The sequence below is a fragment of the Leptodactylus fuscus genome, chromosome 5 (genome assembly GCF_031893055.1).
Source record: "Leptodactylus fuscus isolate aLepFus1 chromosome 5, aLepFus1.hap2, whole genome shotgun sequence".
NCBI classification, from domain to species: Eukaryota; Metazoa; Chordata; class Amphibia; order Anura; family Leptodactylidae; genus Leptodactylus; species Leptodactylus fuscus.
Window position 1 is genome coordinate 5,088,417 of NC_134269.1, and position 72,089 is coordinate 5,160,505.

Consider the following 72,089-nt stretch of genomic DNA (forward strand, 5'->3'; position numbering starts at 1 on the left):
GTGGATGATATGTAGTTATCGGGCACTTAATGTTAGGAGTATTTAGGTTCATTGCTTTCTTTCCTGGTCGATTAGTCTGTCCTCCCATTTGCACCTGGGAGGAGTGGTCTCTACTCGGTATTTAAACCCATGCCTCCCATGGTTCTGTGCTGAGTGTCGCTTTTACAGAGCTAGGCCTTAGCAGGAGGAGTAGGTGGTTATCTTGGATAGAGGAAGTTCCGTGGTTGATTTTTGGGAGGTTTGGGTGAACGAGTTGGTTAGTGTGTTTTCCCTTCTGTGTTCACCAATCCTCCCTCTGTGTGTAATTGACTGTGTGAGTGAATTGCCTTATCCTTTGATTTCTACTCAGTTTCCCTGTGTTTGTTTCCTAGTGTAAGGTTCCTTCCCATATTGGTTTGGGGAATTCCTTTCCTACATGTTTCCTGTGTGCTGCTTGTGTTGTTAGTCAGCGCACACCCTTGTCAGTCCCTGTCAGTAGCAGCTTCACTTGTTCGTTAGGGGTGACCCCCTTTAGTCTCCAGTCCCTAGAGGTCTTATAGGGCATTCCTTCTCCCCCTTCCCTCTAGGCCTACGGTGTCAGTGAGAGAGGAGCTGTCGGGGTCAGGCTTAGCCTGAGAACAGCCGACCTACACCCGTGAGGCAGGGACCGGGTTAGCTAGTGGGAGTAGTGCAGGGCGAGATTCCCTACTGCTATCCCTTAGCCCCGTTGCAGCTACCAGGACTGACATAACAGTACACTCAGCCGGTAAAAAAAAAAAAAAAAAAGGTTCGTTTGTATTATGACGGACCTGAAACAGTTGTACCAGGCGGTGCAGCAGATCTCCACTGAGATGGAGGGGATCAAGCTACGAATGGATGCCATCCAAGCTTCTGGCGTATCTCAGTTACAGCAGTTGGCTCAACACACAGCCTCTCAGGTGGAGGGCATACAGAGGCAGGTGAGTAGCGCCCCTGTGGGTCGGCCTCTGGAGCCAAAAGTCAGCTTACCTGAACCCTTCCGAGGTAAGAGGTCAGATTTTTTCCGATTTCAAAAGGACTGTCTTTTGTATTTCCGGCTACGGCCGTTTTCCTCCGGTTCTGAGGTACAGAGAGTTGGGATTATTATTACTTTATTGAGAGATGATCCCCTCATCTGGGCACATTCGTTACCAGCCGACTCAGCTTGCTTACTAACTGTAGAGGCGTTTTTCTCCACAATGGGGTTACTGTATGACGACCCAGACAGGGTACGCACGGCTGAGTATAACCTACGACGTGTGGTGCAAGGGGATCACGCTATAGAGAAATATTGCACAGAGTTTCGTAGGTGGGCAGCAGAAGTACACTGGAATGACCCCGCTCTACTTAGTCAGTTTGAGACAGGGCTCTCGGACCAGGTTAAAGACCATCTAGTTTCTCACCCTGTTCCGGGAGATCTAGATGAGGCCATGCAGCTGGCAATTAGAGTTGGACGGCGCCTCCGGGAGCGTGGAGACAAGAGTCCTGGGGGGCTTAACCCTCCTCAATTCTCCGTTTTTAGAGAGGACCCGGGGGACCAACCCATGCAGATTGGGGCCACTGTGCGAAGTGCTAGACCCAAGAGTGAAGGGTCCCGCACAGTACGCTGTTTTGTGTGTGGAGGGATGGGACATGTAGCAAGGGTATGCCCCTCCAGAGAATGGTTCGCCAAGGAGAGTAATAACCCCAGGTCTATTGAGGGTAAAGGGAGAAAACCTACTAAGGAGGGAGGTGTGCATATTTCCTGTACTCAGACTGCCGGGTTGACCCTTGAAGGATGGGTAAATGGGCAGAAGTGCCGGATTTTGGTTGATTGTGGTTCGGCAGTCAACCTTATTGACTCAGAGTTTTGTGAGCAATTAAGGGTGAGTCCTTTGGTCTTGAAGTCTCAGATACCGGTGTGGGCTATTGATAAGACCCCTCTACAGCAAGCTGTCATCTCCAAACAGGTGGAGGGTCTGGAGTTTGTTGTGGGTGGCCACCGGGAAGAGATTGACTTGTTCTTGTTGTCTAAATTACCAGCACAAGTAGTGTTGGGGTGGCCCTGGCTGAAGCAGCATAACCCTATTATCAACTGGGAGACCGAGTCAGTAGTTTCTTGGGGGCAGGGGTGTAATGGACGATGTCTGCCCATATCCGTTATGTCTTTGTCTATAGACAATTTGCCTCAAGAAATATGTGAGTTTAGGGAGGTCTTTGAGGAAAGGGCAGCCAAGACATTACCACCACATCGCACCTATGATTGCTCGATTAAATTCATACCAAATGCAGTGCTACCCAAGACACGGTTGTACAATCTCACTATTCCGGAGAGGGAGGCGCTCAAAGAGTATATTGAGGGGAGTCTAGAGGTGGGGCATATTCGCCCATCTAAGTCCCCAGTAGCAGTGGGGTTTTTCTTTGTAAAGAAGAAAGATGGAGGGTTGCGCCCTTGTTTGGATTTTAGGGAGATTAACAAAATCACGGTGCGGAATCCCTATCCCATTCCGTTGATCTCGGATCTATTCAGCCAGATTACGGGAGCCCGCTGGTTTAGTAAAATAGATTTACGTGGGGCATATAACTTGCTGAGAATCAAGAAGGGGGATGAGTGGAAAACAGCGTTTAACACACCCCTAGGACACTTTGAGAATCTTGTGATGCCTTTTGGTCTAACCAATGCGCCTGCGTTTTTTCAGAATTTTATTAATGATGTACTAAGTGCCGTCATAGGGAGGGGGGTTGTGGTCTATCTGGACGATATACTCATTTACACCCCGGATTTGGAGACTCATTGGGAGAGAGTGAGAGAGGTTTTTGATCTCCTGAGGGTTAACCAATTAAGTGCTAAGCTGGAGAAATGTGTGTTCGCGGTCAATAAATTATGTTTCCTTGGCTATATCCTATCGGACAAGGGGTTTGAGATGGACCCTGAGAAGGTCAGGGCAGTCTTGGAGTGGCCGCGACCCGAGAACCTAAAGGCGGTCCAACGGTTCTTGGGGTTCTCCAACTATTATCGCCAGTTTATCAAGGGATTTTCTGAGGTTGTGAAACCTATCTCGGACTTGACTAAGAAGGGGGCTGACTGTGCTAAGTGGTCGCCAGAGGCGCTAGCTGCGTTTGAAGAACTGAAGAAGCGATTCTCGTCCGCTCCCATTTTGAGACAGCCGGATGAGAGGTTGGCCTTCCGAGTGGAGGTGGATGCCTCCTCGGTGGGGGTGGGAGCAGTACTTTCTCAGGAGTTCGAGGAGGGTACGCATCCCTGTGCCTTCTTTTCTAAGAAATTCTCTGCCTCTGAACGGAATTATGACATCGGAGACCGGGAACTACTGGCAATAAAACTAGCGTTCGAACATTGGCGTCATTTCCTGGAGGGGGCCAGAAGGCCAGTCCAGGTATTTACTGACCACAAGAATTTGGTTTATCTTGGGTCGGCGAAGAGATTAAATGCACGGCAGGCCAGATGGGCTCTATTTTTTGCGCGGTTCCATTTTACCGTGACTTATGTGCCGGGTTCAAAGAATGTTAAGGCTGATGCTTTATCCCGGTATATGTCGACTGAGGAGGAACGAGAGGCGCCTGCCACTATTCTTGGGGATGGAGTGGTGGTAGCAGTATTGGGCGCGAAATTGGAGAAGGCCTTGATCGAAGCGCAACACGCTGCACCTTCCAAGATACCTAGAAACAAGCTTTTTGTTCCAACTACTCTCCGACAAAGTCTCCTGAGGGAGTGTCACGAGTCGGTTCTTGCTGGTCACCCGGGGGTTTCAGAGACCATGAGATTGGTGTCTAGGAATTTTTGGTGGCCAGGGTGGAGTAAGGATGTCTTACAGTTTGTTCAAAATTGTTCGGTCTGTGCAAGAGCCAAGGCGTCGCATACCCGTCCCCACGGTCTTCTACATCCATTGGAACCTCCTAAGGCACCTTGGACTCATCTGTCTATGGATTTCATCACGGGCCTTCCGGTGTCTAAGGGTTTCACGGTCATTTGGGTAGTCGTTGACCGCTTCACGAAAATGTGCCATTTGATCCCGTTTTCCAGGCTGCCATGTGCCAAGACACTATCTGAGGCGTTTATTAAAGAAATTGTAAGGTTGCATGGTCTTCCTGAGGATATCGTTTCGGACAGGGGACCGCAATTTGTGGCTAAATTCTGGCGGGCTTTTTGCAGCAGGTTGGGAGTTACACTGTCGTTTTCCTCCGGGTTTCACCCAGAGTCTAACGGACAAACAGAGAGGAAGAATCAGGATGTGGAACAGTTTTTGAGGTGTTTTGTTCGAGAGAACCAGAATAATTGGGCTGCCTTTCTCCCCCTGGCAGAATTTTCCCTAAACAACCATGATTCCAATGCCACAGGTACCACACCTTTTTTTTGCTCCGGTGGTAGACATCCTGTTTTCGGAGTATTTTCTTCCATTTCTTCCCCAGTTCCGGAGGAGGAGCTATTTTCTAAAAAGCTGCAAGGGGTATGGTCCCGTATCCGAGAGAATCTGGTGCGGGCGTCGCACCAGGCTAAGGTCCAGGCGGATCGGAAGAGAGGAGAGTTGCAGTTCTTCCCTGGTGAGATGGTTTGGTTGTCCACCAAGAATATCAGGTTGAAGGTTCCTTGCAAGAAGCTGGGTCCCAGGTTTGTGGGTCCTTTTAAGATCATCAAGATGGTAAATGAAGTGGCGGCGCAGCTGCAACTACCTAAAAGGTGGAAGATAAACCGGGTGTTCCATGTCTCCTTGTTAAAGAAGGCCAAGAAGGGAACGTCTCCTGTTAAGGTTCCACCAGTTTCTGAGTCCGGGGAGTATGAGATATCCCGAGTTCTGGATAGCAAATATGTTCGGGGGAAGCTACGGTATCTGGTGGCATGGAAGGGATACGGTCCTGAGGATAATTCTTGGGTTCTGGAGTCGGATATGTCAGCCCCCAGACTCGTGGAGAAATTCCACAAGGAGTTCCCGAAGAAGGATGCTCCTAGAGAATCCGGAGTCTTCTCCTTGAGGGGAGGATCCTGTTAGGAGTATTTAGGTTCATTGCTTTCTTTCCTGGTTGATTAGTCTGTCCTCCCATTTGCACCTGGGAGGAGTGGTCTCTACTCGGTATTTAAACCCATGCCTCCCATGGTTCTGTGCTGAGTGTCGCTTTTACAGAGCTAGGCCTTAGCAGGAGGAGTAGGTGGTTATCTTGGATAGAGGAAGTTCCGTGGTTGATTTTTGGGAGGTTTGGGTGAACGAGTTGGTTAGTGTGTTTTCCCTTCTGTGTTCACCAATCCTCCCTCTGTGTATAATTGACTGTGTGAGTGAATTGCCTTATCCTTTGATTTCTACTCAGTTTCCCTGTGTTTGTTTCCTAGTGTATGGTTCCTTCCCATATTGGTTTGGGGAATTCCTTTCCTACATGTTTCCTGTGTGCTGCTTGTGTTGTTAGTCAGCGCACACCCTTGTCAGTCCCTGTCAGTAGCAGCTTCACTTGTTCGTTAGGGGTGACCCCCTTTAGTCTCCAGTCCCTAGAGATCTTATAGGGCATTCCTTCTCCCCCTTCCCTCTAGGCCTACGGTGTCAGTGAGAGAGGAGCTGTCGGGGTCAGGCTTAGCCTGAGAACAGCCGACCTACACCCGTGAGGCAGGGATCGGGTTAGCTAGTGGGAGTAGTGCAGGGCGAGATTCCCTACTGCTATCCCTTAGCCCCGTTGCAGCTACCAGGACTGACATAACACTTAAACCATAAAGTGAATGCCTGTATATATACAGAATGTGTGTGGTATAAGGCTAACTCTACTTTTCACCATTTCTCCTGTGGTCTAGTCCCAGAGGAACACTAAGAAATACACAAATTACTCTTAAGAAACCAATTAATTCTAAAGAAAAAAAAATAATGACTTACGAAAGGTTTCTATTCCTGCATAAAGTGTAAATAAACACGTAAACCATAATACTATACTAATATGGCATATGTGTGGTTCTATGCAATGTAAATAAAGCTGTATTTAATGAAAGATTTAAAAAGTTTTCTAAGGGTAAAATATTGATTGAAAATTATATTATTAATAATGCAGGGCAGGCTGAAACAGTGCACGAAATTGCAATTTTTTTTTCCCCAAATTTCCATCAAATTTCCTATTTTTTTTTTGTTATAAATAACTAACGTTTTATTCCTAGGTGCTATAAGAATATTCTACACTATGTTTTATAGATAGGTTCCTAGGATCCCTAAGAGTATTCTACACTATGTTTTATAGATAGGTTCCTAGGAAATCTAAGAGTATTCTACACTATGTTTTATAGATAGGTTCCTAGGAGTCCTAAGAGTATTCTACACTATGTTTTATAGATAGGTTCCTAGGAGCCCTAAGAGTATTCTACACTATGTATTATAGATAGGTTCCTAGGAGCCCTAAGAGTATTCTACACTATGTTTTATAGATAGGATCCTAGGAGCCCTAAGAGTATTCTACACTATGTTTTATAGATAGGTTCCTAGGAGGCCTAAGAGTATTCTACACTATGTATTATAGATAGGTTCCTAGGAGCCCTAAGAGTATTCTACACTATGTTTTATAGATAGGTTCCTAGGAGTCCTAAGAGTATTCTACACTATGTATTATAGATAGGTTCCTAGGAGCCCTAAGAGTATTCTACACTATGTATTATAGATAGGTTCCTAGGAGTCCTAAGAGTATTCTACACTATGTATTATAGATAGGTTCCTAGGAGTCCTAAGAGTGTTCTACACTATGTTTTATAGATAGGATCCTAGGAGCCCTAAGAGTATTCTACACTATGTATTATAGATAGGTTCCTAGGAGTCCTAAGAGTGTTCTACACTATGTTTTATAGATAGGATCCTAGGAGCCCTAAGAATATTCTACACTATGTTTTATAGATAGGTTCCTAGGAGTCCTAAGAGTATTCTACACTATGTATTATAGATAGGTTCCTAGGAGGCCTAAGAGTATTCTACACTATGTTTTATAGATAGGTTCCTAGGAGTCCTAAGAGTATTCTACACTATGTTTTATAGATAGGTTCCTAGGAGTCCTAAGAGTATTCTACACTATGTTTTATAGATAGGTTCCTAGGAGTCCTAAGAGTATTCTACACTATGTTTTATAGATAGGTTCCTAGGAGTCCTAAGAGTATTCTACACTATGTATTATAGATAGGTTCCTAGGAGTCCTAAGAGTATTCTACACTATGTTTTATAGATAGGTTCCTAGGAGTCCTAAGAGTATTCTACACTATGTTTTATAGATAGGTTCCTAGGAGTCCTAAGAGTATTCTACACTATGTTTTATAGATAGGTTCCTAGGAGTCCTAAGAGTGTTCTACACTATGTATTATAGATAGGTTCCTAGGAGTCCTAAGAGTGTTCTACACTATGTTTTATAGATAGGATCCTAGGAGCCCTAAGAGTATTCTACACTATGTATTATAGATAGGTTCCTAGGAGTCCTAAGAGTATTCTACACTATGTTTTATAGATAGGTTCCTAGGAGTCCTAAGAGTGTTCTACACTATGTTTTATAGATAGGTTCCTAGGAGTCCTAAGAGTATTCTACACTATGTTTTATAGATAGGTTCCTAGGAGTCCTAAGAGTGTTCTACACTATGTATTATAGATAGGTTCCTAGGAGTCCTAAGAGTGTTCTACACTATGTTTTATAGATAGGATCCTAGGAGCCCTAAGAGTATTCTACACTATGTTTTATAGATAGGTTCCTAGGAGTCCTAAGAGTATTCTACACTATGTATTATAGATAGGTTCCTAGAAGGCCTAAGAGTATTCTACACTATGTATTATAGATAGGTTCCTAGGAGTCCTAAGAGTATTCTACACTATGTTTTATAGATAGGTTCCTAGGAGTCCTAAGAGTGTTCTACACTATGTTTTATAGATAGGTTCCTAGGAGCCGTAAGAGTATTCTACACTATGTTTTATAGATAGGTTCCTAGGAGTACTAAGAGTATTCTACACTATGTTTTATAGATAGGTTCCTAGGAGTCCTAAGAGTATTCTACACTATGTTTTATAGATAGGTTCCTAGGAGTCCTAAGAGTGTTCTACACTATGTTTTATAGATAGGTTCCTAGGAGTCCTAAGAGTATTCTACACTATGTTTTATAGATAGGTTCCTAGGAGCCCTAAGAGTATTCTACACTATGTTTTATAGATAGGTTCCTAGGAGCCCTAAGAGTATTCTACACTATGTCTTAAGGCAACTTAAGGTGTTTTTGCCAAACATGTTTGACCTGAAATGAATGAGGACCTAAGCTGCTGGTCCCCAACTTCAAGGCGTTTGTATGTTCTCACTGTGTTTCAGTGGGTGTTCTCAGGGTTCTCCTGTGTCCTCATGTTCTTTTGTCCTCCCACAATACATGGGACAGTATCTGACAATGTCTAGTAAGAAAGTAAATGTAATGTAAACTAAATAAGAAAACTGAAATGAATAATACACAATAAAAAAACAATGTCATCACAAATTCTAGTCCCACCCCAACAACACAAAACTGATCTTATTTTGTATTCTAGCTTCATTTAATTCTTTTAGGGTATTTTTTCTTGCATGCATTACAGCAGCATAGATAATACAGTAATATATTACAAGAACAGAACGCATACAAGCTGAGAATAGCAGATAAGAAGATACTAGGCGTCATAGAAACTAGGAAGAAAAAAAGAAAGACTCGGGATGATTTACCGTATATGCTCAAGTTTAAGCCGAGTTTTTCAGCACAGTTTTTGTGCTGAAAAGGTCCGCCTCGGCTTATACTCGGCAGGAGCAGTGAGGCCGAACCTGAAGGAAGACCTCGGCCGCCGGACCTGAATGGGAACTGCAGCCAGCCAGAGGGGAATCCCTGGCAGCCAGGTATTTCCCTCAGAGCTCCTGCCGACGGATGGCCACAGTTCCCCTTCAGGTCCATAAGGCCAAGCTTCTCATTCAGGTCCGCCCCTTAGCGCTCCAGCCGGGGATACTCCTCAGTGCTTCTGTAAAGGCTCCCCGGCCTGCATTGCTTTTCTTTTGCAGGTTGCTCTATGGAGCCTGCAAAAGAAATGACAATTTTTGCAATGTATTGCAATGCATTAGCATTGTAATGAATTGCATTAGTGATCAGACCCCCTGGGGTTCAAGAACCCTATAGGGTCTAATAAATGCAAAAAAATAAAATAAAAATACAAGTAAAAAATAAAAAAAAATAAAGTATTAATAATTCAAATCCTCCCCCATTCTACTTTTTAAACTAATACTGTTAATACCGTGAAACACATATACGTTAGGAATCCCTGTGTCTATAAATGCCCACTCTACAAATCTATAAAAATATATTTCCTGTATGGTAAACACTGTAGCTGGAAAAAAAAAGTTGTTTAATTGACCCTTCCCTGAGACTGGGTGTTTTTCCCCCCACTTGGAATTCAGCCTGACTACAGCCATATATGTCACCGATTGTGTTTTATTCTCTACATATCTATGAGAGCAGTTATTCTAATCCTGATTGGTTCATACTGCCTTGTGATCGGGATCTCTTTACACGCATGCGCAATGAATAGAATGTGGCCATCTTTGTTAAGGGCAAAACCCGAATCTATGCAGCGCTCTAAGTCTTTCACTTCATGGAAAGTTTATTCCTTGTCTACGTTTCTCTGGTATGTTTATATTGTTTATTTTCTTTGTTCATGTTATCTTTGTGTTTATTGTTTGTAGTGTATTCTCTCTTTTTCTATTTAGTAGGATTATCGTTTTGTTTTCTTGTTGTTGTTGCATTTTAACTGGAAGAAAGTCAAAAGCGGGGTGCCGCAGGGCTCTGTTCTGGGCCCAGTACTTTTTAATATCTTTATAAATGATCTGGACGATGGAATTATTGGGGAACTCATAAAATTTGCAGATGATACGAAGATAGGAGGAATAGCCAACACTAGAGAGGAGAGAGAGTGTATTCAAAAGGACTTAGACACACTGGAACAATGGGCGGAGGCCAACAAAATGGTATTTAACAGGGACAAATGCAAAGTTCTACATCTGGGTAACAGAAATGTAAAAAACATATATAGTATGGGAGGAATAGAACTAAGTGATAGCATAGGGGAAAAGGACTTGGGCATAATAGTAGATCACAAATTCAACATGAGCCAACAGTGCGGTGCTGCTGCAAAAAGGCTAATAAAATTCTGGGATGTATTAAGACAAGCATTGAATCTAGATGAAGAGAGGTCATTATTCCGCTGTCCTCTTCCCTGGTCAGACCACACCTGGAATACTGTGTACAGTTCTGGGCGCCTCAATTCAAGAAAGACATCGATATATTGGAGCAAGTCCAGAGAAGAGCAACCAAAATGGTGGAAGGTCTGCAAACCATGTCCTATGAGGAGCGGCTAAAAGAACTGGGATTGTTTAGTTTGCAGAAGAGAAGGCTGAGGGGAGATTTAATAGCAGTCTACAAATATCTGAAAGGTAGTCACAGTGCAGAGGGATCTCCCCTATTCTCATTAGCACAAGGAAGTACAAGAAGCAATGGGATGAAACTAAAGGGAAAGAGATACAGATTAGACATTAGGAAAAACTTTCTGACAGTGAGGGGAGTGAGAGAGTGGAATAGGCTGCCACGGGAGGTGGTGGGCGCTCCATCAATGGAAATCTTCAAGCGGAATCTGGATAAACATATAGCTGGGATGATTTAGGAAAACCTGCACTCGCAGGGGGTTGGACCCGATGGCCCTTGAGGTCCCTTCCAACTCTACCATTAGAAATAAGAAATAAGGATTTGACCCTTGTGCAACAGGTGCACAAGTAATTAGTATAGATATTTAAACTTGTTAGTTCTCTGGTAGCGTCAGGCTATGATTAAGGGGCTACAATAACGCCCCGAAATGCGTCAGCCAGACGTCATTTCATCACTGCCATCATGAATATCTGTATTTGATTTTATGCAGTGGCTCATGCTTCGGAAAACATTTTCACAATAAAAGTTACGTTTTATACAAGGAATTGATGCTGGATTTTTTCAATTCATGGATGCTTGTGACTACAGCCAGGCTGAATATAGGGTATCTGCAATGTTCCTGTTCTGTCGGGAAGGGGTTAATTAGGAGCACTGCAGATACCCTATATTTAGCCAGGCTGAATTCCAAGTGTGTGTGTGTGTGTGTGTGTGGGGGGGGAACCCAGTCCTCAAGCTCAGGGAAGGGGCAGACAGACAACCAAAACACCCCCTCCCCTCTCCCAGCACCCAGCATGTCCTGCACTCAAAAACTCTGGCCATTTTAATTTTTGAAATTTTCCAGTAGCTGCTGCATTTCCCTCCTCGGCTTATACTGGAGTCAATAAGTTTTCCCAGTTTTTTTTAGGTAAAATTAGGGGCCTCAACTTATATTCGGGTCAGCTTATACACGATTATATATGGTAGTTCTCTGTACAGAGTGATCTTCGCTTGGTCTGATGTAGATTATGTAGCCTGACCGTGGTTGGGAGGAAGGACCTTCAATTGTGCTCCTTCTCACTTTTGGGGTGAAGCAGTCGGTCACTAACAGTGCTGCCCAGTGCTCTCACAGTCTCATACATAGGATGGGAGTTGTTCTCCAGCATGGAGGTCACCAGGGACAGTATCCTTCTGTCACCCACCACCTGCATTGGGTCCAGGGGGTTCCCCAGGACACAGCCGGCCCTTCTGATCAGCCTGCCAAGTCTATTTCTGTCCCTGGCTGGTATGCTACTCCCCCAGCAGACCACTCCGAAATAGATAGCCTATCCCTCTACAGAGTTGGAAAAGGCCCTATGAAGTGTCCCCTAGACTCCAAAGACCCTCAGCCTCCTGAGCAGGTGGAGCTTGCTGTGGCCCTTTCTGTGCAGTGCATCCAAGTGATCAGTCCAGTCCAGCTTATTACAGAGGAGCACACCCAGATACTTATAGGTCTTTATTATCTCAATGCCTGTCCCATGGATGTCCACTGGATTTGGAGCACTATAGTCCACCATAGTCCACCACCATCTCCTTGGTCTTCCCAGCATTAATCCTGAGGTGGTTCCACTGACACCATTCCACAAGGTTCCGGTTTAAATTTCTGTGTTCCCTATTGTCTCCATCAGTGCTAAAGCCTACTATTACAGAGTCATCGGAGTACTTCTGTAAGTAACAGCTGGATGAGTTTCACCTAAATTCAGCCGTGTACATTGTGAAGAGAAATGGGGCAAGAACTGTACCTTGTGGTGCCCCCGTACTACAGATCACAGTGTCAGACACACAGTCCCGGGCTCTCACATACTGAGGGCGGGTTGTCAGGTAGTCTAGGATCCAGTAGGACAGGTGATGGTCCACTCCAACAAGATCCAGCTTGTCTCTCAGTAGCCCTGGCTGAATGGTGTTGAACGCACTGGAGAAGTCAAAGAACATTATTCTCACAGTGTTCCCAGGTTTCTCCAGTTAAGAGGGAGCTCTGGGAAGAAGGTTGATAATGGCACCATCCACCCCAATGTCCATATAATTATATATGTGTGTGTGTGTGTGTGTGTGTGTGTGTGTGTGTGTGTGTGTGTGTGTGTGTGTGTGTGTGTTAAAAAACAAAACATTCAAGTTCAAACCCATATATCTGAACAAAACCCAAAAGTAAAATAAGAGATGCAACTTTATTATATAAGCCTGACAGTGGTCAGAAACATAAGAAAGTAATGTATATACCCCCTAGATATTTCACTTCTATATGGCATATTATTATTCAGCAAATAATGTGAGCCCAACATTGATAGTAACACAATGACATATACAGAGGCGTCAACTCCAACCAGACTGAGACCCCTAGAAGAGGCGTAATAGTAACAAAGAATCCCTTTATGGGGATCATGGATGATTACAATGAATTATATGTCTAAGAATTGTTCCCTGTACGGCTTTCCAAACAACTTCATTCCTCAGACTGTATATAATGGGGTTGACTAAAGGAGTTAATACAGTATATAGCAGGGAGAGGATCTTACTGATGGTCATTGTTTGTCTTCTTGTTGGTACAATATAAACACTGAACAATGTCCCATAAAATATGGAGACCACAATGAGGTGGGAGCTACAGGTGGAGAAGGCTTTCTGTCTACCAGTACTGGATGGGATCCTTAAGATGGTAACAATGATATAAGTGTAGGATACTATGATTATTATGGTTGGTATAACCACTATGGGGGTGCTTAGTACACTCACCTCTAGTCGTATAATGGAGGTGTCTGAACATGCAATCTCTAGTAAGTACAGAATGTCACAGAAGAAATGATCAATGATATTTGGTTCACAGAATGTCAACATGGACGTTGTTGTGACATCAACCAATGTAATAAAAAATCCAACTGACCAACAGATGACGATCAGTTTCATGGAAAATTTACTTGTCATTATAGAAGTATAGCGGAGAGGATTACAGATGGCCACATATCTGTCATAGGACATCACTGTGAGGAGAAGACATTCTGAGGCTTCTGCAGCACCAAAGAAATAAAGCTGAGTCATACACTCAATAAAAGTAATGGTCGCCCCATTATGGAACAGAATCTGGAGCATGTTGGGGACAATATCTGTGGTCAGTAAGATGTCACTGATGGAGAGTTGTGAGATGAAGAAGTACATTGGGGTGTGGAGGATCTTACTGGTGGACACCAGGGTGATGATCAGGAGGTTCCCACATATTGTCCCACAGTAAACCACCAGGAGAAGACAGAACAATGTAAATCTTACACTCTGGCTACACTGGAATCCTACAAGGAAAAATTCTGTAACTTTAGTTACATTATTCTCCGGCTTTAAGATTCAGAAAATAGAAGAAAAAGACAAATATTAGTTGTTGTTTTTTTTTTGTTTTTTTTTTAGTTTATTGAAAGAAGTTAGTAATAATGTAAAGAGCCTTGGACATGGTACCCAATAAAAGAATTAAACCAACCACGTATTTGACCTGTAGAATGTGTAGGACCCATATATCTTTAGCATAGGCTTTGGTTCTCTTTTGGCCCTAGAATTTAAAGGAGTATTCCATTTTTTCTATTGTTTTTGTCTGTAGAACACAAAATCAAAAATGTTCTAATGTTCATGTTTTTAAAGTTCTGCTCACAGTTATTTATGATATCACAGACCCCGTTCTGATATAACACAGGGATTAGTCCTATGTAATGCATCTATGGGCTAACAGGATTAGGCATGGTGTCACTCATCATAACTAGGGTTGAGCCGATCTTGAGATTTCAGGATCGATTTTAAAATCCGATTTCCGATCATTTTCCAGGCGATCCCGATTGTGAAATTTGCTCAATCGCCGAACGGAATCAGATCTTTCCCGATCGCTCAACCCTAGTCAATGCTTCTATATGAGAAAAGTCACTTTTAGGGTTGAGCCGATCTTGAGATTTCAAAATCCGATTTCCGATCATTTTCCAGCCGATCCCAATCGCGATTGTGAAATTTGCTTGATCACCGATCGGGATCCGATCTTTTCCGATTCCAATCGCTCAACCCCAATCATAACTGGTCATGTGGCCTCAAGCATTTAGTAAGCAGTTGGGTTACATACATGTGTTTCGTTGGCACATTGAACAATTCCGTTGAGAAACTAAACCATGTACCTACATGGCTGTCTGTGTCTAGGTGACTTATAACATGGCTATTTGTCTCTTGGCGATGTCTTCATGTTAAGAGGAGGAACAAGAAGAGAACAAAAGATTTTCTTCTCCATAGACATAATGAGATGACGCTGTAGTAATACTGTATATATTCTGTTCCTCAAGATATTACTAGTAACCTGTATTGTGGACGCTCAACTGAATAACTCCATGAGATGCCAAAGAACAAGATGGAGGTGAAGTAAGAATCTGCAATGGTGGCACATTCACCTTAAACCTAACCAATGTCCTATATCTTCCACAGGTCCCAAAGTCACCTCCAATTTGTCTCTCTGTTACACAGAAAATATGACTTTTACCCAGGCTCACCGCCAATGCTGAGATCAAGTAGAAGTGACAACAGATCTGCGGCCATTCTCCCCCACTCTATTTAGTATGAGTGATAGGATTTATTATACTAAATGGGGGCAGCCATGTAAAATAATCCTGACCTAAGCATTGTGTCTATATCCAGTGTCAGAAACAAATGTAATCATAAATTAAAATTAGTTTTACAGAATTTGTCAATATTGCAAATTATTTAGGAATTTGATGCGACAAACCTGCAGCTCAAACCTGGAAACTAGAAATGTAAAAGGTAATTTCTTCTATTGGTTTGTATATGAATCAGAAAGAAAACAAATCCAGAATATCCTGCGTATACGGAGGATAAGGAGATATCACATTTAGAGGAGAATATCAGTGTACACATGGAGTGAGATACAGAGTGCCCGCGTGTGCTCGGAGGTTGTATGGAGTCATAGTAGCCACATGGACTCTGCTGTACAGGATACACACGTGAAGGCTCCACCATATATACAATACCAGAGAGTAATACATGATAACAATATATCAACAATATAAATAGTCAGTTATTGAGCCAATACCTACATCAAATATATCCATGGTCTCAGCACAAAGCTGTGGTGTGGATGGAAAGACTAGGAAGACTGTGTAATGTCACAGGAAACATCAAACCTGTGACAGTCCGCACATATCCCCTATGTATAATGAAGAATCACTGTATACCTGTACAGTATATATAGAGAGTGAAGACAAAGCAGTGTGCCAGAGGAATCTATAGAGATTTGTGCCCTGGTCTCCTGTCATGAGCTCCCTAAAGAGCAATAAGTAATAGTCTACATTGTATTCTAAAGAAAAAAGATTATGGGCACAATGAGATGTATGATAGGTAATATGTTATATGTTTAGTGGAACAGTCCATCAATATTGGGATATAACTGCATTGACTTCCCCTTTCCAGTTTGTAAGAGGCCGACACAAGCACCAGCAATGATAGATTGCTTTCTCAAATTAGGACTAGGGAATTATAAATCATGTTATGTAATGTCAGCATTTCACCACCTCCAACCAGTCTATCTCCTTACACCATTCAATAGCTGCTGCTCCACAGATATCAGCACAGTTGGAATTTCTCCTCTAGCCCCTGACTAATCCTGAGCAATCAAGGCTATTATATTTGATGCCTGATATGTTATTTGTGTTCTGCACTGTCAGGAAGGCGCTGTCAGGCAGGAGCAGACAAGGGGTTGTCATTCTGAGCTGTGACGGGGACGGGGACGCTGTGAGGAGAAGACTTCTAATGGTAGGAGAAGAACCAGTGTTGATTGGCCGACTGTATAGCATTCGGCCAATCAACGCTGGTTCTGCATCGAATTTTTCCATTCGAATAGCGAGTAGTATTTGATCGAATATGAGTATTTCGAATACTCATACTCATACAGTCAAAGTGGCCATTTTCTTGTAGCGCGGGCATGCGCAGTCGGCTCTGCCCAGGCCCGATGCCTGGTAGAGTGAATTCAGAGCTGGAAGACGCGGCGGGGAAGCTGCGCGGAGAAGTCTTCTAAAGGTAGGAGAAGAACCAGCGATGATTGGCCAACTGTATAGCATTCAGCCAATCAATGCTGGTTCTGCATCAAATTTTTCCATTCAAATAGCGAGTGGTACTCGATCGAGTACGAGTATTTAGAATAAGGTAGTATTCGATCGAATACCTACTCGATCGAATATGAATATTTAGTATCTTTACAAATCTTAACTAGAGATGAGTGAACAGTAAAATGTTCGATATTCGTTTCGAGTAGCCCCTCAATATTCGACTACTCGAATCGAATATTGAATCCTATTATACTCTATGGGAGGAAAATGCTCGTATCAGGGGTAGGCAACGTTCAATCAAATTATACTTACCAAGTCCACGAGTGAGGGTCGGGCTGGATCCTCTGAGAAGTCTTCTCCTTGCCGCGTCCCCACGGCGTCTTCCAGCTCTTCATTCACTCTTCCAGGCATCGGGCCTGGGCAGAGCCGATTGCGCATGCCCGCACTACAAGCAGATATGCGCAGTCGGCTCTGCCCAGGCCCGATGCCTGGCAGAGTGAATGAAGAGCCGGAAGACGCCGCGGGGAAGCTGCATGGAGAAGACTTCTAAAGGTAGGAGAAGAACCAGCGTTGATTGGCCGACTGTATAGCATTCGGCCAATCAATGCTGGTTCTGCATCGAACTTTTCCATTCGAATAGCGAGTGGTACTTGATCGAGTATGAGTATTTCGAATACCGTAGTGTTCGATCGAATATCTACTCGATCGAGTACTACTCGCTCATCTCTACAAAACAACTCTAATTTAGTTATAGAACCAAGACATGAGCAGGGATGTCAAGGAGGGTCTCAGTAAGTCTCCATGACCAGGTTCTGATAGGTAGTGATTGAAAAGTCATTGTAATAGAGATGGGTGATTGATCAGAGATGGTGAAAGAACCTTTATTTGCTGATTTGAAGGATTACACATGAGACAACTATATATATATAGTATATACAGTTACTGTAACTCTCTGAATATGGGTATAGTGTTAGCTAGCCATACAGTTTGACACTGGGGCATGTAAATTGTCCATAGAGAACAGCAGGTTCACCATCTTGCCCTTTACAAGAAGAAAGCTCCAGTCCAGGTCTGAGCAGATCACTTGTGGTTCAGAAAGGACATTGTTAGCTATGGCAATAGACACTCCTCTTGACGCTTTGACATTACAGCTATAGAACCAATGAGGGAAGTATTTAGTGGGAAGGTTACATACAGCATCTGCTTTGAAGTGTGTTTTGTGGAGGAGACATATCTCTGCTCCAAATTTTTTAAGTTTTGAGATCATCTGAGATCATTTCAGTGGGTTTTCTCAGACCTTGTACATTTCAAGAGAAGACTTTAAGTGTCGCCTTCACAGACCAAAACTCAGAACCTCACTGGGAGGAGTTAGGGTAAGTTCACATGGGGTTTTTTGGATTGGAACCTGAGGCAGAGGCCACCTCAGGTTGCCTCTGCAACCTATTGCTTATACAGGGGTCAGACAATGTTGTAATAGAGGTGACTGTCATTACACAGACATAAAACTTTATGAGCCGTCACTAGTGGTGTCCTGTAACATGTGGATGGTGCCTGGACCTATAAAGTTATCCTGAGATGACATCATATCATGTGGGGGAATGTGGGAGCGGGGACAGAGGAGGGTTAAATTTTGTGGATTCTAGTTACAGTACAAAAGGGTTTACATTAGAAATTGTGATAGGCCTGTCTGATAAGATGTGTCTTTAGTTTGCATTTGAAGCTGTAGAAATTGGGAGTTAATCTGATTGTCCGGGGTAGAGCATTCCAGAGAAGTGGTGCAGCTCAGGAGAAGTCTTGTATACGAGCGTGGGAGGTTCTGATAATAGAGGATGTAAATGTTAGATCATTGAGTGAGCGGAGAACACGGGTTGGGCGGTAGACAGAGATGAAGGAGGAAATGTAGGGAGGTGCGGCATTATGGAGAGCCTTGTGGGGGAGGGGGGAGAACTTTATATTTTATTCTATAATGAATAGACAGCCAATGTAGTGACCGACACAGACCGGAGGCCTCGCTGTAGCGTCTAGCCTGATAGATGAGCCTGGCCGCTGCATTCAGAATAGATTGTAGAGGGGAGAGTTTAGTGAGGGGAAGACGGATTAGTAAGGAGTTACAGTAGTCAAGGCGAGAATGAATCAGAGAGACAATAAGTGTCTTTAGTGTATTTCTGGTAAGGAAAGGGCGTATTCTGGAGATGTTTTTGAGGTGGAGGTGACATGAACGTGCGAGTGATTCAACATGAGGGGTGAAGGAAAGGTCTGTGTCAAACATGACCCCGAGGCAGCGGGCATACTGCCTAGGAGTTATAGTAAGGCCTGAGACTGCAATGGATATATCAGGGACAGATCTATTAGATGGTGGAAACAGTAGTAGTTCAGTCTTAGAGAGATTTAGTTTAAGATAGAGTGATCACATGAAATTTCAGACAGTCACAAATAATCACAAAACTTAATCAAAAATGACCACTAATATGAAGCACAAAGTTTCATATAATAATAATAATAATAATAATAATAATAATAATAATAATAATAATAATCAATGGCAGAATCACTTGTGTAAGTTAAAGAGCTCTACAGTTATTACCACATAAGGTGACTACTAGGGTTGAGCAATCGGGATCGGAAAAGATCGGACACCGATCAGTGATTGAGTAAATTTCACAATCACGATCAGAATTCCGATCCCGATCTTTTCCAGCAGGATCGAGGTCGGAGGTTATCTCAAGATCGGCTCAACCCTAAAAGTAACTTTTCCCATAGAGAAACATTGGCTGGGGTTAAGCGATCAGGATCAGAAAAAATCGGATTCTGATCGAGCACATGTCACGATCGTGATTGGGATCAGCTGGAAAATGATCGGAACTAGGATTTTAAAATCAATCCTGAAATCTCAAGATTGGCTCAACCCTAGTGACTACGTAAACTGATTGTGGTACTAAGGGTTTAAGAATGATATACAGTCCTATGAAAAAGTTTGGGCACCCCTATTAATCTTAATCATTTTTAGTTCTAAATATTTTGGTGTTTGCAGCAGCCATTTCAGTTTGATATATCTAATAACTGATGGACACAGTAATATTTCAGGATTGAAATGAGGTTTATGTACTAACAGAAAATGTGCAATATGCATTAAACCAAAATTTGACCGGTGCAAAAGTATGGGCACCTCAACAGAAAAGTGACATTAATATTTAGTAGATCCTCCTTTTGCAAAGATAACAGCCTCTAGTCGCTTCCTGTAGCTTTTAATCAGTTCCTGGATCCTGGATAAAGGTATTTTGGACAAACAATTCAAGTTCAGTTAAGTTAGACTTAGACTTGTTAACTTTAACAAGATTCCCGGTGCCGGCATTGGCCACACAGCCCCAAAGCATGATGGAACCTCCACCAAATTTTACAGTGGGTAGCAAGTGTTTTTCTTGGAATGCTGTTTCTTTTTGGACGCCATGCATAACGCCTTTTTTTATAACCAAACAACTCAATCTTTGTTTCCAAAATGAAGTTGGCTTCTCCAAATGTGCTTTTTCATACCTCAGGCAACTCTATATGTGGCGTACGTGCAGAAACGGCTTCTTTCTCATCACTCTCCCATACAGCTTCTCCTTGTGCAAAGTGCGCTGTATTGTTACTGATGCACAGTGACACCATCTGCAGCAAGATGATGCTGCAGCTCTTTGGAGGTGGTCTGTGGATTGTCCTTGACTGTTCTCACCATTCTTCTTCTCTGCCTTTCTGATATTTTTCTTGGCCTGCCACTTCTGGGCTTAACAAGAACTGTCCCTGTGGTCTTCCATTTCCTTACTATGTTCCTCACAGTGGAAACTGACAGGTTAAATCTCTGAGACAACGTTTTGTATCCTTCCCCTGAACAACTATGTTGAACAATCTTTGTTTTCAGATCATTTGAGAGCGGGCTGTCCATGTTCGGCGACCATCAAACTTAACTGAACTTGAATTGTTTTGTAGAAAGAAATGGTCCAAAATACCTTCATCCAGGATCCAGGAACTGATGAAAAGCTACAGGAAGCAACTAGAGGCAAAAGGAGGATCTACTAAATATTAATGTCACTTTTCTGTTGAGGTGCCCAGACTTTTGCACCGGTCAAATTTTGGTTTAATGCATATTGCGCATTTTCTGTTAGTACAATAAACCTCATTTCAATCCTGAAATATTACTGTGTCCATCAGTTATTAGATATATCAAACTGAAATGGCTGCTGCAAACACCAAAATATTTAGAACTAAAAATGATTAAGATTAATAGGGGTGCCCAAACTTTTTCATAGGACTGTATCTTGGTTTACACTTTACAAAGCTGGTCATATTCATCAGATTTTTGACTGCTGAAGTGATTTTAATGTTGGTTGGTCTTACAACCGTCTGTCCAATATAGCCAAGCATCAATTATAGATTTTTGTGTAGTGGGCATGTGTTTGTACCACTAAAACATTGACAAAATGTCAATCATTTGCTGTTTTCAGCCCTTCCTTACCATTGAATGACTTTTATCTGTTATTTTTCCCATTGTCTGGGGTGGTCGAACACTCAGAAGATTTGTGGTTGTTTATTTGTTTGGCACAGTTAGTTGTATGACCAACCAACCACAGTTCATCTCAGGTGAGCGATGGGAATGTAAAATCTAATGTGGCAAGTTCAGCTTTGCAGTAAGTAAATATCGGCCAATATTTTATGAAATTACCACATTTTTTGGTAAATTTTTTATTTCAATAAACTAATGCTTGAGATGTTCAAGGTGGATCAACCACACCTCGGAAATACACATTTCAGAAATGTTTCTTGTATGGCTTTCTTAATGTCTTTATTCCTCAGACTGTATATAATGGGGTTGACCAGTGGAGTAAACACAGTATATAGCAGGGAGAGGATCTTACTCATGGTGAGAGTTTGTCTTTTACTTGGGGCAAGATAAACACTGAATATCGTCCAGTAGAATATGGAGACCACAATGAGGTGGGAGCTACAGGTGGAGAAGACTTTCTGTCTACCAGTACTGGATGGAATCCTTAAGACTGCCCGAACTATATAAGTATAAGAAGAGACAATGACGGTGGTTGGAATGATGACTATTGGAATACCTATTAAGTACAGCTCCAAATAAACAAAGAAGGTGTCAGAACAGGCGAGCTCAAGTAATGGAATGAGGTCACAGAAAACATGGTCAATAATATTGTGGCCACAAAAGTTAAGCTTTTTAATTATAGTGTAAGCCAAACTAATGGGAAATCCCATCAACCAACAGATTATGATCAATATTACACAATGTCTACTTGTCATTATAGAAGTATAACGGAGGGGATTACAGATGGCCACAAATCTGTCATAGGACATCACAGCGAGGACAAGACACTCAAAGGCTTCCAAGGAACAAAAGAAGTAAAACTGAGTGAAACATTCATTAAGAGTAATGGCCGCCCCATTATTCAGTAGGATGTGGAGCAAATTTGGGACAATAATTGTGTGTAACAAAACATCACAGGTGGAGAGTTGTGAGATGAAGAAGTACATTGGAGTCTGGAGGATCTTACTGGTGGACACCAGGGTGATGATCAGGAGGTTCCCACATATTGCCCCACAATAAGCCACCAGGAAAAGACAAAACAGGGAAATTCTTAAGTCTTGGCTACCTTGAAATCCTAAGAGGAAAAACTCAGTGACCGCCGTCCTATTGTTCTCCTGTATTTAGATGAAAAAATAGATAAGAAATAACAAAAATTGTGCCCAGTGTATGAGTCCAAGAAGATTATATAGCAGATATTGTAAAATATAATATAACTCTCTATAACTCTGAATTATAAAACAATGACAAAGCTAATGATTTTATTTACATAGTAATACAGTAATATAGTACAAGAAAAGAACACATATAAGCTACGAATAGCAGATAGAAAAAGATAATAGTAGTCAGTCAGGTAGAGTCTGCTGTGGCCCTTTCTGTGCAGTGCCTCCAGGTGATCGGCCCAGTCCAGCTTATTATTAAGAAGCTCACCCAGGTACTTATAGGTCCTGACTATCTCATTGCCTGTCCCCTAGATGACCACCGGATTGGGAACACGTCTCCGTTTACTAAAGTCCACCACCATCTCCTTAGTCTCCCCAGCATTAATCCTGAGATGGTTCTGCTGGCACCATTCAACAAAATCCCGGTTTAAGTCTCTGTATTCCTTATCGTCGCCATCAGTGATAAGGCCTACTATAGCAGAGTCATCGGAGGACTTCTGTAAGTAACAGCTGGAGGAGTTGTGCCTAAAGTCAGCAGTGTACAGTGTGAAGAGAAATGGGGCAAGAACTGGACCTTGTGGTGCCCCCGTACTACAGATCACAGTGTCGGACACACAGTCCTGGGCTCTGACATACTGAGGGCGGGTTGTCAGGTAGTCTAGGATCCAGTTGGACAGGTGATGGTCCACACCACCAAGGTTCAGCTTCTCCCTCAGTAGCCCTGGCTGAATGGTGATAAAAGCAGCGGAGAAATCACAGAACATTATTCTCACAGTATTCCCAGGTTTCTCTAGGTGAGAGAGAGATCTGTGAAGAAGGTGGATGATGGCGTCATCTACCCCAATGCCCGGCTGATAGGCAAACTGGAGGGAGTCCAGAGCGGAGCTCACTAAAATTCAGAGATGTGTCAGGACCAGTCTCTCTAAGACCTTCATCAAGTGGGATGTCAGTGCTACAGGTCTGTAACCATTTATGTCTGTCAGATGAGGTGACTATTATGGGGTCGGTCAAATTTCATTTGTTTTTAAACTGAACCATTGGAGGAAAATGTCCTCTATGTGGGAGTTTTTCCTCTAATGATTTTTGGTAGACATGGAGTCTCTGGTATAAATGTGAATGTAGCCTTACAATGCCATAATCATAAAACAGTCTTGTTTTACTGGTTCCTAGAAAGTGTTACTATATAACATATTAATAATAATAATAATAATAATAATAATAATAATAATAATAATAATAATAATAATAATAACTATTATTATTATTATTATTATTATTATTATTATTATTATTATTATTATTATTATTATTATTTCTGCAGAGAATAAACATGAACAGAATATTTTATTAATTAGCGATACATTACTATTAACATCAGCTGTTCGGAAACCATTAATGATCAAAGTATACAAAGTGCAAAGACACATTCACAAATTCATCAATGTATTAAATAAAAAATGTTACCTCTTAGTTTCAAAAGCTCAATATATATATTTTTTTAAATGAAACACTTTTATAGTTCTGCTCATACATCTATGTACACAGGAAAACATTTGAAAGATTTCTACATTTTTGGAAACCCTTGAAAAACATCATTGCTCTTTTTTTGAAACTATTAGCCAGGTTCTGCTCCATGTGGTCGTGTCCTTCAGATCCAAAACACACGAGGTATTAAAGAGAATTGAAATGTAACGAAACTTTGTATTTCCCAGTAACATTTGTGTATAATACGCGTTGTAACTTTATTCATGACTATTTGGCTCCTTTCTGTGACATCCTCTTGTCCCCGTTCCTCTGTACTCGGCGTCTTACTGGAGTCCGGATAGGCGAGCTCTTATATAATGCAGGAGAGCTGAGGCTGGAGCTGTGGGATTGTCTTGGACATACTGTATGTTACATGAGGAGTTATCTGACTGTACTCACATCTGATAGTTGTTTGGCTTCAGTGTTCATTTCCTTGTTCTGTTTTCTTGGCTTTCCTTCAGTTCTTCTATGGTCCCAGAGGTGAATGATGATCATGTTCGGCAGCAGAGTCCTCGGCGTCTACGACCATCAGACATATGAAGGTGAAGCATTACCTGCAGATATTTATGTACAAGATGAAGGCAGTGATCCAGGGAGAAGAATTCCGGGGAGATCTCTGTTATCGTCTAATAAGTCTCCAGTGATCTCATCAATAAAGGGAAATAAAAATACATTTGTAAATCATTAGCAGCTTCTAAAAATCTCTAACTATTGTTTATTATTCAGTTGTAAGACAATATCTTGGTAACTATATGTAGGTATTGGTTCTCCTTAAAGGGGTTGCGCAGGACTATGAATACTTGGCTGCTTTTCTTCTTCTCAGGAAGTGACATCATGTCCATTGGTCACGTGAAAACACCACATCTTTGTCCCATTAAAATGAATGGGACTGAGCTTCAGCATGGCCATGTGACCAACGGATGTGATGTCACTTCCTGAGAAATAAACCAGCCATATTATTGGAGTCCTGCACATCTGCATTAAGTAGATCTCACTGGTGTAGAGAAAGTTATACTTAAAGTTTTTTGTTATTATTATTTTTAAATATTCAACATAACATACGGCCCCCAAGAAGAAGAGAACAGGCTCTCTAGTGCCACCTCTAGGCAGCTACTCTGTGATCATAACACCCTTGAGACATGAATAGGTATATACGCTGGACCTGAGCTGTATACAGATACCCATACTCATCTTTCAAAGAAAGAGTAATAGGATAGAAAATGGCCTAGACGCTAGGTAGTGTGAAGTGGAGAGAGGTATAGTGTGGGAGAACTGCTATATTTCCCCCAGATTGTTGCAGTATGCTTGGGCATTCAGCTGTTAGGTCCCGGACTGGAGTAAAGTTCGGGACAGTCCTGCAGGGCAATCCACTCCAGGCTTGGGAATAGACCAGCAGAGCCCTGTAAGTAGCACAAGTGTGCTGGTTAGTGAGATAGAGGAGAGAGACTGAAATACTGACACAGTCAACCAGTCTGGGAGAAAGCTCTGCCAAAGAGGACACTACTAAAGAGTTGGGTATGTGCACCTCTTATTGATCTGGAAAAAGTTGTTTATTGGGAGGCCAGCGGTAGGCTGACCCCTGGTTAGTGAGGGAACAACTCATGTAGTAAGCCGCCGGAGAGGCGGAGGGTTTTTTTTTTGTTTGTTTGTTTTTGATATGCTGAGCAGCACAATCTTTTTATTTAAACTTGTCTGCTGCAATAAAGGCTGATTTGAAGAGGAAACCAGAGCGTCTGAATCCCCGTACATCACATATGGTGCTTCGGATGCGGGCACTACAGGTCCCAGCATGCCTTGACCAGCTGTAATCATACAGACTAGTAACCAGTTAATGTCCTGGGTTAATGCAGCTGCAAAGTTGTCCAGTAAAGATGCCACAGGTGCAGAGATGGAGGAAATACTGAAAGTACTGTTTCAGGCTAATGCCATGCAACAGCAAGCTGATACCACGCAACAGCAAAAGAACACTGCGTTGCTGGAAAGTGCACATGAGGATCTTCAGCTCATTCAAGAGGTTGTGAAACAAGTGGCTACTTTGTCAGCAGAAACCTCTAGTGTGTTGTGGGAACCGGAAGCTGTTGCTGAGACAGCAGCCAAATGGGTTACCCAATTTCTCCAAAAGATGACTGCTGATGATGAAGTGGAGGCGTTCCTGACGGTATTTGAGCGCACTGCTGAGAGAGAGGGTTTACGAGAGGAGCAATGGGCCGGAGTAGCGGTGCCATTCCTCACAGGAGAACCGCAGAAAGCATACTACAACCTAGTGGTTGAGGAAGCCAAGGGCTATGAGAAGCTGAAAGCGGAGATCATGGCCCGCTTAGGGGTGAACATATGCGTACGGGCTCATAGGGTACAGCAGTGGACTTTTTCAGAGGATTCCCCAGCGTGGTCACAAATGCACAACCTAGTACTCTTAGTAAAGAAGTGGCTGCGGCCTGAAATTCACACTCCAACTCAGATCACAGAAATCATAGTGATGGACAAGTTCATACGGTCCTTACCACCAAAACTGCAGAGGTGGATTGGACAGGCAGACCCTGGAGATGCTGATCAGCTGGTAAGCCTTGTGGAGAGGTACCAGGCAATGAAAGACCTGTTGCAAAACTGTCCACGTGAGTCAACCACGGCCCGGCCTCAAAAAGCAGCTTGATCTCCAAGCAAGGTCGTACTTTGGGCCAGAGAGGCTCCTCCCCTAACCGTCAACCTGAAGCTGAAGTGAAGGGATCCAGTAACAAAAGTTCTGGGGGGAAACTGCAGATGCGACCCATGACTCCACCAGGAATACCTGCTGTGATCTACTGTTGGAGATGCAAAGGGCCAGGACATATTGCAGCCAACTGTCTCCTGACTGAAGAACCAATGGATTGCAGATCAGCCAGAAGAATGTCACTCTTTGCTCATTCAGTAGGACTGACAGAGACCCTCTGTGGCACTCAGACCCATGAAGTGGGGGTTGTCAAATCACTTCTTCACAGTATGATATTAGGCTAGAGACTCTCTCCTCTTTTGGAATTTGTGGAGTCATCAAGGGTCTCTTGCTGACCGTGTGGACAACCCCAGACCCAATGTGGTGACAGAGACACCGACAAGTGACTCTGTGATCTCTGATGAGAGCCCTGAAGACCCTGACTGGAGAACTTATTAGAAGCCGATAGATCCTGGTCATAGTGCACCAAGTGTTGCAGTGACCTTGGATGAGGAAAGTTTTCCCCTGTCATGAACCTGTCATGGACATCATTCAGGGCCATTTTGAGTCTGCTCAACTGCAGGATCCCACCTTGGCTAGGGGGTGGGAAAATGTTAAGGTGCTTGATCGGAAGCCCAAATATGCGGGAGCTGAGAATGAATACCCGCACATGTCGGTTATAAAAAATAATCTGTACCAAGTGGATAGAATAAGAGGTGAGTTAGTAGAACAGTTGGTAATGCCCCGGTCACACCAGCGGAAGGTGCTAGAACTAGCTCATCAGCATCTGCTTGGGGGACATCTTGGGATTGAAAAAACCAGGGAGCGAGTTTTACAACGTTTTTTTTTTTTTTTTTTTCTGCTAATAATTGAGGCTCCATTTAAGAGGTTGGCCATGGATATAGTAGGCCCACTGCCAAAGTCCTCCCAGGGACACCAATATATTTTGGTAATTTTAGATTATGCCACCTGGTACCCGGAGGCAGTACCCCTGAGAGCCGCCACAGCTAAGGCAATCTCTCGGGAACTCTTTCTGATGTTCACTCGGACTGGCATACCAAAAGAAATATTAACAGACCAAGGAACTCCGTTTATGTCACGGGTCATGAAGGAGTTGTGCAAAATGCTGAAAATCCAACACATACGGACTTTGGTTTATTACCCTCAAACCGATGGTCTTGTTGAACGCTTCAACAAAACACTAAAAGGGATGCTCAAGAAAGTTGTTGGTAAAGATGGTAAAGACTGGGACTGCCTGTTGCCGTACCTGTTGTTTGCTATATGAGAGGTCCCACAGTCTTCTACCGGATTTCACCTTTTGAGCTGGTTTATGGACGTCAGCTTAGAGGTCTGCTTGACATTGCAAAGGAGACCTAGGAACAGGAAAACACTCCATACAGAAGTGTGATCGAACATCTTGCCAGTATGCAGGATAGAATGGCAGCAGTCTTGCCCCTGGTCCGAGAAAATCTGGAGAGAGCTCAAAGTGCTCAAAGTAGGGTCTATAATCGACCTACTAAGTTGCACACTTTTAAACCAGGGGATCGAGTACTAGTGCTCGTACCAACGGTGGAGAGTAAGTTCCTGGCAAAGTGGCAAGGGCCCTAAGAGATAGTATCCCGAGTCGGAGAGGTGAACTACAAGGTGTTTCAACCAGGGACACGCAATACTGAACAAATATATCACGTCAACCAGTTAAAGCCATGGATTGAACGTGAAGCACTCGGGGCAGTGAATGTTCCAGCAGTGACAAGTGCTGAGGCCCATGTTGAGAGGAGAAATCCACTGTCCAGTTCAGAGACAGAGGTACAAATCTCCGAAGCTCTCACGCAAAGGCAAAAGCAGGAGGCATGAGAGTTGGTTCAGCGTAATACTGATGTGTTCTCAGCACACATCTGATCTAGCAAGACATTGTCACTGAGCCACATGTTCGGGTTCAGTTAAAGCCATATCTTGTCCCAGAAGCACGCCGGCATTTGATTGCTGAGGAATTCACAAGATGCTGGAACTGGGTGTCATAGAGGAGTCAAAGAGTGAGTGGGCAACCCCTATTGTGTTAGTCCCTAAACTGGATGGGACCCTCCGGTTTTGCTATGACTTTCGACGCCTAAATGAGATATTCAAATTTAACGCATATCCAATGCCACACGTGGTTGAATTGATTGAGAAGTTGGGATGGGCTCACTATGTGTCAACCATTGACCTAACAAAGGGATATTGGCAAATATCCTTTTTTCCAACAGCCAAGGAGAAGACAACTTTCATTACCCCAGAAGGCTTATTCCAGTACCGAGACATGACGTTCTGGTTGCACAGAGCCCCAGCAACTTTCCAGCGTTCAATGGACATTGTCCTAAAACCCCATGTGAAGTATGCGTCTGCCTATCTGGACGACAAAATCACGGCCGCAAAATAACGTGGCGTATACGATCCTACCTAAGGCGTTTTGAAACTAGCTCTAGGTCAATCATCCATTACCTGGATGACTTTTTGTTTATTGGCCCAGGTGGTGATAGCCGTTGTCAATTTTTGTTGGATTCTTTTCGTTCCTTGTTGTCCAGGATGGGAGTTCCATTGTCCTGTGAGAAGACGGAAGGCCCCTGTACAGTCATCTCCTTCTTAGGGATTGAGTTTGATTATAATTTGATGGTCTTCCGTCTTCCCCGGGATAAGTTGGAAAAAATGGTTCATTTGCTTGATGGTTTGTTGTCTGCCTGCAAAGTGACTTTGCGGCAAATGCGATCCCTATTGGGCATTTTGGCTTTCGCCTGTTGGGTGATGCCAATGGGCCGTGTCCTCTCCAGGCGCTTGGATTTGGCTACGTGGGGTGTTGTTGTGCCGTCTCATAGGATTTGGCTTATTCGTTCCCTTAAGGCTGATCTGTCTGTTTGGCATACTTTTCTCGGTTCCTACAATGGTAGGACTTGCGTTTAATCCATTGAAGTGGGTAATCAGGAGTTGTCTTTGTTCACAGATGCTTCTGGCTCAGTTGTCTTTGGTGCAGTTTTCGGCTCTGAGTGGTGTTCTGAGCAGTGGCCTCTTGTTTTGGCGTGATACCGGTTTATGTTCCAATTTGACCTTCCTTGAGTTGTTCCCAATCGTGGTGTCGGTAGTCCAGTGGGGTGAGTCCTTGCAGGACCGTTGTGTATGTTTTTGGTGTGATAATGAAAGTGTGGTGAATGTTATTAATCACTTGTCTTTGTCTTCTCACCCTGTGTTGTATTTACTTAGGTTCCTGGTTTTGCGGTGATTGGAACTGAACATTTGGTTCCGAGCGCTCCATGTTCCTGGTGTTAATAATTCGATTGCTGATGCCCTTCCCCGATGTCAATTGAAGGTTTTTCGTCAGCTGTTGCCAGAAGCGGCCCAGGTGGGGCTTCCGTGTCCTCCTTTCCTGTGGGACTTGGTGAAGGTCAAGTGATGTCCTTGGTGCAGCAGTCGGTGGCTCCCGCCACTTGGTCAGGATATGGTAAGGCGTGGGATGAGTGGTAATCATTAGTTCAAGGTGGCTGAATCTGCGCAGGCTTGTGCTCTAGTTTCCTTGCGCTATCTGTCATTTTTTTGCGACGGTGGGTTTTTAGCAGCGGTGGCGAGTCGTTGTTTTTCCAGCGTTAATTTTAATTTCCAGTTGCGAGGGTGGGAAAGCATTTTTACATCATTCGTGAAGGGTTGGGCTCGTGAGGGCTCGTCGGCCGACTATCATCATCCGGTGTCCTATGACTTATTGTGTCAAATGGTGTTGGTGTTGCCTCAGGTATGTGCTGATCCTTATGAGGCTACAGTTTTTTCAACTGCGTTTGTTTTAGCGTTTTTTTGGCACAGTGCGGGTTGGGGAACTTGTCTCTGCTTCCAAGAACAGGTGGGGTGGTTTATGCGCTGATGATGTGGTCTTAGCTAACGAGGTGCTGCGCTTGCGCATTAGGTGCTCCAAGACTGATCAGGCTGGTAAGGGTGCGTGGATACCTCTCCGATCCATTAGTGGCCCGATCTCCCCAATTTGATTGGTGTCTAAATGCCACTTACTGTGCCCATCTGGTGTACCTTTCCTGCTGCACATGTCTGGTGATCCTATTCCAGTTTTTCAGTGCCGTTTGGTTCTGCGTCGGTGTTTGTCCACCCTGGGACTTCCCCGGGTGAATATGGCACTCACTCTTTTCGTATGTGTGCGGCTACGGAGGCGGCGCACGCAGGCTTGTCGGTAGGGGAAGTTAATATGATGGTGTTCTTCTTGCTATGTGGGCTTCGTCCGCCCGGAGTTCTTTGTTTTTCAGGAGTGCGGCGCCCATTTGTGTGCATACTCGGGCATAGTTACATCTTCTGGGTGGCGCAACTAGCCGGGTGCGAACAGGTAGAAAGACGCTTGGATTCCGAGATGTGAATGTGTCCTGGCGTGGTATTTGGGAACTTAGGCGGTGCCAAGTGTTGCCGGAGGCTACCGAAGTCAGCCGGAGTGGTGCTTCTCCGGTCGTGTTAGTCATTCATGCCGGGGGCAACGACGTGGGGTCTCTTGGCATGGCTGAACTCATAACGCTGATGCGTGCTGATATTGATAGGATGGTGGGTTATTTTTCGGAGGTAGTGCTAGTTTGGTCCAAACTGGTCCCCAGGGTGACATGGCAAGGCGCTAAGGATGCTGTAGCGATAGAGAGGTCTCGTCACACCATCAATGCGTGACTTTCACGCTTCGTACGTTCCAAAGTAGGAGTTGTAGTGCGACACCGCCAATTAGAAGGGGACAATAGACGCCTTATGCGCCCCGATGGAGTCCATTTAAACAATATCTGCTTAGACATCTTTTTGTCAGGTATTCAGGACGGGGTCGAACAGGCCTTATATTTGTTAGGTGGTGGTCAGAACCCTGATAGATGCAGGGTTCCTCCGTGGTGGTTTAGTAGTTAATGTCGGGATGGTGGCGGATTTGTCCGCAAGGAGTCCTGTGGCTGACATATCGCGTCATCCCATGGCTTTGTGACGTTGCCACGTAGTTCGTGGACAGTTGGACATCTTGAGTTGGTTAAGAAAGGTTAAAGTATGACGTTTTAAAGTTAAAATATATAATTAAATAATAAAGCTGTGGCCTACCCCGTCCACTTCGAGTTCCAATTTTTGTGGTGTCTTTATTCTTAAGGTGGGCGGGGGGTGATCTCAATGCTGAAGTTATGTTAGTCTACACAGTGTGATTGAAGACAATGGAGGAGTTCCTCACCTGTGGCAAATGAGGTGCAGAACACCATGACACCTCTGTGGCTTGCACATGTGGTATGCTGGAGGATCACTGGGAGTTGTCCCTCCAATGTAGGATTAGGACACAGTGGAGGATGAGGCGGAAATTGTTGCAGGACTGTTGGCATGTGAACGTGGAGGTGAAAGCTGTGTCACCTATCCAAGTAGTACAAGCTACATTTTTATTTATTTTTCTGGTGATGTAGCCATACAAGGGCTTGTTTTTTGGGGTGTGAAATGAGTTTTGTAATAACACTATTTTTGGGTGCCTAAAACTTTTTATTGGTGAATTAAAAAATAATAAAAAAAATTCCAGCATAGATCTTCAGCATTTGACGTTTTTTCTGCAACATGTTACCTTTATTTTGAGGTGCAGTGTGATTAAGGCATTGCCATTATCTGAGATAATGAGATTTTTGGTTGACAGAGTTGGATGAGGGATTATTTTTGCAGGACGACCTGTGCTTTTTATTGGTATTTTTTGGGAGTACATATGTTTTTTTTTTATCACTATTTATAGAATTTTTTATAAGGCGAGATGGTAAATAATTGTTAATATATATTATTTTTTACTGTTTAATGATGTCCCACTATGAGACCTTAACCAGCGATGTTGGGATTGCTGGTTCAGTATTATACACTGCAATACACTTGAATTGCAGTGTATAGAGGAAGTAAGCCTATGTAGACACATAGACTGACTTCCTCCATTTGGAAGCAGGATCAACCAGGTAGAGGGGCTCTTGCAGTCCAGGGTCACTAGCCAGACGCTGGGCTGCACAAAATATGAAACGGAACTCCCCAATCTCACCACAGGGGGCCTCATAGCCCAGGATGTACTACTATGTTCGTGTTTTTTTTTAATCACTTCCCAACATCCACTGTAATAGTACGGTGGATGTCGAGTGTTTAAATATGACGGCTACTTGGGAGCTGAGAGGTTGTCAAAGATGGCAATAACTGCTGGGGTTTTTTTTGGTTAAAGCTGACCAAGGTGCCATTTTACTGGCACCATTTTGTTGGGGACCGTCAGCACACGGAGCAGACTCAGGGGCCGCCGTCCTATAACCGTAACAGCCAGGAGCCTTGTGAAGGCTTGTCTTTAGTATCTTTACAAATCTTAACTAGAGATGAGTGAACAGTAAAATGTTCGATATTCGTTTCGAGTAGCCCCTCAATATTCGACTACTCGAATCGAATATCGAACCCTATTATAGTCTATGGGGGGGGAATTCTCATTTTAGGGGTAGGCAACGTTCGATCAAATTACACTTACCAAGTCCACGAGTGAAGGTCGGGCTGGATCCTCAGAGAAGTCCTTTAAGTGCAGCGTCCCAGCGGCGTCTTCCAGCTCTGAATTCACTCTGCCAGGCATCGGGCCTGGGCAGAGCCGACTGCGCATGCCCGCACTACAAGCGGGCATGCGCAATCGACTCTGCTCAGGCCCGATGCCTGGCAGAGTGAATTCAGAGCCGGAAGATGCCATGGGGAAGCTGCACGGAGAAGACTTCTAAAGGTAGGAGAAGAACCAGCATTGATTGACCGACTGTATAGCATTCGGCCAATAAATGCTGGTTCTGCATTGAACTTTTACATTCGAATAGCGAGTGGTACTTGATCGAGTACGAGTATTTCGAATACCTACTCCATCGAATACTACTCACTTATCTCTACTTTCTATGGGTTTTTTTTGGGGGGGAAGGGTTGGTACTTTTTGCAAATGTTATCTAAAACATTTTTTTATTTTTTTTTTCCATGGGGGAAATTTTTTATTTCACTAAGCTGATGCTTGGAAAAACATATTTCTGAAATGCTTCTTGTATGGCTTTCCAAATATCTTTATTCCTCAGACTGTATATAATGGGGTTGACCAAAGGAGTAAACACCGTATACAGCAGGGAGAGGATCTTACCCATGGATAGCGTGAGGCCTTTTGTTGGGACAACATAAACAGTGAATATTGTTCCATAGAATATGGAGACCACAATGAGGTGGGAGCTACAGGTGGAGAAGGCTTTCTGTCTACCAGTACTGGATGAGATCCGTAAGACTGCCCGAACTATACAAGTATAAAACACTACAATGATGGTGGTTGAGATGACGATAATTGGAATTCCTAGTAAATACATTTCTAAATGAATAATGAAGGTGTCAGAACAGGTGAGCTCAAGTAACGGAACAAGATCACAGAAAACATGGTCAATAATATTGTGTCCGCAAAAGTTAAGCTTTTCAATTATAGTTAAAGCCAAAGTAAAGGAAAAGTCGATCAACCAACAGATTAAGGTCAATATCCCACAGTGTCCACTTGTCATTATAGAGGTGTATCGGAGGGGGTTACAGATGGCCACATATCTGTCATAGGACATCACTGCGAGAAGAAGACACTCAAAGGATTCCATAGAACAAAAGAAATAAAACTGAGTGAAACATTCATTAAGAGTAATGGCCGCCCCATTATTCAGTAGGACGTGGAGCAGATTGGGGACAATATCTGTAGGTAACAAGATGTCAGTGATGGAGAGCTGTGCGATGAAGAAGTACATTGGGGTGTGGAGGATCTTACTGGTGGACACCAGGGTGATGATCAGGAGGTTCCCACATATTGTCCCACAGTAAACTACCAGGAGAAGACAGAACAGGAGAATTCTTAAGTCTTGGCTAACTTGAAATCCTAAAATGAAAAACTCAGTGACCGCCGTCAGATTCTTCTCCTGTATTTAGATGAAAAATTACAAATGATCATTTAAACAGAAATAATAAGAATTGTGGCCACAGTCTATGATCTAGAAGATTATATAGCAGATATTGTAAAATACAGTTGAATGTTCTATAACTCTGAATTTACCTTTAATATAAATCTATGACATATCTAATCATTGTATATACTTATATCCTCTTAGTTTATATATGTGCAGCAGGATTTTCCTTCGCATAGTTGATCAACTTAAAGGGGTTGCCCAGGATAAAATAAAGATTTTACAGCAAACTAATCCCCCCTCTCCCACCTGAATTTTAATTTACTTACTTAAAAAAATAAAAAATCTGTAATTATCCAAATTGATGCCCCAGGTAGACTTCCTAATATTCCAGTGATGTTCCATTTCTCCATTGCCAGAAACAGAACATCACCAATTATCCTTCCACCCCATCATACTTACCTGTCTTCATTCATCTGGGCACAAAACGTCACTTCCTTTATTTCTGCCGAAACCTGTGCAATAGAGCTTATTGTGTAATCATCGGGAGACATGAGGAGAAGAAGCCTGTCTACTACACTTCAACAATAAGGACCTGTTGGCTCTATTGTGCAAGCACCGCAGAAGTGCATAGACGTAGGAGACCATGGGACAGAAGAAACTGATCTGTAGGACACAGAAGACAGGTAAGTGTGATGGATGGGGAGGGGGAGGTATACTGATTAAGTTAGTCAGGTAGGTATGTAGAGTCAGTAGTCCGTGAGCTAGATAGGAAAATTGGGAGTGGGTGTGAGAGAGGGAGAGGGAGGGAGTAAGAGGATAATTTGAGTGAAAACAAATGCATCATGGTAGTTGTTGGCTAAGAGAGCAGGAATGTACACCATGTAAACAATGCAGTGGATGCCAGGAGCTCCGAGAAAATCCCAGAAATCCCTGAAGACACTGCTAAAGGTATTTTGGTGCACTGATTAACCCATTAATAGCACTAAAATAGTTTTTTTTTTTTTTTTTTTTTTTTTTTAGCCTGGAGCTTCTACGAGACAAAGCCACTATGGCTCTTTTGATAGAATTATAGACATTTTAGTATACTTGCTGTTTTTAGTATGTATATGAAACAAGAGACAGCAGTACAAGTGCACAGCGGCTTCTCCCAGAGCCCAGCAGACCCCAATGACTATAAAAGGATCTGTTGTGTGTCATTTGTTAGCAGAGGAAGACGTCTTCTGCGATGGAGTATTTCCTCAATAGATTTTTGGTGGACAGAGAGTCTCTGGTGCTGATGTGAATGTCGACTTAATCAGGAAACAACTGTATTTAATACCTGCTGTATATATCATTGTAACAAATTAATTTAAAGATTTGTATTCTTATTATAATTATTATTATTAGAAAAGATAAATATTGTCAATAAATATTATGCCAAAGTATGATGATTGCTATTAAGGATAAACAAATATTAACATATTTTTTACATTAGAAATGTATTAATCAGCAGTTCTGAAACATTAATTAACCAATAGGGTTGAGCCGATCTTGAGATTTCAAGATCGATTGTAAAATCCGATTTCCGATCATTTTCTAGCCGATCTCGATCCTGATCGCGATCGTGAAATATGCTCGATCGCCGATCGGAGTCCGATCCTTTCCGAACCCGATCCTCAACCCTAGTCAATGCTTCTCTATGGGAAAAGTCACTTTTAGGGTTGAGTCGATCTTGAGATAACCTCCGATCTCGATCCCGCTGGAAAAGATCGGGTCAGAATTCCGATCTCGATCGTGAAATTTACTCGATCGCCGATCGAAATCCGATCTTTTCCGATCCCAATCGCTCAACCCTATTAACCAAATAATCAAAGTGCAAAGAAAACTTTTTTAGATTATTACTTAAAAATAGAAAATATCAGCTCTATAAAGCAGAAATCTTTATAGAGCTTTATAGAGCTGATATTTTCTATTTTTAAGTAATAATCTAATAAAGTTTTTATTACACAACCCAAAATAATAATAAAAAGAAACACTATATAGTTATGCTCATAGATATTCATACACAAGAAAGAATTTGAAAGAATTTTGGAAAATGGGAACAATCCTGAAAAACCTCATTGCTTAATTGGGAGATACTGTATTAGCCAGGTTCTGCTCCATGTGGCCGTGTCCTTCAGGTCCAAAACACACGAGGTATGAAAGAGAATGAAAGTATAAAAAACTTTATATCTTCCAGTAACATTTGGGTATAATACGTGTTGTAACTTTATTCATGACTATCTGGCTCCTTTCTGTGACATCCTCTTGTCCCCGTTCCTCTGTACTCGGCGTCTTACTGGAGTCCGGATAGGCGAGCTCTTATATAATGCAGGAGAGCTGAGGCTGGAGCTGTGGGATTGTCTTGGACATACTGTATGTTACATGAGGAGTTATCTGACTGTACTCACATCTGATAGTTGTTCGGCTTCAGTGTTCATTTCCTTGTTCTGTTTTCTTGGCTTTCCCTCAGTTCTTCTATGGTCCCAGAGGTGAATGATGATCATGTTCGGCAGCAGAGTCCTCGGCGTCTACGACCATCAGACATATGAAGGTGAAGCATTACCTGCAGATATTTATGTACAAGATGAAGGCAGTGATCCAGGGAGAAGAATTCCGGGGAGATCTCTCTGTTATCGTCTAATAAGTCTCCAGTGATCTCATCAATAAAGGGAAATAAAAATACATTTGTAAATCATTAGCAGCTTCTAAAAATCTCAATCTCATGTTTTTCTGTTGTAAGACAATATCTAGGTAACTATATGTAGGTACTGGTTCTCCTTAACCACTTCAGTACCGGGCCAATTTGTGGTCCAGGACCAGACACATTTTAGGTTTATTATGTATGTGCGGTTTTGAGGTCTGTAAAATTTTTCTCGTATGTCTTAGTCAACTAATTTTTGCGTCTTTTTTCGGGGACACATAGGGCTTTATTTTTATGTTATTTTTATTTTCAAATGTGTTTTAATTTTTTTTATATCCAGGAAAATATAAACAAAATAGGAGGGAAATTGTGTCTGGTTTTCAATTTATATTTTTTTTTTTATTTAATAACACAAAGTGTCACTGAAAAGCTTTATAATATAGTTTTTCCTCTCCGTTACGGTAATTTTTATTTTGTATGGTGTCGTCGGGGGTGGGGCTATAACCTTTAATAACGGCGTTTTATTAGCGTATTATTTATTTATTTTTTTATTATTTTATTTACATTTTTAAAAAAACTTTTTTATTATATTTTTATTTTATTTTTTTCCCAGATTGTGTCCCTATAAGGTGATAAGAGACCTTTGGGGACATCTGATCACTTTTTTTTTTTGTACTTGAGGCTGATTTCTCCTATAACTGAGGCTGCTACATTTAATCTCAGTTACAGGAGGAATACAGACCCCTGCACACTGTATACACAGTATGCAGAGCTGATCTGAGTCCTGTAGGACCCAGAAGCTCTGGCAGGACACTGCTCCCGGCAGATCACATGTCTGCCGGGTCAGAGGGCAGCTGATTTATGGCTGCGTCCATAGCTGTGTATACAGCGCTCATTGAGTGCTGTATACACCGCGATCGAGATAGCAGAGCAGGTAATAAATCTGCCCTGCCATCTCTCTGGGAGCTCCGGCTGAAGTTACAGCCGGCTCCTAGTGAAAGCAGCTACACGGTCTCCGTGCAGCTGCTGTGTTCTGGTGGACATACAGGTACGTCCTGGCAGAACTAGACAACCACTATCCGGACGTATATAGTCTATGGGCGGTCCGGAAGTGGTTAAAGGGGTTGTACAGGACTATAAATAGTTGGCTGCTTTCTTCTTCTCAAGAAGTGACATCATGTCCATTGGTCACATCAAAATGTCACATTTTTTTTTCCATTAAAATGAATGGAACTGAGCTTCAGCATGACCATGTGACCAACGGATGTGATGTCACTTCCTGAGAGATAAACCAGCCATATTATTGGAGTCCTGCACATCTTCATTAAGTAGCTCTCACTGGTGTAGAGAAAGTTATTTTTAAGTTTTTTTGTTATTGTTATTTTTAAATATTCCACATAACGGTCCCCAAGAAGAAGAGAATGGACTCTCTAGCGCCACCTCTAGGCAGCTACTCTGTGATCATAAGACCCTTGAGACATGAATAGGGAGATGCGCTGGACCAGAGCTGTATACAGATACCCATACTCATTTTTTGAAGTTATAATAATAGATTAGAAAATGGCCTACATGGTAGGTAGTATAGGTAGGACTAGAGAATTGGGTTTCTTCCTTATGGGGCACACAATCATTACTTGTAAGTTTTTATTCCAGTTTTATTTTCACAAACAGACTCACAATCTTTCAAAAAGATGATTCAAAGGAATCTAATCTCACCAACCAGATCCTTACTCTGCTCCGATAAGGTTTGGCTAATATCCCTAGTCATGTCTCAAGGCACCTCTAATGGTTTGGACAGTTGATAACAGTGTAGCTACCTATAGGGGGCAGTAGAAAGAAAGTAATCTCTTTTTTTAGGAGAGAAGAAAGAGGAGAAGAAGAGGGAGGTGAGAGAAGAAGGAGAATGTGAAGAGTGGGGGCAAGAAGGTAGAGGGGAAAGGCAAGGGAGGAACATGGAAAGGAAAACAGTGAAATGAGGTAAGAAACAAAAAAGGGAAGGAAGAAAATGGGAATAGGGAAGATAGAGGGTGATAGAAGGGTGGTGTCTCGTACAGGCTTTCCTATTACGTGACTCTCAGGGGTGGACTCAACTCCACTCACTCAATTTTGCACTTGGCCTTTATTCTTCTTCAAATTTATCGTAAGTCTCACCCCAACACAATCCACGCAACCCAAATACACACCGCTGCCACCCCCGCTGATTCAGGTCCAGCAGAAACCTTGCACATATATACAGTATACTTCAAACAAATAACAGGTTTATAGAGCATATACAAAGTAGCCTTAAAATGATCACTTCAATACCTCCATGACTCAGTGCTACATATATGGAGAGATAAGAAATGACCCAACAGCTGTAAAAATACAAAGGAATAATACTTACGATTCTTTGGTACTGGGAAATTGGACATCTTCTGTAGGGAGAACAGACACATCCAGCTCTGTTATCTGACTCCACAGATGGGACAGAGAATCTAGGTCTCAGTCTCAGTTAAAGCCAGTGTCCAGCCACAACTCCCTGCCAAGTAGTCTCACCCCCCACCCCCGTCCCCCTTCCTCACTGCAGGATCCTAAGAAAGAAGGATGTTTTACTGGTTACTGGAAAGCTGTGTCTGGGGTTGGGCTCAGGGTCTTTAGGACCTCTCTCTCTTTTCACATCTGTTTGTCAGAAGAGTTTTGTCCAGGGGTAACAAATCTATTTGGTGGGAGCCAGAAAGGTGAACCACCCCTTGTATACAAGAAAAACCACTGAAGCGAACTGACCAGCAACGTAAAGACATAGGATTAACAGGATTTAGGTAAATTGTATATAAAACAACACATATCAAAGAAAAATATATAAATGGGGGTTCTCTCATAATAACAGAAGGCAGCAGAGTGGAATACATGGACTATGATGGTAGAAATGGTCAAGTACAAGCTTAATCAGTGAATATCCAAGTGTTCTGGTCTCCCAACCAGGGTGATCATAAGCGGAGGAAGCGTCCAGCCATGTGACTACTGCAGACAATCAGCAGTAAGATGTCATGAATGTCATGTGATTACTGAAGCCAGTGGCTAGCTGCAGCTGTCATGTAGGTGTACAGCACATCAACCCTCCATGCTTAGGTGACCTCAAATAATCTAGTGATAGCACCCCTTCTATGCCACATCCTACAGATAGCACCCCTTATATACCTGGTCCTAGAGATAGCACCCCTTCTATGCCACATCCTACAGATAGCACCCCTTATATACCTGGTCCTAGAGATAGCACCCCTTCTATGCCACGTCCTAGAGATATAAAAAAAAAAAAAAAAAAAAACTTGCAAGTCTTCAGTAGGTGATACCTTTTTTAATGGCTAACTCATAATGATGACAGAATATGACGTTTCGAAGCTTCTAGGCTTCTTCAGATATATCTAAAAACACTTTCTGAAGGCTGCGTATCTATGTACAACTGAACACAGGGATAGGCGGGAATCAAACCCAGGACTCCAGTGCTAACCACTGAGCCAATATGTTACCCCCTAATTTTAATGCCATTTGTGATCACACAACCAATGCCACTATGTAACCCTAAATGTGACCCTAGCCTAGCTGATGAAATGACCTATCTTCTTCTTTTTTCTTAGCAAAATAAGATATTTTTCAAGTCATTATCTTTAAATACAAGACAAACCCCAAATTATTAAGACGTCTAAATATAAGCAGTAGATAAACTATCGACAACTCATCTAATTTCTGTAAAGAACAATAAAAAAAGAAAATCAAGCATAACAAATCAATAATCAATGTTTTTCTACTGATATATAATAAGAAGTTTTTAATATCTGTGTTAACATCATTTTAATAATCAGACATTTTTTATGATTTTTAAATTTGAAAAAAAAAACATCAATACAAAATAGATTTATTTGATTTCTGCAAAATGCAATTAAAATTAAACTATTAAAATCATTAATTTATTAACAATGTATTAATATTTGCAAATTAATTCATAGAACATGAGTAGACATAATATTACTAATTTATTAACAATGTATATTTACCATCAGCTGTTCATAAACCATCAATATTTAAAGTATACAAAATATTAAAGGGGTTGTCCAGGATTTTTGTACTGAACCAGAAGGACAGGGAAGGAAAAACATAAGAAAAAAATTATACTCGCCTGTCCATGGTTCTCTGGTGTTTGCCACCGCTGCCCTGTCCAGCAGAGCCTTGGAATATGACCTGTCCACGTTGCGGAAACACACCTTTTTGTTGTTGCAGATTTTACTGCAGTTTTTTGAGTGGATTTAATAGAATGAAAACATCTAAGAGCTTCCTTTATATCTTCCATTCCTTTTTAATCCACTCCAGACTTTGGCTCAGAAAACTACAGCAAAATCTGCAACAGAAAAACATGGGGACTTAGCCTAAAGCAACACTGGTGATGTATATAAGTGATATGCTAGGACCTTTCCTGTGCGGTGAGGGCTTTCACTGTAACAAAAACCCGAATGTCGCTGGACTAGATATTTGAAACAGGTAAAACAAACAAACAAACAAACAAAAAAAAAAGCAAATGCAAATTGTCTATAAATGCAATGTTTAATGTATGTATTTGAATTTATTTAAATGATAAATTAAACCTAAAATATAAAGTACATAATCTAAAAAAAGGGCTCTGAATAGAACAAAAATAAAATAAAAATAAAAAATAAATAAAATGAAATAAATAAAAAAATAAATAAAAATCTGATTTCAGAAGAGAGCAAACAAAAATAAACCTAATATTAACAATTTAATAATATTAATATTATCCATAATCCATAAATCATCTATAATTACTAAACACACTGGGTTGGTAGCACCAAACAAAGTAAATTAGTAACATCTGAAAAGGTACTCCTAGAACAAAAATATGCTAAAACATAACTTTTAATAGTCCGACTAAAATTCAGAAATTCGTTCACTTGCAAAATGAAATAAAACTCAAAACAAGGGGTAGGGGTAGGGGTGGACACTTTGCCATACTCCCACCCTGAATCACAAATAGTCTCTTTCTTAAGAGAGGAGGAAAGGGGTTTCTTTAATTAGTTCTATGTTATTGCCACATTAGCGATATCTAAACACTAGAACTCATAGAACACCCTCACTCCGTTTCTCCTCTGACACTCAAATTACCGCCCCACCCAAGGCTGCAGTCATAGCTCCTGCTCACTTGGTCGGTCAATGTGAAGTAATGCTAGCAGGAATACATTGTGGCCCTGGTATTGTTTCTTGGGCTATACAATGTATCCCATCTATTAGACCCCTGAGAGCTCTCTGATGTAAACCCCTACAATAATGGGTGTTCTCTCTTTCCGGGGTAGTTGCTAATTACTTGCATGGGTAGGGCAAAAATCCCTTGGCACTAAAGGACACTAGGGGTTAACTAGATAAATCAATCTGTCCCTCTACGCGTTTCGTTTTACACTCATCAGGAGAGTGATATTCAAGTAATGAATAGAGCGTCAAAAAATAATAAATTGCGGTTAAAACCACATTTCCTGCAGCCCCGATGGTAGGCTGCAGTATAGAAGCGAGTCCGACGCTGGTTGCTGTTCTAGCCGTGTTTAAAAAGGCCGGGGTCCGGTCTCGGCCCCTCCTCCGTCAGACCCGCCCACCGCAAGCCGGCCAAACAGAATATCTCTGGCCGGACAACGTCATGGTGGGCGTGACAGGGGAGGAGTCAGTTCCTCGCGCAATCGCCGTTCACTCTCCCAAAGGGACCGTCGTAGCGAATCTCCAAACATGTAAGTATAATTAGATAAGAAAAATAAGCATATAGCTCACCACCTCCAGTTAGTTTGATAAGTCCTTATAATTCCTGGGTGCACGATCCTGGCCTCTGACTAAGGCACTTTGTAGTTGAAGCATATAGAAAAGGATAGTAGGATCCGCTCGACCAGGTAAGTTAAAAAATAACTTTTAATCCGACATGGTTAAAAAACACACAAAAGTAAATAGATGTGAAATGACAAAAAAGAAGAAAAATGGTGATTAAAACCACATTCTGATAGCTCTAGCTGACGCGTTTCAAGACACAGGGTCTCTTACTCATAGCTTTGCTTCTGGTTTTAATCACCATTTTTCTTCTTTTTTGTCATTTCACATCTATTTACTTTTGTGTGTTTTTTAACCATGTCGGATTAAAAGTTATTTTTTAACTTACCTGGTCGAGCGGATCCTACTATCCTTTTCTATATGCTTCATGTAAGTATAATGTACGGTAAGTATCTCCACAGGCTTCTTCACGGACCAATGATCCCTAGGAGGGGACTTCGGTAATGCGGTTAGGCACGATGTCAAAGATGCTTCCACGTCTAATGGAGTTAGATGTAGCCACCCTCATGATCTAAGAGTATACTCATTCGGACATCCCTGAAACAAGGGGGAGGGGGGGGGAGGGGGGGGGCGCTAGTAGAACGCCATTGGACAAAATATCCACAAGCGCTCGCCATCCACTCACATAACTTTAAGTGTGAACACCGCCATATCCCGCCTCCGATCGTACTAAGAGCTAATCCTGCGGCATTGAGCATCATCTGACATTCATTACTCCGCATACTCCAATAGATCTTCGGTCCATTAGTATTAGTTGTTTACTAACACACATACAATGTATTCCATACTTCAATCATGCGGGCAGACGATCTATCAGTTCACGCCTTTAGGGACACGTATACATATGTGCACCCGCTACCCCATTTAGATCTCGTTCACAGTGATAACAGCAGCTTTACAGTCGCTCAGTCCAGACTGTCATTACTGCCCCTGTCCATTGCTTGTATACAAAATAGAATGACCAAACCGTCACTATTACTGAAATATATAGACAGCACCGCAGACATACAGTCCTCATCTTTCCATCTGGATGAGTGCAATAAGGATATCAATAAAGATGTATATCACTCCTCCATTGTCCTGTTATTATTTACGTATATGAAGAGCGCCACAGCTAAACAGATTTCCTCACTCATGGGGATCGACTAAAGAGGAGCAGGTAAGTGTCATCTCATATATCACACATGCATATCAAACCTGCGTGTAGGTCTTCAACACTGGTGGCTATTACTGCCACGTTATGTCATTTATTAGATCTATCTGCAAGTGCATGGGAGAGGGGGGGGAGAGAGACGTTTTCCCGGGGTGGGGGGGGGAATGGTCGGGGAGGGGGGTGTCGACCTCCCTATTTATTCTAATTACCCCCAAGCCCTCCTTATTTATGTTGTATGCTCAATCCTACAATAGATCCCCTCAATCTCCTATCCCATATTGACCTCTTCTGGAGATACCTTCCCATATACCCACTTTACACAAATGGGAGAAATGATAAGTTATCATTTAGGCCCTTAGGTCTAACACAATTAAACCTAAAAATCCACTGCGCTTCTTTGCGCAAAATCATTCTGTCCCAATCACCTCTTCTCTCGTTTTTATGTATGCATTCCATTCCTTGAAATTTGAGGCAGAATACGTCCCCTCCATGAACATGACGAACATCGAGGATGCGTCTTCGAAATTGTCTCTTGGTCTTTCCCACATAGTTCAACTCGCAAGAACACGAGATAACATAGACAACACCCTCCGTATAGCAGGAGATGAATTGATTTGTGGTGTATCTTTTACCCGTGGCAAATGCTGTCACCTCACGACCCTTTCTGATATGGCCACAGGCCCTACAAGAGCCACACTTGTGAGTTCCTGGTGTCAATTCAGATGTTAGCCATGTAGTTCTTTTTTCTGGCTCCAGGTGGCTCTGCATAAGGATATCCCCTAAATTCCTGCCCCGTCTATATGTCACTGATGCTGTAGGTGAAATCACCCTTTGAATATCAGGGTCTTGAAGCAATATTCCCCAATATGTCCTCAAAATCTGCCGGACCTCCTGTGTATGTTTATCGAAGGTTCCTATAAGGCGGATGGTATTATCCTTCTCCTTATTGGGTTTGGGTGTAAGGAGGGAGTCCCTCGGGGTATCTCTAGCGTGTCTATAGGCCGTTTCCAAGACCTGCCTTGGATAGCCCCTATCCAGGAACCTCCTCATCAGTATCTCGCTCTGTCTGTCAAATTCTGCTAATTCGGAGCAGTTCCTCCTAACTCTGAGGAATTGCCCTTTCGGGATACCTTTTTTCAGGGGCTGAGGGTGATGGCTATCATATCGCAGCAGTGCGTTAGTCGCCGTTTCCTTCCTAAAAAGGGTAGTGGACAATTCTCCTGTTTCAGATAACGTAATTTCAATATCCAGGAATGAGATCGTCCGGAATGAGATCGTCAGGAATGAGATCGTCTTTGGATGTATCATAGACGTAAACTTCAAATTCAGCTGATTACTGTTAAGATGGCGCACAAATTCTTCAAAAGACTGGGTAGATCCTGACCAAATAATCTATGATACATCCAAAGACGATCTCATTCCTGGATATTGAAATTACGTTATCTGAAACAGGAGAATTGTCCACTACCCTTTTTAGGAAGGAAACGGCGACTAACGCACTGCTGCGATATGATAGCCATCACCCTTCTATACTGCAGCCTACCATCGGGGCTGCAGGAAATGTGGTTTTAACCGCAATTTATTATTTTTTGACGCTCTATTCATTACTTGAATATCACTCTCCTGATGAGTGTAAAACGAAACGCGTAGAGGGACAGATTGATTTATCTAGTTAACCCCTAGTGGCCTTTAGTGCCAAGGGATTTTTGCCCTACCCATGCAAGTAATTAGCAACTACCCCGGAAAGAGAGAACACCCATTATTGTAGGGGTTTACATCAGAGAGCTCTCAGGGGTCTAATAGATGGGATACATTGTATAGCCCAAGAAACAATACCAGGGCCACAATGTATTCCTGCTAGCATTACTTCACATTGACCGACCAAGTGAGCAGGAGCTATGACTGCAGCCTTGGGTGGGGCGGTAATTTGAGTGTCAGAGGAGAAACGGAGTGAGGGTGTTCTATGAGTTCTAGTGTTTAGATATCGCTAATGTGGCAATAACATAGAACTAATTAAAGAAACCCCTTTCCTCCTCTCTTAAGAAAGAGTCTATTTGTGATTCAGGGTGGAAGTATGGGAAAGTGTCCACCCCTACCCCTACCCCTTGTTTTGAGTTTTATTTCATTTTGCAAGTGAACGAGTTTCTGAATTTTAGTCGGACTATTAAAAGTTATGTTTTAGCATATTTTTGTTCGAGGAGTACCTTCTCAGGTGTTACTCATCTATAATTAAACTTAAAAGAGAAGAAACCTGAGTAAGTAAATACACATACCGTATATACTCGAGTATAAGCCAAATTTTTCTGGGAATGTTAAGAAAAAGATGAATTTTACCTACAAAACCATCACCTTTGTCTCCTACAAAAAATGATGTCCCAGGACCAGACCCTTGTGTTCCCCAGTGGTAGCGACTCGTCTGTCCTCAGAAAACACATCACAGATGTAGAATATATTGTCACATTTACCGGTTTATGACTTGTCAAAGAGCAACTGAAAGCAATAACATCTTCTTGTGAGATCTGGCAGGTAACACTGGAGAACAATCTATGGAATTGTTTCCTACGTCCTGTATGTTCCATGAGGACTTATTTGACTCTACTCACATCTGATATCTGTTCGGCTTCAGGATTCATCTCTATGTTCGGTTTTCTAGGCTTTCCCTCCTCTCATGGCTGATCCCAGAGGTGAAGGATGCTAAGTCCTCACAGTAGAATCAGTGTCATTGTCCATCAGACAAATGAATGTGAAGCATTACCGGCAGATATTTATAGAGAACATGAAGGCGAGGATCCAGCTAGAAGAATTCTGGAGAGATGTCTCTACTATTCATCTAATAAGTCTCCAGTGATCTGGTCAATGGAGGAAACTAAAGAAAAGTCTTAAGAAACTTTAAAAGTTTTGAAGTCAACTTTTTTCATATACACAAACTTTTTTCACATTTATAACTTTTTCCGTTCCTTGGAACTTCTGGTTCTCCTTAATGTGGTCCAGCTGGTGTAGGGGGTATTAGAGGCAAAGTCCTCTTCAATGGTCTGTCTAGTGCCATCTATGGACAACTACTCTGTGCGCTATGGCTCAAACCATTCTAAGATATTTGAGACATAAATAATGACATAAGCTGAACCTGAGCCACTCATCTGTATATAGATATCCCTAGTCATGACTCAAAGGCCATGGACATTGGCCTGCTTGGTAGAGGTAGCACTAGCAAGTTCCCTTCCTTCTTGAGAAGAGCTATTTTGCATATGCTTACGAGTAGATATGAGCGAACAGTAAAATGTTCGACTACTCAAATTGAATATCGAACCCTATTATAGTCTATGGGGAGAAAATGCTCGTTTCAGGGGTTGGCAAAGTTCAATCAAATTATACTTACCAAGTCCACGAGTGAGGGTCGGGCTGGATCCTCCGTGCAGTCTTCTCCTTGCAGCTTCCCCGTGGCGTCTTCCGGCTCTTCATTCACTCTGCCAGCCATCAGGCCTGGGCAGAGCCGACATGTAGTGCGGGCATGCGCAGTCGGCTCTGCCCAGGCCTGATGGCTGGCAGAGTGAATGAAGAGCCGGAAGACGCCGCAGGGAAGCTGCACGGAGAAGACTTCTAAAGGTAGGAGAAGAACCAGCATTGATTGACCAACTGTATAGCATTCAGCCAATCAATGCTGGTTCTGCATCGAACTTTTCCATTCGAATAGCGAGTAGTATGCGATCGAGTACGAGTATTTTGAACACCGTAGTATTCGATTGAATACCTACTCGATCGAGTACTCCTCGCTCATCTCTATTTACGAGTAATAGTTGCTTATAAGATTCTTTACACTAGTTGGATCTTCACAAGAAGAATCATCACCTTCAACAACTTCATGAAAGGTCCCCGACCCAGCCAACCACAAACCTATGAGGAGAACAATAGCATGTCTATAGATGGTCATTGGTTTGCCTAATATCTCTAGTCATGTCTCAAGGTGCTTGCAAAGGGATGACAATTGAGTACATTGTAGCTGCCTATAGGTGGCAGTAGAAAGACAGTTTTCTTTTTTCTTGATGGAAATGTTTTGTATCCATGGTACTATAAAATGTATATATCTATAGATGACAGCGGTTGTATAGATAACATTAAAGTCTAACCGATATTGAAGTCATCTTTTCAATAGTCTTTTTGTTGCGTTCTTTGACTGTATCACTATTTCTATGTCACTATTTAGTAAGTTTTCAGTGACAAGTTAAACTTTGCAATATTTGTAGCAGTCTACATAGTAACTAATACTAGTAGTACCCCCTGTCCCACCCTCTCCTGCCCCCATCACGATCAGCCCTCCTGATTTTTGGCTTTATTGTAGAGGTATTTGATTTAGCTAAAGTGGTAAAATATTACAAATCCAATATAAATAGAAGTTTTGGCGTGTTATTTTTAATGCAGAGCTAAAGTCAGAAACACGAGTGCTATAGCATTCGGTCAATCAACGCTGGGTCTGCCGGTGGAGGCGGAGTCTAAGAGTGGTCCACAGCAGTCTCCATTCTGGTCCGATCTTAGACTTCGCATCCTCACAGACCAGCCTCCAGCAGAACCAGCGTTGATTGGCCGAATGCTGTACTCTGTATGGCATTCGGCCAATCAACGCTGGTCAATGCATTCCTATGGGAAAAAGTCAGCTTGCGCATATCGCAAGCTGACAGGGATCCCAACGTAATACAGTGACTTGGACTTGTTAGATGCCCCCAGACATGCTTCCCCTGCTGTCCCAGTTGCATTGCAGAGGTGTTGGAATCATTTCATGGGGTATCATAGTGGACTTGGTGACCCTCCTGAGTCGAATGGTGGGATCCCCTGAAACGAAGCATTTTTCCCATAGACTATAATGGAGTTCGATATTCGTTCAAATAGTCGAATATTGAGCGGCTATTCAAAACGAATATCGAATATCAAACATTTTACTGTTTGCCCATCCATTGCTATCCAGATACAGTTCTTTTTAGGGCTTGTCCATCTTCAGACCAATATTGTGAGAGCAATGTCATTGTTTGTATAATAAACAGTTCTACAATTCTCCAATATACTTGCTTTATCAATTCCATGTGGTTTCCAAGATCTCTGCTTGTTGTCATTCATTCTGCTTACGGCCAGTGGGTAAATATCAGTCCATGGTCATATGTTGTATGGTCCATGCTCATGAGATTTACAGTCCATGGCCATGTGATGGATACAGAGGTGCATAACTTGTTATAGTCACAGCACAGTAATCAGACATCTGCCTGGTAATGAGCTGTGCACCTGTGTGTCCATCACATGACCATGGACTGTTTATCACATGACCATGGACTGTATATAACATAACCATAGACCGTACATCACATGACCATGGACTGATTTTATCCACTGAGCCACTACCAAACATGGCAATCCCATGTACTATGTTTTCCAGCGCACCTCTGGCTGTCTGAGACAGTCTTAATAAGATTAGTTTGTATGTTCTACTACTGATAGTTGATAATTAACAGGGAATCTATTATATTCTAAATATTCTTAACCCCTTTCCTCCTGTGACAGTTTTCCATTTTCTATTTTTTCTTTTGGACTCCTCCGCCTCCTAAACCCCAGAACTTTTTTATTTTACTGTTTAGAGAGTCATGTGAGGGCTTAATGTTTGCAGGACAAATTGTTCTTCATGATGCTGGTATTTATTATTCTGTATAATGGGAAGCTGTGACAAAAAAATAATAATTCTGGATGGGGTGGAATTGGGGAAAAAGTGCATTTGTGCAACTTTCTTATAGGCTTCATTTTCACGGCATTCCCTGCACGGCCAAGATGACCTGTCACCTGTGCTCTATCTTTTGTTACAATTCTGGGGATACCTAATCTATATACTTTTATGTACATTTTAACCCCTTAACAAAGATCTAAATCTTTGCAAAAAAAATAAATAAATAAAAAAAAAAAATATATATATATATATATATATATATATATATATATATATATATACACACACACAGTGGGGCAAAAAAGTATTTAGTCAGTCACCAATAGTGCAAGTTCCACCACTTAAAAAGATGAGAGGCTTCTGTAATCATAGGTAGACCTCAACTATGAGAGACAAAATGAGAAAACAAATCCAGAAAATCACATTGTCTGATTTTGTAAGAATTTATTTCCAAATTATGGTGGAAAATAAATATTTGGTCACCTACAAGCAATCAAGATTTCTGGCTCTCACAGACCTGTAACTTCTTCTTTAAGAGTCTCCTCTTTCCTCCACTCATTACCTGTAGTAATGGCACCTGTTTAAACTTGTTATCAGTATAAAAAGACACCTGTGCACACCCTCAAACATTCAGACTCCAAACTCCAATATGGTGAAGACCAAAGAGCTGTCAAAGGACACCAGAAACAAAATTGTAGCCCTGCACCAGGCTGGGAAGACTGAATCTGCAATAGGCAACCAGCTTGGTTTGAAGAAATCAACTGTGGGAGCAATAATTAGAAAATGGAAGACATACAAGACCACTGATAATCTCCCTCGATCTGGGGCTCCACGCAAAATCTCACCCCGTGGGGTCAAAATGATCACAAGAACGGTGAGCAAAAATCCCAGAACCACGCGGGGGGACCTAGTGAATGAACTGCAGAGCGCTGGGACCAATGTAACAAAGCCTACCATCAGTAACACACTACGCCGCCAGGGACTCAGATCCTGCAGTGCCAGACGTGTCCCACTGCTTAAGCCAGTACATGTCCGGGCCCGTCTGAAGTTTGCTAGAGAGCATTTGGATGATCCAGAAGAGTATTGGGAGAATGTCCTATGGTCTGATGAAACCAAACTGGAACTGTTTGGTAGAAACACCACTTTACGTGTTTGGAGGAAAAAGAATACTGAGTTGCATCCATCAAACACCATACCTACTGTAAAGCATGGGAGTGGAAACATCATGCTTTGGGGCTGTTTCTCTGCAAAGGGGCCAGGACGACTGATCCGGGTACATGAAAGAATGAATGGGGCCATGTATCGTGAGATTTTGAGTGCAAACCTCCTTCCATCAGCAAGGGCATTGAAGATGAAACGTGGCTGGGTCTTTCAACATGACAATGATCTAAAGCACACCGCCAGGGCAACGAAGGAGTGGCTTTGTAAGAAGCATTTCAAGGTCCTGGAGTGGCCTAGCCAGTCTCCAGATCTCAACCCTATAGAAAACCTTTGGAGGGAGTTGAAAGTCCATGTTGCCAAGCGATAGCCCCAAAACATCACTGCTCTAGAGGAGATCTGCATGGAGGAATGGGCCAACATACCAACAACAGTGTGTGCCAACCTTGTGAAGACTTACAGAAAACGTTTCACCTCTGTCATTGCCAACAAAGGATATAGAACAAAGTATTGAGATGAAATTTTGTTACTGACCAAATACTTATTTTCCACCATAATTTGCAAATAAATTCTTACAAAATCAGACAATGTGATTTTCTGGATTTGTTTTCTCATTTTGTCTCTCATAGTTGAGGTCTACCTATGATGTAAATTACAGGCGCCTCTCATCTTTTTAAGTGGTGGAACTTGCACTATTGGTGACTGACTAAATACTTTTTTGCCCCACTGTATATATATTATAGTTCGACAACCATAACTTTTTCATGGGGTGTCTTTTATTTTTGCGGGACCAAGTGTGCTTTTCAGTTCTACCATTTTGGGGTATTGTTATTGCTTTCATCACTTTTTATTCAAATTTTAATCAGAGGCAAAATAGTAAAAAACAAAACAGCAATTCGGCACTTTTGATTTTTTTTCCCCACTAGACCATTCACCATATGGGAATTTTGTTTTACAGATTTGTTGACTGGGCATTTTTGGACACGACACAGGGATACCTAATAAAGTAATGCAACACTTGGGGGTTTTAAAAATGCTCACTTTACCCCTAGATAAGATCCTTCAGGGGTGTAGTTTCCAAAATAGTGTAAAATGTCAGGAGATTCCACTTTACTGGCATTTCTGGAGCTCTGCAAAACTGTCATAGCATCCAAAAACCAAAGTGTTAAAATATGCGCTCAAAAAACCACACGGCACTCCTTCCCTTCTGTGTCTGGCTGTGCCCAAATATCAGTTTATACCACATATGACATTACATACATTATCCGGGGTACACCAGTGTCATACATGTGTCATACACTACAGTTTGGGGCAACAAAGGGAAGGCGCGCTATCTGACTTTTGGAGCACAGATTTAGTTTTTTGGTATCTGGACGCCATGTCATTTTTGCAGAGCCTGTAAGATACCAGAAAAGTGGATTTCCCTAAGGAGTGACCCAATTTTGAAAACTGCACCCTTCAGAGAATTTATCAAGGGGTGTAGTGAGTATCAGGACCCCAGACGTGACTGCACAGCGGATGGTAAAGAGGGAATATGTAAGCTGTGAGGAGGACATTGCAACCACCAAATTCCCTCCTATTTCCCAAGTATCCCCTATGATTGGGGGGTCACTCTAGGGGTCACTTCTAGTTTGTATCACGGCCCACCGGGCAGCACACACCTATGCTGGAGATACTATGCTTTGGCTCTAAGTTTATAGGGCTATCTCTTTGTCTGCTTCTAAGTTATAAGTCCTATCTTTGTCTCTATTGAGCGGAGACTATTCTCCTTACAGAAACGCGTTAGCCTTAATATTTATGAGGCTGTGACACTGTGAATAGAACTTTAGCTGGATTACTCGGGAGAGTGTAATGTAAGCTCTTCGGTCAGAAATTTTGGGTTTGGTCTTTTACTGACCCATTAGTCTTCTGAGGAGTTGTGGGTGGGGATTGGTGATGTATATCGCCGAGTGTGAATTGGCACAGTGATTGTACTGACAAAAAGACAGGTCAGTGTATATTGTTTAACACATGTGGAATTATATACTGAACAAAAAAGTGTGAAACAACTAAAAATCTGTCTTATATTCTCGGTTCTTCAAAGTAGCCACTAATAATAATAATAATAATAATAATAATAATAATAATAATAATAAATGTTATTTCTATAGCGCCAACACATTCCGCAGCGCTGTACAATTTGTAGGGTTCAAATACAGACAGAAAGATACATTACAAAGAAAGTCATTTCACACAATGGGACTGAGGGCCCTGCTCGCAAGAGCTTACAATCTATGAGGTAGAGGTAGCAGAGGTAGCAGGGGCGGCATTGCTTAAACTTTTGCTTTGATTACTGCTTTGCACACTCTTGGCATTCTCTTGATGAGCTTCACAATACAAAGCATTTCAAATATTAAAAATTGTAAAATACCACAAATTTTTGTAATTTTTCTCTTTCTTTTAAATAAATAATTACAAATCTTAACCAAAATTTACCACTAATTTGAAGTACAATGTGTCATGAAAAATAAACAATATCAAATCATTTGAGTAAGTGAAAAACCTCTTGAGTTATAAAGTGACAGGTCAGATTTGAAAAATAGATCTGTCAGAAAGTCTTACAATGTATCAAGGAGTTAAGACTGATGAGACTTGGTTTGCTGTGATTTGTTGTGTATGGACTAAACAGACTGACCAACCTGTGGGAGATAATGCTACTGTGTATAGATGAGCGAGTAGTATCGTACTCGATATTTGTTTCGAGTGGCCCCTCAATATTCGACTACTCGAATCGAATATCGAACCCTATTATAGTCTATGGGGGAAAAATGCTCGTTTCAGGGGTAGGCAACGTTCGATCAAATTATACTTACCAAGTCCACGAGTGAGGGTCGGGCTGGATCTTTCGAGAAGTCTTCTCCTTGCAGCTTCCCCGCGGCGTCTTCCAGCTCTTCATTCACTCTGCCAGCTTTGACTGTAAGCGGCCATTTTCTTGTAGTGCAGGCATGCGCAGTCGGCTCTGCCCAGGCCTGATGCCTCGATCCAGTATGAGTATTTTGAATACCGTAGTATTCCATCGAATATCTACTCGATCGAGTACTACTCGCTCATCTCTAGTACTGAGAGCAAATGTTTGTATCATCACTAAAACAACCGCAAAGTGTGTTATTGTTTCCAGGCGTCTGGGGTAGTCGAACACTCGGAAGAATCGTGGTTGTACATGTTTGGCACAGTAAGTCACATGACCAACCAACCATAGTTCATTTCAGATGAGCTCTAGCAGCCTAAATATGATATAAATGCCAGCCAATGTTTTATAAAATTACCACTTTTTTATGCTTTATCAGCCTTTTTATGTTTTGGGGTTTTTTTGTTCATTTTGGCCATTTGATATATGAGGGATCCGATAAAAAGGAAACCTTGTTGATGGTGAACTGCTACAAATATTGATACATTTTATTTCAAAAAGGATAACAATTTAGGGTTTTTGGTGTTTTTTTTTCATAGGTAACATTTTTATTTCAATAAGCAGATGCTTGAGGTATTTGGTGGTTCAACCTCAGCTTGGAAATAAACATTTCAGAAATGTTTCTTGTACGGCTTTCTTAATGTCTTTATTCCTCAGACTGTATATAATGGGATTGACCAAAGGAGTAAACACAGTATATAGCAGGGAGAGGATCTTACTCATGGTGAGAGTTTGTCCTTTACGCATGAGAAGGTAAACACTGAACATGGTCCAGTAGAATATGGAGACCACAATGAGGTGGGAGCTACAGGTGGAGAAGACTTTCTGTCTACCAGTACTGGATGGGATCCTTAAGACTGCCCGAGCAATATAAGTATAAGACACTACAATGATGGTGGTTGGGATGACGATAATTGGAATTCCTATCAAATACATTTCCAGATGAATAATGAAGGTGTCAGAACAGGCGAGCTCAAGTAATGGAACAAGATCACAGAAAACATGGTCAATGATATTGTGGCCGCAAAAGTTAAGCTTTTTAATTATAGTGTAAGACAAACTAATGGAAAAGCCGATAAACCAACAGATTAAGGTCAATATCCCACAATGTTCCCTTGTCATTATAGAGGTATAACGGAGGGGGTTACAGATGGCCACATATCTGTCATAAGACATCACTGAGAGAAGAAGACACTCAAATGATACCAAGGAACAAAAGAAATAAAACTGAGTGAAACATTCATTAAGAGTAATGGCCGCCCCATTATTCAGTAGGACGTGGAGCAGGTTGGGGACAATATCTGTGGGTAACAAGATGTCACTGATGGAGAGTTGTGAGATGAAGAAGTACATTGGGGTGTGGAGGATCTTACTGGTGGACACCAGGGTGATGATCAGGAGGTTCCCACATATTGTCCCCCAGTAAATCACCAGGAAAAGACAGAAGAGGAAAACCCTTAAGTTTCGGCTACTTTGAAATCCTAAGAGGAATAACTCAGTGACCGCCGTCCTATTGTTCTCCTGTATTTAGATGAAAATTAGATATGATGAATTAACGTGAAATAAAAATTGTGACCACAGTGTATGATCTAGAAGATTTTGTAGCAGTTATTGTAAAATATACAACAGCTTTCTATAATGTACTTTGAATGTAAATCTAGGTTATCTCTAATGACTTTACTTATATCCTGTTAGTCTATTCATGTGCAGCAGGATTAGTAGTAACAGGACCTTTTCCTCCGCTGATTTTTGGTGGACACTGAGTCTCTGGTGCAAAGGTGAATGTAGCCTTAAAGTGCCTTAATTATGATACAACAGTAAGGTTTTGTTTCCCTGATTCCTAGAAAGTGTTAATATCTGCTGTATATATAATTTTAACAATATTAAATAATAAACAAAATTTATTTATTAATAAGATTTGGAAAAAGAACCGGTCTGATAAACCACATCTCAAGCAACATTCTATATAAAAATATAAATGTATCAAATATTTAGAAATAAAATAAAAAAAAATAATGATACAGCAGGACCTGATGGAAAGAAGCCGAAGACAAAACAGGACACAAAAGGAAACAGAAATTCACGGGCACATGGGCAATAATAATCCTCATAAATAGTATAATACAAAGGTCAGGTATATTTATAATATCAGAGAGTCAGCTCAACATGACACAAGGCGAAGAGGAATAAATGTATAATACGTCCCAAAACTGATAATTCCTTCATTGTACCCACTGTGTATGCGGTTATAAAGTTATGCAGCCCCCAACTACCTTTACTCCATAATGATATATTACCTGCAGCCAAAATGTATTTATTAGCAATTTATTAATATTCACCTGAGCACGAGGTATTAAAGAGAATTAAAATGTAACAAAACTTTGTATCTTCCAGTAACATTTGTATATAATACGCGTTGTAACTTTATTCATGACTATCTGGCTCCTTTCTGTGACATCCTCTTGTCCCCGTTCCTCTGTACTCGGCGTCTTACTGGAGTCCGGATAGGCGAGCTCTTATATAATGCAGGAGAGCTGAGGCTGGAGCTGTGGGATTGTCTTGGACATACTGTATGTTACATGAGGAGTTATCTGACTGTACTCACATCTGATAGTTGTTCGGCTTCAGTGTTCATTTCCTTGTTCTGTTTTCTTGGCTTCTCCTTCAGTTCTTCTATGGTCCCAGAGGTGAATGATGATCATGTTCGGCAGCAGAGTCCTCGGCGTCTACGACCATCAGACATATGAAGGTGAAGCATTACCTGCAGATATTTATGTACAAGATGAAGGCAGTGATCCAGGGAGAAGAATTCCGGGGAGATCTCTCTGTTATCGTCTAATAAGTCTCCAGTGATCTCATCAATAAAGGGAAATAAAAATACATTTGTAAATCATTAGCAGCTTCTAAAATGTAAATCTAAGACTATTGTTTTCAGTTGTAAGACAATATCTAGGTAACTATATGTAGGTATTGGTTCTCCTTAAATGGGTTGTGCAGGACTATGAATACTTGGCTGCTTTCTTCTTCTCAGGAAGTGACATCATGTGCATTGGTCACGTGAAAACACCATATCTTTGTCCCACTAAAATGAATGGGGCTGAGCTGCAGCATGGCCATGTGACCAACGGATGTGATGTCACATATGGAGGGGAAAAAAAAAACAGCCATATTATTGGACAGGCGCTTGTATAGAGATAAGATCCGCAGCTCTTGCTCGTAGTAAAAATTAACTTTTATTTTCTCATATTAAAAAATGGTAAAGACACCATGACGTACAAGTGAACAGGGTAAGAAAAAACATATAAGTGAAATAAAAAACGCAGTGGCTACATGCTAGGCTGACTGACGCGTTTCAAGACGCAAAGTAGGTCTCTTAATCATAGTCTTGTGAATGCCATTCACAAGACTATGATTAAGAGACCTACTTTGCGTCTTGAAACGCGTCAGTCAGCCTAGCATGTAGCCACTGCATTTTTTATTTCACTTATATGTTTTTTCTTACCCTGTTCACTTGTACGTCATGGTGTCTCTTTACCATTTTTTAATATGAGAAAATAAAAGTTAATTTTTACTACGAGCAAGAGCTGCGGATCTTATCTCTATACAAGCGCCTTTGGAATTTCCTTTCCTTCAAGTCCAGGAAAATTGGATCGTGCACCCTGCTACGTGGATCTGGTGAGCTTATATATTTAACCCTTTTTTTTTGTCGACTTTATATTATTGGACACCTGCACATCTCCTTTAAGTAGCTCTCAATGGTTTAGAGAGAGTTATGCTGAATATTTTTTTTGTTATTGTTGTTTTTGAATATTTAACATGACTGCCCTCCAAGAAGAGAGAACAGACTCTCTAGCGCCATCTACAGGCAGCTACTCTGTGATCATACGATCCTTGAGATATGAATAGAGATATACGATGAACCAGAGCTGTATACAGATACCCACACTCATTTTTCAAAGATAGAGTCATAGATTAGAAAATGGCCTACATTTTAGGTAGGACTTGAGAATTGAGTTTCTTCCTTATTCTTCACACTTTTAAAAGGAATCATTGCTTGTAAGTTTTTACTCCAGTTTTATTTCCACAACGAGACTCAACATCTTTCAAAAAGATGATTCAAAGGTATCTTACCTTGCAAAGCGGAGCCCTAATCTGCTCCGAAGAGGTTTGGCTAATATCCCTAGTACAGATGAGCGAATTTATAAAAAATTTGATTCAGCCGCTTTGCAGAATTTCCCAAAGAGATTCAATATGATCTGAATTGTGCTTTGGTGAATCGCGTTAAAAAACAGCTTTCTCCTGGCTGCAGAGAGCCTGTATAGTGGTGTATATAGTATAGTATATATAGTGGTGTATATAGTATAGTATATATAGTGGTGTATATAGTATAGTATATATAGTGGTGTATATAGTATAGTATATATAGTGGTGTATATAGTATAGTATATATAGTGGTGTATATAGTATAGTATATATAGTGGTGTATATAGTATAGTACATATAGTGGTGTATATAGTATAGTACATATAGTGGTGTATATAGTATAGTACATATAGTGGTGTATATAGTATAGTACATATAGTGGTGTATATAGTATAGTACATATAGAGGTGTATATAGTATAGTACATATAGTGGTGTATATAGTATAGTACATATAGTGGTGTATATAGTATAGTACATATAGTGGTGTATATAGTATAGTACATATAGTGGTGTATATAGTATAGTACATATAGTGGTGTATATAGTATAGTACATATAGTGGTGTATATAGTATAGTATATATAGTGGTGTATATAGTATAGTATATATAGTGGTGTATATAGTATAGTATATATAGTGGTGTATATAGTATAGTACATATAGTGGTGTATATAGTATAGTACATATAGTGGTGTATATAGTATAGTACATATAGTGGTGTATATAGTATAGTACATATAGTGGTGTATATAGTATAGTATATATAGTGGTGTATATAGTATAGTATATATAGTGGTGTATATAGTATAGTACATATAGTGGTGTATATAGTATGGTATATATAGTGGTGTATATAGTATGGTATATATAGTGGTGTATATAGTATGGTATATATAGTGGTGTATATAGTATAGTACATATAGTGGTGTATATAGTATAGTACATATAGTGGTGTATATAGTATAGTACATATAGTGGTGTATATAGTATAGTACATATAGTGGTGTATATAGTATAGTACATATAGTGGTGTATATAGTATAGTACATATAGTGGTGTATATAGTATAGTATATATAGTGGTGTATATAGTATAGTGTATATCAAATCAAATCAAATCAAAAAATGCTTTATTGGCACGTCCGAATAGGTATTTGGCATTGCCAAAGCTAGTAAAGTGGGTGGGTGGGTGGGGGGAGTTGGGTTGGGTGGGTGGTGGGTATGGGGGGGGGGTTCGGTTATAACAGTCCATGGAGTCTCATCTTCCTCTTCGTTGGTGACTGCTATATGGGGAGGTGGGGGTGGGTGGGGGTGGGGGTGGGTGGGGCGGGTGTATTGGGATAAATATAACAGTCCATGGAGTCTCATCTTCCTCTGGTTTGGTGACAGCTGGACACGTATTGGGCAGCGATCTCCACAGTGGCCTCTTCTTCTCCCAGTAGGATGTAGAGTTTCCTCTTCTCGTCTGCAGATATGAAGTCTGGGATGTGGGCAGAGAGTCTTTGGTAGTAGACGGCCCTCACAGCTGAGTATTTGGTGCAGTGTAGCAGGAAGTGGGTCTCGTCTTCTAGGACCCCCTGGTCACAGTGCTGGCACAGTCTCTTCTCCCGTGGCTTGTACGTCTGTCTGTATTGCCCCGTCTCTATCTCTAGGTTGTGGGCGCTCAGTCTGTACCGGCTCAGGGTCTGTCTGTGCTTGGGGTGGCGTATTCTCTCCAGGTAGGTGGCCATGGTGTAGTCCCTTTGTAGGGATTGGTACACGGTGAGTTTCTTGGAGTTATTTATTTCGTTTCTCCATTCTTCAATGTACCGCTCTCTGTTTGCCTCTGTAGTCGCCTTTATTTCGGCCTTGGTTATCATCTGTTGGTGTTTTTGGTTTGGTGGTTGGCTGCTGTTTGGTTGTTGAATGTCTGGTTTGCTCAGGTGGCTTAGCCATGCTTGGTGGTGGTAGGAGTCAGGCTTGCTCCCCTGGATGTGTGCCTGGAAAGCTAGCGCCCTCTTCTGTATGGTGAGCCATAGGGGGAGTCTGCCTAGCTCTGCCCTGCAGGCTATGTTGGTGGTGTTGCGATGGACATGTAGCAGGTATTTGCAGAACTCCAGGTGGAAGTTCTCTGTTGGGCTGGAATCCCACCTTGACTGGTCTGGGTAGGTGGCTGGGCCCCAAACCTCACTGCCATAGAGAAGGATCGGGGAGATGACAGCGTCAAATATCTTCATCCAGACCCTCACCGGTGGTTTGAGGTGGTACAGTTGTCTTCTGATGGCGTAGAAGGTTCTGCAGGCTTTTGCTTTCAGGGTTTCTATTGCTGCTTTGAAGCTTCCTGATTGGCTGAGCTCCAGCCCCAGGTAGGTGTCGCTGTTGGTTTTCTCCAGTGTGGAGCCGTTCAGTGTGAATTGTGAGGTGGTGGAGGCTTTATTGTGGCCCTTCTTCTGGAATGTATATATAGTGGTGTATATAGTATAGTATATATAGTGGTGTATATAGAATAGTATATATAGTGGTGTATATAGTATAGTACATATAGTGGTGTATATAGTATAGTATATATAGTGGTGTATATAGTATAGTATATATAGTGGTGTATATAGTATAGTATATATAGAGGTGTATATAGTATAGTATATATAGTGGTGTATATAGTATAGTACATATAGTGGTGTATATAGTATAGTATATATAGTGGTGTATATAGTATAGTACATATAGTGGTGTATATAGTATAGTACATATAGTGGTGTATATAGTATAGTATATATAGTGGTGTATATAGTATAGTATATATAGTGGTGTATATAGTATAGTATATATAGTGGTGTATATAGTATAGTATATATAGTGGTGTATATAGTATAGTATATATAGTGGTGTATATAGTATAGTATATATAGTGGTGTATATAGTATAGTATATATAGTGGTGTATATAGTATAGTATATATAGTGGTGTATATAGTATAGTATATATAGTGGTGTATATAGTATAGTATATATAGTGGTGTCTATAGTATAGTATATATAGTGGTGTATATAGTATAGTACATATAGTGGTGTATATAGTATAGTATATATAGTGGTGTATATAGTATAGTATATATAGTGGTGTATATAGTATAGTATATATAGTGGTGTATATAGTATAGTATATATAGTGGTGTATATAGTATAGTATATATAGTGGTGTATATAGTATAGTATATATAGTGGTGTATATAGTATAGTATATATAGTGGTGTATATAGTATAGTATATATAGTGGTGTATATAGTATAGTATATATAGTGGTGTATATAGTATAGTATATATAGCGGTGTATATAGTATAGTATATATAGTGGTGTATATAGTATAGTGTATATATAGTGGTGTATATAGTATAGTATAGTATATATAGTGGTGTATATAGTATAGTATATATAGTGGTGTATATAGTATAGTGTATATATAGTGGTGTATATAGTATAGTATATATAGTGGTGTATATAGTATAGTATATATAGTGGTGTATATAGTATAGTATATATAGTGGTGTATATAGTATAGTATATATAGTGGTGTATATAGTATGGTATATATAGTGGTGTATATAGTATAGTATATATAGTGGTGTATATAGTATAGTATATATAGTGGTGTATATAGTATAGTACATATAGTGGTGTATATAGTATAGTATATATAGTGGTGTATATAGTATAGTGTATATATAGTGGTGTATATAGTATAGTATATATAGTGGTGTATATAGTATAGTATATATAGTGGTGTATATAGTATAGTATATATAGTGGTGTATATAGTATAGTACATATAGTGGTGTATATAGTATAGTATATATAGTGGTGTATATAGTATAGTATAAATAGAGGTGTATATAGTATAGTATATATAGTGGTGTATATAGTATAGCACATATAGTGGTGTATATAATATAGTATATATAGTGGTGTATATAGTATAGTATATATAGTGGTGTATATAGTATAGTGTATATATAGTGGTGTATATAGTATAGTATATATAGTGGTGTATATAGTATAGTATATATAGTGGTGTATATAGTATAGTATATATAGTGGTGTATATAGTATAGTATATATAGTGGTGTATATAGTATAGTATATATAGTGGTGTATATAGTATAGTGTATATATAGTGGTGTATATAGTATAGTATAGTATATATAGTGGTGTATATAGTATAGTGTATATATAGTGGTGTATATAGTATAGTATAGTATATATAGTGGTGTATATAGTATAGTATATATAGTGGTGTATATAGTATAGTATATATAGTGGTGTATATAGTATAGTATATATAGTGGTGTATATAGTATAGTATATATAGTGGTGTATATAGTATAGTATATATAGTGGTGTATATAGTATAGTATATATAGTGGTGTATATAGTATAGTGTATATATAGTGGTGTATATAGTATAGTATATATAGTGGTGTATATAGTATAGTGTATATATAGTGGTGTATATAGTATAGTATATATAGTGGTGTATATAGTATAGTACATATAGTGGTGTATATAGTATAGTACATATAGTGGTGTATATAGTATAGTACATATAGTGGTGTATATAGTATAGTATATATAGTGGTGTATATAGTATAGTGTATATATAGTGGTGTATATAGTATAGTATATATAGTGGTGTATATAGTATAGTATATATAGTGGTGTATATAGTATAGTATATATAGTGGTGTATATAGTATAGTACATATAGTGGTGTATATAGTATAGTATATATAGTGGTGTATATAGTATAGTATATATAGTGGTGTATATAGTATAGTGTATATATAGTGGTGTATATAGTATAGTATATATAGTGGTGTATATAGTATAGTATATATAGTGGTGTATATAGTATAGTATATATAGTGGTGTATATAGTATAGTGTATATATAGTGGTGTATATAGTATAGTATATATAGTGGTGTATATAGTATAGTATATATAGTGGTGTATATAGTATAGTGTATATATAGTGGTGTATATAGTATAGTATATATAGTGGTGTATATAGTATAGTATATATAGTGGTGTATATAGTATAGTATATATAGTGGTGTATATAGTATAGTATATATAGTGGTGTATATAGTATAGTATATATAGTGGTGTATATAGTATAGTATATATAGTGGTGTATATAGTATAGTATATATAGTGGTGTATATAGTATAGTATATATAGTGGTGTATATAGTATAGTATATATATAGTGGTGTATATAGTATAGTATATATATAGTGGTGTATATAGTATAATATATATAGTGGTGTATATAGTATAGTATATATAGTGGTGTATATAGTATAGTACATATAGTGGTGTATATAGTATAGTACATATAGTGGTGTATATAGTATAGTACATATAGTGGTGTATATAGTATAGTACATATAGTGGTGTATATAGTATAGTATATATAGTGGTGTATATAGTATAGTATATATAGTGGTGTATATAGTATAGTATATATAGTGGTGTATATAGTATAGTATATATAGTGGTGTATATAGTATAGTACATATAGTGATGTATATAGTATAGTATATATAGTGGTGTATATAGTATAGTGTATATATAGTGGTGTATATAGTATAGTATATATAGAGGTGTATATAGTATAGTATATATAGTGGTGTATATAGTATAGTATATATAGTGGTGTATATAGTATAGTACATATAGTGGTGTATATAGTATAGTATATATAGTGGTGTATATAGTATAGTATATATAGTGGTGTATATAGTATAGTATATGGTGTATATAGTATAGTATATATAGTGGTGTATATAGTATAGTATATATAGTGGTGTATATAGTATAGTATATGGTGTATATAGTATAGTATATATAGTGGTGTATATAGTATAGTATATATAGTGGTGTATATAGTATAATATATATAGTGGTGTATATAGTATAGTATATATAGTGGTGTATATAGTATAGTGTATATATAGTGGTGTATATAGTATAGTATATATAGTGGTGTATATAGTATAGTATATATAGTGGTGTATATAGTATAGTATATATAGTGGTGTATATAGTATAGTATATATAGTGGTGTATATAGTATAGTATATATAGTGGTGTATATAGTATAGTATATATAGTGGTGTATATAGTATAGTATATATAGTGGTGTATATAGTATAGTACATATAGTGGTGTATATAGTATAGTATATATAGTTGTGTATATAGTATAGTATATATAGTGGTGTATATAGTATAGTATATATAGTGGTGTATATAGTATAGTACATATAGTGGTGTATATAGTATAGTGTATATATAGTGGTGTATATAGTATAGTATATATAGTGGTGTATATAGTATAGTATATATAGTGGTGTATATAGTATAGTATATATAGTGGTGTATATAGTATAGTATATATAGTGGTGTATATAGTATAGTATATATAGTGGTGTATATAGTATAGTATATATAGTGGTGTATATAGTGGTGTATATAGTATAGTATATATAGTGGTGTATATAGTATAGTATATATAGTGGTGTATATAGTATAGTATATATAGTGGTGTATATAGTATAGTGTATATATAGTGGTGTATATAGTATAGTATAGTATATATAGTGGTGTATATAGTATAGTATAGTATATATAGTGGTGTATATAGTATAGTATATATAGTGGTGTATATAGTATAGTATATATAGTGGTGTATATAGTATAGTATATATAGTGGTGTATATAGTATAGTGTATATATAGTGGTGTATATAGTATAGTATATATAGTGGTGTATATAGTATAGTGTATATATAGTGGTGTATATAGTATAGTATATATAGTAGTGTATATAGTATAGTATATATAGAGGTGTATATAGTTTAGTATATATAGTGGTGTATATAGTATAGTATATATAGTGGTGTATATAGTATAGTATATATAGAGGTGTATATAGTATAGTATATATAGTAGTGTATATAGTATAGTATATATAGTGGTGTATATAGTATAGTATATATAGAGGTGTATATAGTATAGTATATATAGTGGTGTATATTGTATAGTATATATAGTAGTGTATATAGTATAGTATATATAGTGGTGTATATAGTATAGTATATATAGAAGTGTATATAGTATAGTATATATAGTGGTGTATATTGTATAGTATATATAGTGGTGTATATAGTATAGTATATATAGTGGTGTATATAGTATAGTATATATAGTGGTGTATATAGTATAGTATATATAGTGGTGTATATAGTATAGTATATATAGTGGTGTATATAGTATAGTATATATAGTAGTGTATATAGTATAGTATATATAGTAGTGTATATAGTATAGTATATATAGAGGTGTATATAGTTTAGTATATATAGTTGTGTATATAGTATAGTATATATAGTGGTGTATATAGTATAGTATATATAGAGGTGTATATAGTATAGTATATATAGTAGTGTATATAGTATAGTATATATAGTGGTGTATATAGTATAGTATATATAGAGGTGTATATAGTATAGTATATATAGTGGTGTATATTGTATAGTATATATAGTAGTGTATATAGTATAGTATATATAGTGGTGTATATAGTATAGTATATATAGAAGTGTATATAGTATAGTATATATAGTGGTGTATATTGTATAGTATATATAGTGGTGTATATAGTATAGTATATATAGTGGTGTATATAGTATAGTATATATAGTGGTGTATATAGTATAGTATATATAGTGGTGTATATAGTATAGTATATATAGTGGTGTATATAGTATAGTATATATAGTGGTGTATATAGTATAGTATATATAGTAGTGTATATAGTATAGTATATATAGTGGTGTATATAGTATAGTATATATAGAGGTGTATATAGTTTAGTATATATAGTTGTGTATATAGTATAGTATATATAGTGGTGTATATAGTATAGTATATATAGAGGTGTATATAGTATAGTATATATAGTAGTGTATATAGTATAGTATATATAGTGGTGTATATAGTATAGTATATATAGTGGTGTATATAGTATAGTATATATAGAGGTGTATATAGTATAGTATATATAGTAGTGTATATAGTATAGTATATATAGTGGTGTATATTGTATAGTATATATAGTGGTGTATATAGTATAGTATATATAGTGGTGTAGAATACTGGGCCTTGCAGTAACACACATAGGGAGTCTGCTGTGGTAGTGAAACAATACAGTGAGTCAGTATAACACGCCCATGACCGGCTTCGCTCTTAGAGTCGCTGCACACCTCACTTATTTGGCCAATTACGACGCCAAATCTGACCAATTAACTCAAGGGTGAACTCAGCCCTACAAGTCGATGTTATTGCCAGGTAAAAAGACAAAATAGTGGCCCAGTCATAGAGTGAGGAGAGTGGAAACAGCATGAGAAGTGACCTAGTATTGAGGTAGCAGAGGCATGAGGAGGCCACAGAGTGGCAAAGTGACATAGTGTGGAGGTGGCAGCAGCCTTAGGAGGCCAAAGAGTGGCCCAGTGACAGATTGTGAAGGTGGTAGCAGTCATAAGGAGGCTACAGAGTGGCAAAGTGACATAATAGGGAGTTAGCAGAAGCCTTAGGAGACCATAAAGTAACCTGGTGACAGAGGAGAGAGGTGGCAGCAGCATGAAAAGCCACAGAGTAGAAAGGAGATGTAATATGAAGGTTACATCAGCCTTAGAAGGCCATAGAGTAACCCAGTAAGCTGATCAAGCTGATATAATTTGGAGCTGGCAGCAGCATGAGGAGGCCACAGAGTGGCAATGTGACATAATGTAGAGCTGGTAGCAGCCTTAGAAGGCCAATGAGTGACCTGATGATGGAGTTGGGAGGTGGCAGCAGTATAAGGAAGCCACAGAGTGTCAAGATGATATAATTTTGAGGAAACCACAGAGTGGCAAAATGACATAATGTAGAGCTGACATCCATATCCAAAACATAAAATATAGCTTTTAATTAGTATTCCAAAAGTAAAATAACTTATATCAGAACACATAAATACATACATAATATGAAAGAACATGTAAAGGGGAACCATGTAGGTTTCAAGTGCCAGCAAAACCCTAATGATGTGAATGAGGAACACACTATGCAATAAGATAACAATATATCACAGGTAGGATGAGGAGCATATATTCTCAGGATATATCAAGGGTATGGTATCAAAGTCATTCATTCATTAAATACACATGAGAGTTGAACTTGTAAAATACAGTCCTCTCATCATTAGTAATACCGGAAAAGACACCCCCTCCTGGTCCACTCCTCAAAACAAGCCCATAAAGTGTAAAGGGATATCAAATAGAGATGAGCAAACACTAAAATGTTCGAGGTTCGAAATCCGATTCGAACAGCCGCTCACTGTTCGTGTGTTCGAATGGGTTTCGAACCCCATTATAGTCTATGGGGAACATATACTTGTTAAGGGGGAAACCCAAATCCGTGTCTGGAGGGTCACCAAGTTCACTATGACACCCCAGGAAATGATGCCAACACCTCTGGAATGACACTGGGACAGCAGGGGAAGCATGTCTGGGGGCATCTAACACACCAAAGACCCTCTATTACCCCAACATCACAGCCTAACAACTACACACTTTACACACTCAATACCACCTCTCTGACAGTAGGAAAACACCTTGAAACATCTGTATTTGGCACTTGGAGTGAGGAGAGCTTGTCACCAGCAGTGAATTTGTCCCGTGTAGTGAGTAGAGATGAGCGAACAGTGTTCTATCAAACTCATGTTCGATCGGATATTAGGCTGTTCGGCATGTTCGAATCGAATCGAACACCGCGTGGTAAAGTGCGCCATTACTCGATTCCCCTCCCACCTTCCCTGGCGCCTTTTTTGCTCCAATAACAGCGCAGGGTAGGTGGGACAGGAACTACGACACCGGTGACGTTGAAAAAAGTAGGCAAAACCCATTGGCTGCCGAAAACATGTGACCTCTAATTTAAAAGAACAGCGCCGCCCAGGTTCGCGTCATTCTGAGCTTGCAATTCACCGGGGACGGAGGTCTCCGTCCAGCTAGCTAGGGCTTAGATTCTGGGTAGGCAGGGACAGGCTAGGATAGGAAGGAGAAGACAACCAACAGCTCTTGTAAGAGCTAAATTCCAGGGAGAAGCTTGTCAGTGTAACGTGGCACTAACGGGCTCAATCGCCGCAACCCAGCTTTCCCAGGATCCTGAATGGAATACACTCACAGTGTATTCCCGTATACCCCATATATACACCCCAAATCCCCGTTCCAACGGTGTGCCCCCCCCCCACCTTCACCCCAGAAATACCCTGCAAGTACCCTAGCAATAGAATTGGGGCTATATACACCCACTATTTTTGCTACTGCCATATAGTGCCATTGTCTGACTGGGAATTCAAAGAATATATTGGGGTTACGTGCACCCACAATTTTTGCTACTGGTATATAGTGCCATTGTCTGACTGGGAATTCAAAGAATATATTGGGGTTACAAATACCCTCATTTCTTGCTACTGGTATATAGTGCCATTGTCTGACTGGGAGTTCAAAGAATATATTGGGGTTACGTGCACCCACAATTTTTGCTACTGGTATATAGTGCCATTGTCTGACTGGGAATTCAAAGAATATATTGGGGTTACAAATACCCTCATTTCTTGCTACTGGTATATAGTGCCATTGTCTGACTGGGAATTCAAAGAATATATTGGGGTTACGTGCACCCACAATTTTTGCTACTGGTATATAGTGCCATTGTCTGACTGGGAAGTCAAAGAATATATTGGGTGTACGTGCACCCACAATTTATGCTACTGGTATATAGTGCCAGTTTCTAACTGGGAATTCAAAATGCGCAAGGCTCCCGGAAACGGACGTGGACGAGGCCGTGGGCGAGGTCGGGGGAATGGTTCTGGGGAGCAAGGTAGCAGTGAAGCCACAGGGCGTCCCGTGCCTACTCCTGTGGGGCAGCAAGCATTGCGCCACTCCACAGTGCCAGGGTTGCTTGCCACATTAACTAAACTGCAGGGTACAAACCTTAGTAGGCCCGAGAACCAGGAACAGGTCTTGCAATGGCTGTCAGAGAACGCTTACAGCACATTGTCCAGCAGCCAGTCAGACTCTGCCTCCTCTCCTCCTATTACCCAACAGTCTTGTCCTCCTTCCTCCCAAAATTCCCAAGCTTCACAGAACAATAACCCCAACTGTCCCTGCTCCCCAGAGCTGTTCTCCGCTCCTTTCATTGTCCCTCAACCTGCCCCTCCAAGTCACGATTCCACGAACCTAACAGAGGAGCATCTGTGTCCAGATGCTCAAACACTAGAGTCTCCTCCATCTCCGTTCGATTTGGTGGTGGATGACCAGCAACCCACCCTCATTGACGATGATGTGACGCAGTTGCCGTCAGGGCATCCAGTTGACAGGGACAGGAGTTGGAAGAGGAAGTGGTGGATGATGAGGACACTGACCCGACCTGGACAGGGGGGATGTCAAGCGGGGAAAGTAGTGTGGATGTTGAGGCAGGTGCAGCACCAAAAAGGGTAGCTAGAGGCAGAGGCAGAGGTCAGCAGCTTAGGCGAAGCCAGGCCACACCCGGAATCTCCCAAGATGTTCCAGTTCGTACCCAGCCCCGAAAAACTCCCACCTCGAGGGTACGTTTCTCGAAGGTGTGGAGTTTTTTCAAGGAATGCGCTGAGGACAGATATAGTGTTGTCTGCACAATTTGCCTCTCGAAATTGATTAGGGGCTCTGAGAAGAGCAACCTGTCCACCACTTCAATGCGCCGTCATTTGGAATCCAAGCACTGGAATCAGTGGCAGGCAGCAACAGCAGGACAAAGGCCGCCTGCCGTTCACGCCACTGCCACTGCCTCTGCCTCTGCCTCTGCCACTGCCACTGCTGACTGTGCTGGCGATGCACTCCAGAGGACGAGCCAGGACACCACTTCATCTGCCTCCGCCACTTTGTTGACTTCTTCCTCATCCTCCCCTGTTCCTGTCTTATCTCCTTCTCCTGCACCATCAAAGGCACCATCAGGCGCTTCTTTACAACAACCCACCATCTCTCAGACATTGGAGCGGCGGCAGAAATACACTGCTAACCACCCACACGCGCAAGCCTTGAACGCCAACATCGCTAAACTGCTGGCCCAGGAGATGTTGGCGTTCCGGCTTGTTGAAACTCCCGCCTTCCTGGAACTGATGGCATCTGCGGCGCCTCGCTATGCTGTCCCTAGCCGTCACTACTTCTCCCGATGTGCCATCCCCACCTTGCACCAGCACGTGTCACTCAACATCAGGCGGGCCCTTAGTTCCGCGCTTTGCACAAAGGTCCACTTGACCAGCGACGCGTGGACAAGTGCATGCGGACAGGGACGCTACATTTCACTGACGGCACACTGGGTGAATGTAGTTGAGGCTGGGACTGCTTCCCAAACTGGCCCGGTGTACCTCGTCTCCCCGCCTAACATTCCTGGCAGGGACACGAGAAGAACACCCCCCTCCTCCTCCTCCTCCACCGCCTCCTCCTCCGCCACCGCCTCCTCCTCCGCTGTTAGATTGATAGGCGTTGCAGCACTGGCGTTGGTAGACGTCAGCAGGCTGTGCTGAAGCTGATCAGCTTGGGGGACAGACAGCACACTGCCTCCGAGGTGAGGGATGCCCTCCTCGATGAGACGGCAATATGGTTTGAGCTGCTGCACCTGGGCCCAGGCATGGTCGTTTGTGATAACGGCCGGAACCTGGTAGCAGCTCTGGAGCTTGCCGGACTCCAACATGTTCCATGCCTGGCCCACGTCTTCAACCTAGTGGTGCAACGTTTCCTAAAGAGCTACCCCAATGTTCCAGAGCTACTGGTGAAAGTGTGGCGCATGTGCGCCCACTTTCGCAAGTCGACAGTAGCCGCTGCTAGCTTAAAATCTCTCCAGCAACGCCTACATGTGCCACAACACCGGCTTTTGTGCGACGTCCCCACACGCTGGAACTCAACGTTTCAGATGTTGAATAGAGTGGTTGAGCAGCAGAGACCTTTGATGGAATACCAGCTACAAAACCCTAGGGTGCCACAAAGTCAGCTGCCTCAGTTTCACATCCATGAGTGGCCATGGATGAGAGACCTTTGTGACATCCTACGGGTCTTTGAGGAGTCCACAAGGAGGGTGAGCTCTGAGGATGCGATGGTGAGCCTTACAATCCCGCTCTTGTGTGTTCTGAGAGAATCCCTGATTGACATCAGGGATAACTCAGATCACACAGAGGAGTCAGGGATAGCATCCGATCCGTCACAGCTGGAGAGTAGGTCCACACATCTGTCCGCTTCATCGCGTTTAATGGAGGAGGAGGAGGAGGGGGAGGAGGAAGAAGCGTTGTCCGATGATGTGATGGTGACAGAGGAGGCTTCCGGGCAACTTCGAATCGTCCCATTGTTGCAGCGCGGATGGGTAGACATGGAGGATGAGGAGGAAATGGAGATTGAACTTTCCGGTGGGGCCAGAGGAGTCATGCCAACTAACACTGTGACAGACATGGCTGAGTTCATGTTGGGGTGCTTTACAACCGACAAGCGTATTGTCAAAATCATGGAGGACAACCAGTACTGGATCTTTGCTATCCTTGACCCCCGGTATAAAAACAATATCTCATCTTTTATTCCGGTAGAGGGGAAGGCCAATCGCATCAATGCTTGCCACAAGCAATTGGTGCAGAATATGATGGAGATGTTTCCAGCTTTTGACGTTGGCGGCAGGGAGGGCAGTTCCTCCAGTAGGCGACCAAGTTCTCACCGGTCCACACAAACGAGGGGCACACTGTCTAAGGTCTGGGACACCTTGATGGCACCCCCTCGCCAAAGTGCCGCCACAGAGGGTCCTAGTGTCACCAGGCGTGAGAAGTATAGGCGCATGTTGCGGGAATACCTTTCCGACCACAGCCCTGTCCTCTCCGACCCCTCTGCGCCCTACACGTATTGGGTGTCGAAGTTGGACCTGTGGCTTGAACTTGCCCTATATGCCTTGGAGGT

General features: G+C 41.1%; 4 protein-coding genes across 4 annotated transcripts; all 4 read right to left on the minus strand.

Moving 5' to 3' along the window:
* Positions 1 to 12,793: 12,793 nt before the first annotated feature.
* On the minus strand, positions 12,794 to 15,495 carry LOC142204331 (olfactory receptor 5G9-like). The gene is made up of 2 exons (XM_075275641.1): positions 15,481 to 15,495; positions 12,794 to 13,738 (listed from the first exon to the last, which is right to left on the minus strand). The coding sequence occupies exons 1-2, from the start codon at positions 15,493 to 15,495 to the stop codon at positions 12,794 to 12,796; spliced, it is 960 nt and encodes a 319-aa protein (XP_075131742.1).
* A 5,751-nt stretch (positions 15,496 to 21,246) lies between these two features.
* On the minus strand, positions 21,247 to 24,246 carry LOC142204332 (olfactory receptor 10A7-like). The gene is made up of 2 exons (XM_075275642.1): positions 24,151 to 24,246; positions 21,247 to 22,182 (listed from the first exon to the last, which is right to left on the minus strand). The coding sequence occupies exons 1-2, from the start codon at positions 24,244 to 24,246 to the stop codon at positions 21,247 to 21,249; spliced, it is 1,032 nt and encodes a 343-aa protein (XP_075131743.1).
* Positions 24,247 to 33,429: 9,183 nt separating this feature from the next.
* LOC142202285 (olfactory receptor 11L1-like) lies at positions 33,430 to 45,338 on the minus strand. Its single transcript, XM_075272344.1, has 3 exons — positions 44,919 to 45,338; positions 36,792 to 36,911; positions 33,430 to 34,374 (listed from the first exon to the last, which is right to left on the minus strand). Exons 1-3 carry the CDS (start codon positions 45,336 to 45,338, stop codon positions 33,430 to 33,432), a joined length of 1,485 nt encoding a protein of 494 aa, XP_075128445.1.
* Positions 45,339 to 54,427: 9,089 nt separating this feature from the next.
* Positions 54,428 to 57,374, minus strand: LOC142202286 (olfactory receptor 1J2-like). The gene is made up of 3 exons (XM_075272345.1): positions 57,339 to 57,374; positions 56,598 to 56,690; positions 54,428 to 55,357 (listed from the first exon to the last, which is right to left on the minus strand). Exons 1-3 carry the CDS (start codon positions 57,372 to 57,374, stop codon positions 54,428 to 54,430), a joined length of 1,059 nt encoding a protein of 352 aa, XP_075128446.1.
* Between the last annotated feature and the right edge of the window lie 14,715 nt (positions 57,375 to 72,089).

What these genes read in the sequence shown, in the direction of transcription:
- LOC142204332 (XM_075275642.1), bottom strand. Translation starts at nt 24,246, where the DNA reads ATGATCATCATTCACCTCTGGGACCATAGAAGAACTGAAGGAAAGCCA. An exon ending in AAGCCAAACAACTATCAGAT is followed by an intron (nt 22,183 to 24,150) that starts GTGAGTACAGTC and finishes ATCTAAATACAG; the next exon opens with GAGAACAATAGGACGGCGGT.
- LOC142202285 (XM_075272344.1), bottom strand. Translation starts at nt 45,338, where the DNA reads ATGATACATCCAAAGACGATCTCATTCCTGACGATCTCATTCCGGACG. An exon ending in TCGATAAACATACACAGGAG is followed by an intron (nt 36,912 to 44,918) that starts GTCCGGCAGATT and finishes TGATGGTCGTAG; the next exon opens with ACGCCGAGGACTCTGCTGCC. An exon ending in AAGCCGAACAACTATCAGAT is followed by an intron (nt 34,375 to 36,791) that starts GTGAGTACAGTC and finishes ATCTAAATACAG; the next exon opens with GAGAAGAATCTGACGGCGGT.
- LOC142202286 (XM_075272345.1), bottom strand. Translation starts at nt 57,374, where the DNA reads ATGGTAAAGAGACACCATGACGTACAAGTGAACAGG. An exon ending in ATGACGTACAAGTGAACAGG is followed by an intron (nt 56,691 to 57,338) that starts GTAAGAAAAAAC and finishes TTTATTGATGAG; the next exon opens with ATCACTGGAGACTTATTAGA. An exon ending in TTGTACATAAATATCTGCAG is followed by an intron (nt 55,358 to 56,597) that starts GTAATGCTTCAC and finishes ATCTAAATACAG; the next exon opens with GAGAACAATAGGACGGCGGT.